Source organism: Arachis hypogaea, chromosome 1 (assembly GCF_003086295.3).
Source record: "Arachis hypogaea cultivar Tifrunner chromosome 1, arahy.Tifrunner.gnm2.J5K5, whole genome shotgun sequence".
In the NCBI taxonomy this organism is placed as follows: Eukaryota; Viridiplantae; Streptophyta; class Magnoliopsida; order Fabales; family Fabaceae; genus Arachis; species Arachis hypogaea.
In genome coordinates this window covers 54,338,164-54,410,252 of record NC_092036.1, presented here as the reverse complement: position 1 = coordinate 54,410,252, position 72,089 = coordinate 54,338,164, and the positions used below count along the sequence as shown (strand labels likewise).

The 72,089-nt window shown below is 37.9% G+C and overlaps 3 protein-coding genes across 4 annotated transcripts; all 3 read right to left on the bottom strand.

Moving 5' to 3' along the window:
• Window positions 1–21,164: 21,164 nt before the first annotated feature.
• LOC112804311 (MA3 DOMAIN-CONTAINING TRANSLATION REGULATORY FACTOR 1) lies at window positions 21,165–25,787 on the bottom strand. The gene is made up of 3 exons (XM_025847543.3): window positions 24,701–25,787; window positions 23,558–23,652; window positions 21,165–23,313 (listed from the first exon to the last, which is right to left on the bottom strand). The coding sequence occupies exons 1-3, from the start codon at window positions 24,927–24,929 to the stop codon at window positions 21,520–21,522; spliced, it is 2,118 nt and encodes a 705-aa protein (XP_025703328.1). The 5' UTR covers window positions 24,930–25,787; the 3' UTR covers window positions 21,165–21,519.
• Window positions 25,788–27,921: 2,134 nt separating this feature from the next.
• On the bottom strand, window positions 27,922–57,398 carry LOC112727198 (uncharacterized). The gene is made up of 6 exons (XM_025776901.1): window positions 57,198–57,398; window positions 28,953–29,111; window positions 28,560–28,628; window positions 28,370–28,468; window positions 28,101–28,244; window positions 27,922–28,053 (listed from the first exon to the last, which is right to left on the bottom strand). The coding sequence occupies exons 1-6, from the start codon at window positions 57,396–57,398 to the stop codon at window positions 27,922–27,924; spliced, it is 804 nt and encodes a 267-aa protein (XP_025632686.1).
• Window positions 57,399–61,449: 4,051 nt separating this feature from the next.
• Window positions 61,450–67,143, bottom strand: LOC112804284 (protein STICHEL-like 2). 2 transcript variants are annotated; one of them, XM_025847541.3, is made up of 8 exons: window positions 67,013–67,143; window positions 64,734–66,364; window positions 64,435–64,654; window positions 64,096–64,281; window positions 63,780–63,995; window positions 62,793–63,447; window positions 62,113–62,165; window positions 61,450–61,762 (listed from the first exon to the last, which is right to left on the bottom strand). In XM_025847541.3, exons 2-6 carry the CDS (start codon window positions 66,309–66,311, stop codon window positions 62,819–62,821), a joined length of 2,829 nt encoding a protein of 942 aa, XP_025703326.1. In that variant the 5' UTR covers window positions 66,312–66,364; window positions 67,013–67,143; the 3' UTR covers window positions 61,450–61,762; window positions 62,113–62,165; window positions 62,793–62,818. The 2 variants fall into 2 exon arrangements, with proteins under 2 accessions (XP_025703326.1, XP_025703327.1); XM_025847542.3 differs by lacking the exon at window positions 67,013–67,143 and adding an exon at window positions 66,753–66,935.
• Between the last annotated feature and the right edge of the window lie 4,946 nt (window positions 67,144–72,089).

Here is a 72,089-nt window from a genome sequence, read left to right as displayed (position 1 = left end):
ATCTGTGGACCCCATAAGATCCCCACCTACCTCAACTCACCTTCTCTCCTCTTCTTTGCATTCATCCTCTCTTCCCCATAAACACTCTTCCCCAAAAAAACCCTTCACCAATCACCTCAATCTCTCTTTCCAATTACCACCCTTCACCATTCACATCCATCCACTCTTTCCCATAAACCCCACATACCTTCAAAATTTAAAATTTCTTTTCCACCCAAACCCACCCTAAATAGCCGAACCTACCCCCTCTCCCCTCACTATATAAACCCCTCCATCCTTCTTCATTTTCACACAACACAACCCCCTCTTCTACACCTTGGCCGAATACACCTTCCCCCCTCCACCATATTTTCTCTTCCTCTTCTTCTTTTCTTTCTTCTTTTGCTCGAGGGTGAGCAATATTCTAAGTTTGGTGTGGTAAAAGCAGAGCTTTTTGTTTTTCCATAACCACCTATGGCACCTAAGACCGGAGAAACCTCTAGAAAAGGGAAAGGGAAGACAAAAGCTTCCACCTCCGAGTCATGGGAGATGGAGAGATTCATCTCCAAAGCCCATCAAGACCACTTCTATGATGTTGTGGCCAAGAAGAAGGTGATCCATGAGGTCCCTTTCAAGATCAAGAAAAATGAGTATCCGGAGATCTACATGAGATCCAAAGAAGAAGTTGGGAAGTTCTGACCAACCTAGTGCACGAAATTGCAATCACACTTTTGCAATTCCGCACAACTAACCAGCAAGTGCACTGGGTCGTCCAGGTAATACCTTATGTGAGTAAGGGTCGATCCCACGGAGATTGTTGGCTTGAAGCAAGCTATGGTTATCTTGTAATTCTTAGTTAGGATATCAATAATTCTTAGGTTTAATTGTGAAAAGTAAAAGAACATGAAATAAATACTTGTGTTTTGCAGTAGTGGGGAATAGGTTGAGGTTTTAGAGATGCTCTATCTTCTGAATATCTACTTTTCTACTGTCTTCTTCTTCATGCACGCAAGGCTCCTTCCATGGCAAGCTGTATGTAGGGTTTCACCGTTGTCAATAGCTACCTCCCATCCTCTCAGTGAAAATGTTCAACGCGCTCTGTCACAGCACGACTAATCATCTGTCGGTTCTCAATCAGGTTGGAATAGAATCCAGTGATTCTTTTGAGTCTGTCACAAACGCCCAGCCTTCAAGAGTTTGAAGCTCGTCACAGTCATTCAATCCTTGAATCCTACTCAGAATATCTGGTGCGCGAAATTGTGAACAATACTTTTCACAACTCAAATAATCCCCGGTAATGAATCCAAAAACTTGGTGTTCAATACCATGGCATAAACACAAATTCGCACAACTAACCAGCAAGTGTACTGGGTCGTCCAAGTAATAAACCTTACGCGAGTAAGGGTCGATCCCACAGAGATTGTTGGTATGAAGCAAGCTATGGTCACCTTGTAAATCTTAGTCAGGCAAACTCAAATGGATATGGGTGATATACGAATAAAACATAAAGATAAAGATAGAGATACTTATGTAATTCATTGGTGGGAATTTCAGATAAGCGTATGAAGATGCTTGGTCCCTTCCGTCTCTCTGCTTTCCTACTGTCTTCATCCAATCCTTCTTACTCCTTTCCATGGCAAGCTTATGAAAGGGTTTCACCGTTGTCAGTGGCTACCTCCCATCCTCTCAGTGGAAATGTTCAACGCACCCTGTCACGGCACGGCTATCCATCTGTCGGTTCTCAATCAGGCCGGAATAGAATCCAGTGATTCTTTTGCGTCTGTCACTAACGCCCCGCCCTCAGGAGTTTGAAGCTCGTCACAGTCATTCAATCAATGAATCCTACTCAGAATACCACAGACAAGGTTTAGACCTTCCGGATTCTCTTGAATGCCGCCATCAGTTCTAGCCTATACCACGAAGACTCTGATCTCACGGAATGGCTGGCTCGTTTGTCAGGCGAGCGCTCGGTTGTCAGGCGATCAACCATGCATCGTGTATCAGGAATCCAAGAGATATCCACCCAATCTAAGGTAGAACGGAGGTGGTTGTCAGGCACACGTTCATAGGTGAGAATGATGATGAGTGTCACGGATCATCACATTCATCAAGTTGAAGAACAAGTGGTATCTTAGAACAAGAACAAGTGGAATTGAATAGAAGAACAATAGTAATTGCATTAATACTCGAGGTACAGCAGAGCTCCACACCTTAATCTATGGTGTGTAGAAACTCCACCGTTGAAAATACATAAGAACAAGGTCTAGGCATGGCCGAATGGCCAGCCTCCCAAAGAGGGTTCAATCATAAAAACATGATCAAAAGCTCTAAAATGATCCAAAGATGAAAATACAATAGTAAAAGGTCCTACTTATAGAAAACTAGTAGCCTAGGGTTTACAGATATGAGTAAATGACATAAAAATCCACTTCCGGGCCCACTTGGTGTGTGCTTGGGCTGAGCATTGAAGCATTTTCGTGTAGAGACTCTTCTTGGAGTTAAACGCCAGCTTTTGTGCCAGTTTGGGCGTTTAACTCCCACTTTGGTGCCAGTTCCGGCGTTTAACGCTGGAAATCTTGAGGGTGACTTTGAACGCCGGTTTGGGCCATCAAATCTTGGGCAAAGTATGGACTATCATATATTGCTGGAAAGCCCAGGATGTCTACTTTCCAACGCCGTTGAGAGCGCGCCAATTGGGCTTCTGTAGCTCCAGAAAATCCACTTCGAGTGCAGGGAGGTCAGAATCCAACAGCATCTGCAGTCCTTTTTAGTCTCTGAATCAGATTTTTGCTCAGGTCCCTCAATTTCAGCCAGAAAATACCTGAAATCACAGAAAAACACACAAACTCATAGTAAAGTCCAGAAAAGTGAATTTTAACTAAAAAATAATAAAAATATACTAAAAACTAACAAGATCATACTAAAAACATACTAAAAACAATGCCAAAAAGCGTACAAATTATCCGCTCATCACAACACCAAACTTAAATTGTTGCTTGTCCTCAAGCAACTGAAAATCAAATAAGATAAAAAGAAGAGAATATGCAATGAATTCCAAAAACATCTATGAAGATCAGTATTAATTAGATGAGCGGGGCTTTTAGCTTTTTGCCTCTGAACAGTTTTGGCATCTCACTCTATCCTTTGAAATTCAGAATGATTGGCTTCTTTAGGAACTCAGAATCCAGATAGTGTTATTGATTCTCCTAGTTAAGTATGATGATTCTTGAACACAGCTACTTATTGAGTCTTGGCTGTGGCCCAAAGCACTCTGTCTTCCAGTATTACCACCGGATACATACATGCCACAGACACATAATTGGGTGAACCTTTTCAGATTGTGACTCAGCTTTGCTAGAGTCCCCAATTAGAGGTGTCCAGGGTTCTTAAGCACACTCTTTTTGCCTTGGATCACAATTTTATTTCTTTCTTTTTTTTCTCTTTTTTTTTCTTTTTCTTTTTTCGAAAATATATATATATTTTTTTTGTTATATTCACTGCTTTTTCTTGCTTCAAGAATCATTTTTATGATTTTTCAGATCCTCAGTAACATGTCTCCTATTTCATCATTCTTTCAAGAACCAACATTCATGAACCACAAATTCAAAAGACATATGCACTGTTTAAGCATACATTCAGAGAACAAAAATATTGCCACCACATCAACATAATTAAACTGTTATAAAATTCAAAATTCATGCAATTCTTTTCTTTTTCAATTAAGAACATTTTTTTTTATTTAAAAGAGGTGATGGATTCATAGGACATTCATAACTTTAAGGCATAGACACTAAGACACTAATGATCACAAGACACAAACATAGATAAATATAAGCACTAAAATTCGAAAAACAGAAAATAAAGAACAAGGAAATTAAAGAACGGGTCCACCTTAGTGATGGCGGCTTGTTCTTCCTCTTGAAGATCCTATGGAGTGTTTGAGCTCCTCAATGTCTCTTCCTTGTCTTTGTTGCTCCTCTCTCATGATTCTTTGATCTTCTCAAATTTCATGGAGGAGGACGGAGTGTTCTTGGTGCTCCACCCTTAGTTGTCCCATGTTGGAACTCAATTCTCCTAGGGAGGTGTTTAGTTGCTCCCAATAGTTTTGTGGAGGAAAGTGCATCCCTTGAGGAATCTCAGGGATCTCATGATGAGTGGGATCTCTTGTGTGCTCCATCCTTTTCTTAGTGATGGGCTTGTCCTCATCAATGGGGATGTCTCCCTCAATGTCAATTCCCACTGAATAACAGAGGTGACAAATGAGATGAGGAAAGGCTAACCTTGCCAAGGTAGAGGACTTGTCCGCCACCTTATAGAGTTCTTGAGCTATAACCTCATGAACTTCTATTTCTTCTCCAATCATGATGCTATGAATCATGATAGCCCGGTCTATGGTAACTTCGGACCGGTTGCTAGTGGGAATGATTGAGCGTTGGATAAACTCCAACCATCCTCTAGCCACGGGCTTGAGGTCATGCCTTCTCAATTGAACCGGCTTTCCTCTTGAATCTCTCTTCCATTGGGCGCCCTCTTCACATATGACTGTGAGGACTTGGTCCAACCTTTGATCAAAGTTGACCCTTCTAGTGTAAGGATGTTCATCTCCTTGCATCATGGGCAAGTTGAATGCCAACCTTACATTTTCCGGACTAAAATCCAAGTATTTCCCCCGAACCATAGTAAGCCAATTCTTTGGATCCGGGTTCACACTTTGATCATGGTTCTTGGTGATCCATGCATTGGCATAGAACTCTTGAACCATTAAGATTCCGACTTGTTGAATGGGGTTGGTAAGAACTTCCCAACCTCTTCTTCGGATCTCATGTCGGATCTCCGGATATTCACTCTTTTTGAGTTTGAAAGGGACCTCGGGGATCACCTTCTTCAAGGCCACAACTTCATAGAAGTCGTCTTGATGCACCCTTGAGATGAATCTCTCCATCTCCCATGACTCGGAGGTGGAAGCTTTTGCCTTCCCTTTCCTCTTTCTAGAGGTTTCTCCGGCCTTGGATGCCATAAATGGTTATGGAAAAACAAAAAGCAATGCTTTTACCACACCAAACTTAAAAGGTTTGCTCATCCTCGAGCAAAAGAAGAAAGAAGAGAGTAGAAGAAGAAGAAATGAGGGAGATGGAGATGGCTTTGTGTTCGGCCAAAAAGGGGGAGAAGTGGTGTTTAGGTTGTGTGAAAATGAAGGAGTGAAGATGGGTTTATATAGGAGTGGGGGGCTCATGGTTCGGTCATGTATGGGTGGGTTTGGGAGGGAAAGTGGTATGAATTTGAAGGGTGAGGTAGGTGGGGTTTTATGAAGGATAGATGTGAGTGGTGAAGAGAAAGATGGGATTTGATAGGTGAAGGGTTTTTGGGGAAGAGGTGTTGAGGTGATTGGTGAATGGGTGAAGAAGAGAGAGAGTGGTGGGGTAGGTGGGGATCCTGTGGGGTCCACAGATCCTGAGGTGTCAAGGAAAAGTCATCCCTGTACCAAATGGCATGCAAAAATGCGTTTTTAGCCAATTCTGGCGTTAAACGCCGGGCTGGTGCCCATTTCTGGCGTTTAACGCCAAGTGCTTGCCCTTTTCTGGCGTTTAACGCCAGTCTGGTGCCCCTTTCTGGCGTTAAACGCCCAGAATGGTGCCAGACTGGGCGTTAAACGCCCAACAGCTAGCCTTACTGGCGTTTAAGCGCCAGCACGCTCTCCTCCAGGGTGTGCTGTTTTTCTTCCTGTTTTTCTTTCTGTTTTTGCTTTTTTCATTGATTTTGTGACTTCTCATGATCATTAACCTACAAAAAAAACATAAAATAACAAAAGAGAATAGATAAAATAAAACATTGGGTTGCCTCCCAACAAGCGCTTCTTTAATGTCAATAGCTTGACAGTGGGCTCTCATGGAGCCTCACAGGTGCTCAGAGCAATGTTGGAACCACCCAACACCAAACTTAGAGTTTGAATGTGGGGGTTCAACACCAAACTTAGAAGTTGGTTGTGGCCTCCCAACACCAAACTTAGAGTTTGACTGTGGGGGCTCTGTTTGGCTCTGTTTTGAGAGAAGCTCTTCATGCTTCCTCTCCATGGTGACAGAGGGATATCCTTGAGCCTTAAACACAAAGGATTCTTCATTCACTTGAATGATCAATTCTCCTCTATCAACATCAATCACAGCCTTTGCTATGGCTAGGAAGGGTCTGCCAAGGATGATGGATTCATCCATGCACTTCCCAGTCTCTAGGACTATGAAATCAGCAGGGATGTAATGGTCTTCAATTTTTACCAGAACATCCTATACAAGTCCATAAGCTTGTTTTCTTGAGTTGTCTGCCATCTTTAGTGAGATTTTTGCAGCTTGCACCTCAAAGATCCCTATCTTTTCCATTACAGAGAGAGGCATGAGGTTTACACTTGACCCTAGGTCACACAAGGCCTTCTTGAAGGTCATGGTGCCAATGGTACAAGGTATTGAAAACTTCCCGGGATCCTGTCTCTTTTGAGGTAATTCCTGCCTAGACAAGTCATCCAGTTCTTTGGTGAGCAAAGGGGGTTCATCCTCCCAAGTCTCATTTCCAATTAACTTGTCATTTAGCTTCATGATTGCTCCAAGGTATTTAGCAACTTGCTCTTCAGTGACATACTCATCCTCTTCAGAGGAAGAATACTCATCAGAGCTCATGAATGGCAGAAGTAAATTCAATGGAATCTCTATGGTCTCATTTTGAGCCTCAGATTCCCATGGTTCCTCATTGGGGAACTCATTGGAGGTCAGTGGACGTCCATTGAGGTCTTCCTCAGTGGCGTTCACTGCCTCTTCCTCCTCTCCTAATTCGGCCATGTTGATAGCTTTGCACTCTCCTTTTGGATTTTCTTCTGTATTGCTTGGAAGAGTACTAGGAGGGAGTTCAGTAATTTTCTTACTCAGCTGACCCACTTGTGCCTCCAAATTTCTAATGGAGGACCTTGTTTCAGTCATGAAACTTTGAGTGGTTTTGATTAGATCAGAGACCATGGTTGCTAAGTCAGAGTTGTTCTGCTTAGAGTTCTCTGTCTGTTGCTGAGAAGATGATGGAAAAGGCTTGCTATTGCTAAACCTATTTCTTCCACCATTATTGTTGTTGAAACCTTGTTGAGGTCTCTGTTGATCCTTCCATGAAAAATTTGGATGATTTCTCCATGAAGGATTATAGGTGTTTCCATAGGGTTCTCCCATGTAATTTACCTCTTCCATTGAAGGGTTCTCAGGATCATAAGCTTCTTCTTCAGATGAAGCTTCCTTAGTACTACCTGGTGCATTTTGCATTCCAGAAAGACTTTGAGAAATCATATTGACCTGTTGAGTCAATATTTTGTTCTGAGCCAATATGGCATTCAGAGTGTCAATCTCAAGAACTCCTTTCTTCTGATTAGTCCCATTGTTTACAGGATTCCTTTCAGAAGTGTACATGAATTGGTTATTTGCAACCATTTCAATCAGCTCTTGAGCTTCTGTAGGCGTCTTCTTCAGATGAAGAGATCCTCCAACAGAGCTATCCAAAGACATCTTGGACAGTTCAGACAGACCATCATAGAAAATACCTATGATGCTCCATTCAGAAAGCATGTCAGAGGGACACTTTCTGATTAATTGTTTGTATCTTTCCCAAGCTTCATAGAGGGATTCTCCTTCCTTCTGTCTGAAGGTTTGGACTTCCACTCTAAGCTTACTCAATTTTTGAGGTGGAAAGAACTTTGCCAAGAAGGCATTGACTAGCTTTTCCCAAGAGTTCAGGCTTTCTTTAGGTTGTGAATCCAACCATGTCCTAGCTCTGTCTCTTACAGCAAAAGGGAATAGCATAAGTCTGTAGACCTCAGGGTTAACCCCATTAGTCTTGATAGTATCACAGATTTGCAAGAACTCAGCTAAGAACTGATGAGGATCTTCCAATGGAAGTCCATGGAACTTGCAATTCTGTTGCATTAGAGAAACTAATTGAGGCTTAAGCTCAAAGTTGTTTGCTCCAATGGCAGGGATAGAGATGCTTCTCCCATAGAAGTCGGGAGTAGGTGCAGTAAAGTCACCCAGCACCTTCCTTGCATTGTTGGCATTGTTGTTGTTTTCGGCTGCCATGGGTTCTTCTTCTTTGAAGATTTCTGTTAGGTCCTCTACAGAGAATTGTGCCTTAGCTTCTCTTAGCTTTCGCTTCAAGGTCCTTTCAGGTTCAGGATCAGCCTCAACAAGAATGCTTTTGTCTTTGCTTCTGCTCATATGAAAGAGAAGAAAACAAGAAAAATGTGGAATCCTCTATGTCACAGTATAGAGATTCCTTGAGGTGTCAGAGGAAAAGAAAATTAGAAGGTAGAAGTAGAAAATTCGAACTTATCAAAGAAGATGGAGTTCGAATTTTGCATTAAGGAATAGTGTTAGTCCATAAATAGAAGGATGTGAGAAGAGGGGAAGAAATTTTCGAAAATTAAGTAAAATATTTTAAAAACATTTTGAAAAACTTTAAGAATTTTCGAAAACCAAGATTGAGAAAGAGGTAAAGTGATTTTTGAAAAAGATTTTGAAATTAGAAATTAAAAAGATATAATTGAAAACAATTTTGAAAAAGATGTGGTTAAGAAGATATGATTGGTTTTAAAAAGATGTGATTGAGAAGGTATGATTTGAAAAACATTTTTTTAAAAAGATTTGATTTTGAAAATTAATAACTTGGCTAACAAGAAAAGATATGATTCAAACATTAAACCTTTCTCAACAGAAAAGGCAACATACTTGAAATGTTGAACCAAATCATTAATTGATAGCAAGTATCTTTGAAAATAGAAAGAAATCAATTTTGAAAACATATGATTGAAAAGATATGATTTGAAAAAGATTTGATTTTGAAAAACTTTGAAAACTTGAAAAAAAATTTGAATTGAAAACAGAATCTTCCCTCTTGTGCCATCCTGGCGTTAAACGCCCAGAATGGTGCACATTCTGGCGTTTAACGCCCAAAACTCTACCCTTTTGGGCGTTAAATGCCCAGCCAGATACCCTGGCTGGCGTTTAAACGCCAGTTTGCCCTTCTTCACTGGGCGTTTTGAACGCCCAGCTTTTTCTGTATAATTCCTCTGCACTATGTTCTGAATCTTCAATTCTCTGTATTATTGACTTGAAAAGACACAAATTAAAAATATTTTTGGATTTTTAATAGTGAGGAATAATCAAAATGCAACTAAAATCAAATAACAATGCATGCAAGACACCAAACTTAGCAGTTTGTATACTACTGACACTAATGAGAATGCATATGAGACACACAAAACACTCAAGTCAAGAGAATTTAAAGATCAGAGCGATGAAATCATCAAGAACATCTTGAAGATCACTTAAGACACATGAATGAATGCAAGAAGAACAGAAACATGCAATTGACACCAAGCTTAAAATGAGACTCTAGACTCAAACAATAAATTTTGGATTTTATGATTTTGTAATTTTTTTGTGCTTTTTTTCGAAAATTAAGTGGAAAAGAAAATAAAGGTATCAAAATTCTTAATGAGAATTCCAGGAATCATGCAATGTTAGTCTAAAGCTTCAGTCTAAAGGAATTAGACATGGCCAGCCAAGCTTCAGCAGAACATTGCATTCAAGAGCTAAATTGATGAAGATCAATCAGCTTTGGTGATGATAAGAACATCACTTTGAAACACTAGAATTCATTCTTAAGAACTCTGAAGAAAAAAAATACCTAATCTAAGCAACAAGATGAACCGTCAGTTGTCCAAACTCAACAACCCCGGCAACGGCGCCAAAAACTTGGTGCGCGAAATTGTGAACAATACTTTTCACAACTCAAATAATCCCCGGTAATGAATCCAAAAACTTGGTGTTCAATACCATGGCATAAACACAAATTCGCACAACTAACCAGCAAGTGTACTGGGTCGTCCAAGTAATAAACCTTACGCGAGTAAGGGTCGATCCCACAGAGATTGTTGGTATGAAGCAAGCTATGGTCACCTTGTAAATCTTAGTCAGGCAAACTCAAATGGATATGGGTGATATACGAATAAAACATAAAGATAAAGATAGAGATACTTATGTAATTCATTGGTGGGAATTTCAGATAAGCGTATGAAGATGCTTGGTCCCTTCCGTCTCTCTGCTTTCCTACTGTCTTCATCCAATCCTTCTTACTCCTTTCCATGGCAAGCTTATGCAAGGGTTTCACTGTTGTCAGTGGCTACCTCCCATCCTCTCAGTGGAAATGTTCAACGCACCCTGTCACGGCACGGCTATCCATCTGTCGGTTCTCAATCAGGCCGGAATAGAATCCAGTGATTCTTTTGCGTCTGTCACTAACGCCCCGCCCTCAGGAGTTTGAAGCTCGTCACAGTCATTCAATCATTGAATCCTACTCAGAATACCACAGACAAGGTTTAGACCTTCCGGATTCTCTTGAATGCCGCCATCAGTTCTAGCCTATACCACGAAGACTCTGATCTCACGGAATGGCTGGCTCGTTTGTCAGGCGAGCGCTCGGTTGTCAGGCGATCAACCATGCATCGTGTATCAGGAATCCAAGAGATATCCACCCAATCTAAGGTAGAACGGAGGTGGTTGTCAGGCACACGTTCATAGGTGAGAATGATGATGAGTGTCACGGATCATCACATTCATCAAGTTGAAGAACAAGTGGTATCTTAGAACAAGAACAAGCGGAATTGAATAGAAGAACAATAGTAATTGCATTAATACTCGAGGTACAGCAGAGCTCCACACCTTAATCTATGGTGTGTAGAAACTCCACCGTTGAAAATACATAAGAACAAGGTCTAGGCATGGCCGAATGGCCAGCCTCCCAAAGAGGATTCAATCATAAAAACATGATCAAAAGCTCTAAAATGATCCAAAGATGAAAATACAATAGTAAAAGGTCCTACTTATAGAAAACTAGTAGCCTAGGGTTTACAGATATGAGTAAATGACATAAAAATCCACTTCCGGGCCCACTTGGTGTGTGCTTGGGCTGAGCATTGAAGCATTTTCGTGTAGAGACTCTTCTTGGAGTTAAACGCCAGCATTTTCGTGTTTTTGGCGTTTTACTCCAGACAGCAACATTGAACTGGCGTTGAGCGCCAGTTTACATCGTCAATTCCCGAATAAAGTATGGACTATTATATATTGCTGGAAAGCTCTGGATGTCTACTTTCCAAAGCCGTTAAGAGCGCGCCATTTGGAGTTCCGTAGCTCTAGAAAATCCATTTTGAATGTAGGGAGGTCAGATTCCAACAGCATCAGCAGTCCTTTGTTAGCCTCCTATCAGAGTTTTGCTCAAGTCCCTCAATTTCTGCCAGAAATTATCTGAAATCACAGAAAAACACACAAACTCATAGTAAAGTCCAAAAATATGAATTTAACATAAAAATTAATGAAAACATCCCTAAAGGTAGCTTGAACTTACTAAAAACTACCTAAAAACAATGCCAAAAAGCGTATAAATTATCCGCTCATCAACCACCTCCTTCAAGGGATGAAGCTCTACGTACCTTCGTGCAAGAACAATAAAGGGATAATAGCTCTTATATCCAAAAGTAAAAAGAGTAGCAAAAAGAGCTAAAGAAGATAGAAATCATGGTGGCTACCATGACTGAAGCCGCTAACTGCATGGCCTCCCACCTAAGCTCATGTATTCAAGACACTCCCATTGATGAATGTGGTGGATTAACCAAGGAGAATGGTAAAGGAGTGAATTTGGAGCTTCAAGGTAAAGAAGAGGAGTTGAAGTAAGAATTGCAACAAGAGGAGGAAGTTGAAATAATTGAGCTGGAAAGAGGGATTGAAGAATTAAGAGAGGTTGATCAAGAATTGGATTCAATCATTGATGACTTCTTGTCTACACTAACGAATCACCTCGAATATCCTATTGAGCCTTCTTCCATTGAGCTTGAAAGCAATGTCAAGGAGGGTGCGCAACCTCCAAAGTACATGGGAAATGATGAAGAATTGGAAGAAGTTGAGCACGCAATAAATCTTTCTCTTGATGATGATTCCACACCAACACAAGATCCTTTGGTATTTGAGGAGTCTTCTTCCATTAAAATTGAGGTTGATGTTGAGATAAGTTTCACATTACCTCCAAGTTGTGACATGAATGATGGAGAAGAGCTAGAAGAGCTTCGTGAGGAAGTGATTAAATGTGAAGAACCTTGTCAAGAGGTGAACATGGAAGATGCTTGCCAAGAGGTGGAGGTAGCCAAAGAAGAGCACAAGAGAATGTACCTCACATTGTCAAAGTATGGGGAGGTCTCTCTTCCTAAGTCACCATCATTCTTTACACCATTTGAGTGGGTAGAATTCGTATCCCTTAGCTTTCTTATTCCACTTGAATATGGTTTGCTTGAAATGGATGGTCGACTTAGGAATATTTGTGGAATGAAAAGAAAGAAAGAGTTGGTTAGTGGTAAGCATCACAATTCAAGGTTCACTATGGTTGAGTTATCAAAGTCTAAGTGCAAGGGATAGTGTAATACTCAATTGAGAGGATCTAGGAAGGTGTTTGAATGCTCAATTGAGAATTCAAAAGTCTTGTCACCTGGATTTAACTATGGTAGTCAACAAGAACACGGGTGCAAAAACAAGGTTTGGGACCCTGGAATTCATTTCAACAATCAACACTCTTGGGGCCTTGTCACTTGTTTCAATTCGCTTGAAGGCTTTATGCGCCTAATTTGGGATCCCGGTGGACATTAGATATAAAAGCATTGGTGGGGATTCAAGGAAAAGTTCAAGCACAAGCCACCTTGACAAGCACCCTATCAATGGTCCAACTTAAGGACTTAAAATAAAAGTGCTAGGTGGGAGATACCCTACCATGGTAACATCTTTTCATTTTCTCTTTTGTATATATTGGTAAATAAGTTTAATTTTCATATTTAGTTTTGTTCATTTGGTTTATTTAGTAATCTAGTATGTTAAATAAGGTTTGATGGTGTTTTGGTAGCTGTTTGGATGTTTGGAATGCTTGGTTTGGTGCTAGAACTTGGAAAATTTTGAAAAACAGAGCACCAGCCACGCGTACGCATGACCTACGCGTACGCATGACCCCAAGATTCCAACCTTCCACAAATACGCCTCGCCCACGCATACGCGTGGCCTCCAAAATTTTGCAGGTGCAGTACAAAAGCCAGAGAGTTGTGCGACAAGCGTGCTGAAATTGTGCGTTTAGTACAATTTTACCCCACGCGTACGCGTGCTACACGCATACGTGTCATCCTCCTTTCTCTCCAATCACGCGTGCGCGTCGACAACGCGTATGCGTCATACCCTTTTTTCTCCTCTCACACTTACGCGTGACCCACGCGTAGGCGTCCGCATCCTATTTCTGCCATGGACGCGTACGCGTGACTTGACGCATACGCGTGATCCCCTGCCCTATTTCACCATTCTTCTTTTCTTCTCTTCTTCCCGTTTTTTTTCTTCTTCTCTCTTCTCTTCTTTTCTTTCCATCTTTCAACCATCATCCAGCACCACTATTCACCATCTACCATCATCTTCTTTAGTTTGTTTGTTAGTTAGTTAATTAGTTAGTTATTTAGCTAGTTTAATTTTTTGTTTAATTTTCTATTTGGATGGTAAGTGTTGGATTATTAATCTTGTTTGCTGTTTCTTGCTGCTGATTACTGATAAGATGCTACTATAGCATCATTGTTGCTATTATGCATTGTTAGTTTTCATTGTTGAGGTTATATTTTGTTATTTGGTTTTGAGTCTTCATGTTGAACATTTGTGAACACCATGTGCATAAGAATTGCCTTTAAAGCATTTTAAATCTTTGTTTGAACTGCATGATTTGGCCACCATGTGATTTGAATTCTCTACTTTGACTAGGCAAATTCTTGTTGGATGTCGTGTATTTACCTTAATGCATTGTATTGCTTGATCATATGCATCCATATGTTATGCTTATGCCTTAATAACATGTTGACCATCAATTGTTTATTTATGTGCTCTACACATATTTGAAACTATTCATTTTGGCATAATACTTCAATTGTGAAATTGGATTGTAAGCTCACCTAGGGACATCCTTTTGAAATTCCCTAGCTATACGGATCATGCTTGCTATGTGATTAATTCTCATCTCTAGTTCTCTTTTACCACATTGCATAGCAACCATGTTTCCCATTCTATGTCCACTATGTGATATGAGCCAAAATTTAAAGTGTGTCATTAATTGATGTGTGATTTTTACTGTTCCTTTGTTCATTAAGCTTTCTTGCACATCAATCAATGTCCATTCATCACCCATTTCACAATTGCTTAATTCTTGCTTGAATGCTTTCATGCTTCTTCACTACTTGTTTGGTTGTCTTAACCAACAAGTTTTCCTTAAAGCATTTCAAACACACTAGAATGAGTGAAGTGCTTCTTCTTTTGTATAATTGTGGCATAGCATTCAATGCTAGTATGTGTGTGTCCTAAACCGTGCACAATTTGAAATTCACACACTTATTTTTCTTAATGTCAACCTTATTCACTCACTTCATTCTAGTGATTCTTCCCTTATTCCAACAATCTATGCTTCCTTGCTTTTGCATTCACCTGTCTTGGTATATCCTGTCTCCTATTGCTTAGGATGATTTGTCATAAACAAAAATGAAAACGGAAGAAAGAACACGCAGCAGGCGGTTGATCCACGAGTTGAATGTGGCAATCCGTATAATAGCCGTACCCCCTTGCTCATCTCAGAATGCACCGAGGACGGTGCAAACTTTTAAATGTGGAGAGGTCATCCGACCGAATCAGCCGTTTTTGGGTGACAAATTTCTAATCCCAACACTTTCACATTTTATTTTATTACTAGGACTGTTAGAATTTTTAGTTTTATTTTCTTAGTTTGCATATATATATAAGCTTAGTCAAAGTAATGAAATTTTCCAAGAAAATTCCTTTTACATAGGGCATTAACAACCCAATTGATTTAAGTAAAAAAGAAAATTTTCATTGAAACTTGCTTGAATTATACATTGTGGAACATGTTTTTGAGCTAAGAACATACAACCTTGTGAGTTTTCAGACTAATTGTGTGGTTATATCATATTAACCACTATTTTCATTCTTGTGTGTATTATTCTCCTTCTATGATTGTAATCTTTTATTTGTTTTATTCTTTATGTCCATTTTTTGTGTATGAATACATTTATATGATTAAGGTCGTTTCATTTAACTCACTTACCCAAATAGCTTATCTTTTATCTACCATTCTAAGCCAATTTTGAGCCTATACTAAACCCTTTTGTTCTTAATTTTAGCACATTACTAGCCTTAAAGCGAAAAACAATAAATATCCCTTAATTTTACCTTTTGTTCTTTGATTAGCTTAGATTAGTGAGAGTGTTTATCATTCAATTGTGAGAAATTTAGGAACATTGGTTAGGATAAAAGTGTGTTTTCGTATTTTGTTGCAATCATGCAAATTGGGTACATACTCATGTATTAAATATTAAACCATATGCATTGATGTTCATGTATATACCTTAGTATGAAAAAGAAAAAAATGTGGAAAAAGATGAAAGAAAAAAATAATAATAAAAGAAAAGAAACAAAGAAAAAGAAAGCAATAAAAAGGGGACAAAATGCCCCAAGGTGAAACCAATAATAACCAATGCATATGAGTTGTGAATTGAAATAGAATGTATGAGTGTGTAAAAAAGTGAATTATGAGTAGTTAGGTGTTGTATTAGAATTGTATAGGTTGTTATATAGGTTAGGTGAGAAGCTTAAGTTAATCAAAGATTCAAATTTCAAGCTCACTTAGCCATATATATATATATATATATATATATATATATATATATATATATATATATATATATATATATATATATATATATCCTTACCTTGACCCTAACCCCATTACAACCTATGGATAAGTCCTCATGATATTTGTATGCATGCATTGAATAATTGTTGATTGTTAGATGAAAAACAAATCTTGGAAAGCGTGATTAGAAGATAATTGAGTGAATTAACCTTATACACTTGAGTGACTAGAGCGGATACACATCCGGTGAGGGTTTGATGGCTCAATTACATGTTTTCACCTGTGATCATCTCTTTTCTTGCAAGTTTGTAAATTCTTTTCAATAACTCAATTCAATTGTGGATTTGACTTTGTTGTTAATACCTTTAGCCCTCATGTTTATATATGCTTTCTTGGAAATTGATTTATTTTGACCAAGTAGTTGCATGAATTTAGGTAGATTGCATTTAGATAGAGTGCATCTAGATAGTTTGCAGTGAATAAATATTGATACCCTTTGTCTCTTTCTTGAGTTTAGCATGAGGACATACTTAGTTTATGTATGGGGAGGTTTGATAAACCCCAATTTTATGGTTTATCTTATGTTAAATTTAGGAGATTTTATCAACTTATCCCACATTTATTCAATGAAAAGCATGGTTTTGTAATTCTCTCTAAATTGTGCTTAAGAGTGTAAACATGCTTTTTAGGCCCTTAAATTAACAAATTTAATTCACTTTAATTCCATTTGATGCCTTGATATGTTTGTTGAGTGATTTTAGGCTTATAAGGCAAGGATTGGATGGAAGAAGGAAAGAGAAAAGCATGCAAAGTGGAGAATTCATGAAGAAATGAGCATTTGGAGGATTCAAGGCCACGCGCATGCGTCACCCACGCGTACGTGTGAGGAGGAAATTTGCCAGCCACACGCACGCGTGAAACTGGTCACGTGACCTCATTAAAGGCAACATGCTGGGGGCGATTTCTAAGCCATCAAGACCCAAATCCAACTCATTTCTAAATCTATTTGATGCAGAATTCAAGAGGGAACAAAGGAGGAGCAATTAGGTAGCGTAGGAAACACGCTTTAGGTTAGTTCTAGAGAGAGAAGCGCCCTATTTTCTCTAGAAATTAGGGTTCTTAGTTCAGCTTTCTCTTATATTTAGGTTTAATTACTTGTTTTGATTTAGTTTTCTTTACTTTTCCTTATTGATTTGCTTTAATTTTCTTAGTTCCTCTTATTAATTTCTCTTTTATGCCTCTTTTTAGTTTATGAACACTTTTGTTGATTTTAATCTCCTTCAATGCAATTTGAGGTTTTATGTTCTTTTCTTACTTGTTTGAGTTGTTATTGTTATTTTCTTGCATTGGGTAGTTGTAGAATTTACTATTTCTTGCAATTTAATATGCTTTTCTTTTATTGCACACCAATTGTTTGATAAAAAATTTGGCTTAGCTTTGGAGTATATTTTGAGCATTCTTGGCTTGGAAAGAGAAATTGGACAATCTTGAGTCATTAATACCCAACTTAGATTGGTGATCTAGAGTGATTAGTTAGTCTTGTATCCATTAACGTTACCTATAGATTGGGATTAACTAGTCCTATTTGACTTGCTCTCAATATGAAGATAGCATTGTACTTTTTTCTGATGTTGGAGATGACAAAATAGGATTAACTCTTGTTAACTATTGTATGATAATTAATTACTAGGATAGAAAATCTTGATTCTCAATCCTTGCCATGAGTGCCTCTTTTTAGTATTTTCTATCTTTAGTTGTTTGCTTTAAATTCTTGCCTTTTTAATTTCTTGTTTTATCAACCCAACCTCATGAAACTCATAACCGATAATTGAGCACTCGATTGTAATTTCTAGGGAGAACGACCCAGGACTAATACTCTCGGTTATTTTTATTGGGTTGAACTTGTGACAACCAAAATTAAACTTTGATGGAGGATTGTTTGTTGGTTGGGAACTATACTTCGACAAGATTATTTGTGTGAAATTCCTAACCGACGATAATCCCTAATATCATAGACATTCAGGACTTTCCAACGATCTATGCTACTTTATGGTGACATTCCGTTTGAGCTATGAACAATGAGTAACAAAGTGACGCCCATATCCAGAGACGCCACTACTCGGCGCCTCAAGCGCCAGCACTATGCCATGCCCAGGAACCTTAGCATTTGGCGCCTTAGGCATCCAAAAGTGGAGCCTCAAGCGTCTTTCATGATTTGTCACTAGGAGCATCAATCTCTGACACATTGATGGCGCCTTAAGGGCCCAAATTGGCGCCTCAAGCGCCAAGTTCAACCACTCTCCAGGGCCATCAAAGTTGTACTTTAACATAGGCGCCTTAGGCGCCCAAACTAGCGCCTCAAGCTCCCTCCTTCACCACCTCCAGGGCCATCAAAGTTGTCCTTCAACATTGGAGTCTTAGGCACCCAAACTAGCGCCTCAAGCTCCCTCCTTCACCACTTCCAAGGCCATCAAATTTGTGCTTCATACTTGGCGCCTCAAGCGCCCAAATTGGTGCCTCAAACGCCATTTCCATGCCACCTTCCAGGGAATAAGTTTATGCATCAATACTGGCACCTCAAGCGCCCAAAATAGAGCCTCAAGAGCCTCAATATCTAGAGGCAACAATTTTTATCAAACTTGGCACCTCAAGCGCCAACCAAAGAGGAAAAATGTGAAACGTTTGAAATTATAGGCGCCTTCGAAGACATGCCTCAAGCAAGCAACCAAAAGAGCCTCAAGGTGGAGCCTCAAGTGCCTAGTCTTCAAGATTCAAGCGCCAACCCTCTGAAGCATTCATTTGTGTCATGCAAAGTGTGCTATAAAGTGAGCCACACTTTTTCAAGAAGCACAGTTCTCTTGATTTTCATACATTCTTTACCTTGTAATTCTAATTAAATCCTGAGCCCCAAATCCCATAACAAGTCAAAAGGTCAAAGGTCCAATTGAAGGGAAAATGAGTATAGAATGCGAGATTGGGTAAATGGTAAATTGAAGTTAGTAAGGGGTGAGTGCTATAAAAAGGGAAGTCCGTAGCTAGTTAGGGGGGTTAGACACTTTACTTTTTCTTGCACTTTTCTTACATCTTATTTTGTAATTTCCAGAGCAATGAACTACTAATCCTCTCTCATTGAGAAGAAGAACTCTGTTAAGTTCCAATGGAATGAAATTCTTGATTCTCTAATTTCAATTCATGTTGTTATTGTTTCTAAGAGAGATTTTCGTTTTAAATTCCAAATGATTCAAATGCATTAAAAGATGGTTTGAATCTAGGTTGAATTTCATGATTCACTGAAAGGTTGATTCATGAGATTAAACTTGAAAATCCTCTCTCTCAATTCTTTTGATTCTCAATTCAACTTTGATATGTGACATTTAATCAACTAAATTCAGATCTCAAGAATTGTGTGGCTCTAAATCAGAGACCAATCTTCATCTCTTCTCATGAGCAATTAGATCAAGACATTAGCAATTGATCAAATTAAAAGAGATTGAATTAACAAGACATTAGAATTCACTCACTTATGATTTGCCTTAGAACAATAATTACAGGATTGAAATAGAGTTGAAAGCTAACATTCCAGAGGAGTTAACATCTCTAATCCTCAATGTTTTTCATCATATAATCTTCTTAATTTCTAATTTCTATTGCCAATTTACATCTCATCTTAATTCCATTACGTAGATTCAATTCTTGCTTATGTGCTTAGTTCAATTGTTACTTTTAGTCATTTATAATTCTATTCTAATTTTCGTTATTTAATTCTTTACTTTTTAATTTTCAGTCATTTACTTCATTTACTTTATAGTCAAGTTATTTAGTTTTTTTATTGGATCTCCTTGAATTTGATATGTTTAACTAAAATAGCCAATTGATTAAAGTTGCATGACTATCAATCTTCGTGGAACGATAACCCATTCACCGTGCTATTACTTGATGTGATCCAATGCACTTGTCGGTAGATTTACGCATTAAGTTTGTAAAATCTGTATCAATCACTCTGCTCTTAAGTTTCTTTTGACCAAGCAGAATGCTAAACCAAGGCTGATTAGGTGGGTGGATGACGTATCTGATATATAAAATAACACATAAATTTCTAAAGCGTAACACCAAAATGTCTTCATTCTAACGTCAAAACATCTTCACTCTAACATCAAAATTTTCAACTAAATGATATGACGAAACTAAGAATTTATGAGAGATTTGAATTGCAAATTTACAAATTTTGATAGGAAATAAAATAAGTGAAAAAATCTATAAATATCGTAGCAAAATTAACCGGTACAAAATTTCTAAAGAGAATGAACAATGTTATTTATGTATAAGACAATGATAACGATAATGATAACAACGATTATGATGATGATAGAGAAAGAAAAGAAAGGATGAGAAGAATTCGAATAGAAAAAGGAGGAGGAAAAAGAGATGAAGGTGATAATGGTGGTAAGAGCAACGATAACAAAAAGAACGTGCACATGATGTGAAAAACATTTATAACAACTTGATTGACTTAAGTATTTTACTTAGTTGTAGAACTTTATTCAAAACTAAAATTTTAAGTCAAATTAAATGTTAAATTACTCCATTTTATTTTATATTTTTGTATTGATGCAGATAAAAATAAGTCTTAGCATACGTATTTATAAGGGTGTATATAGATCGGGTGAAGCTAAGTTTATTTTGACTCAACTCTAAATAATGACCAAGTCTATTTTTTAGACCCTTACCCAACTCTAGACCCAATAATATCATACTACTTTCAAGTTATAGTAACACTTAGTCTAAACCAATGAAATCTGAATTTTAATAAACTTTATGTCAAAAAAAAGTATATATATATATATATATATATATATATATATATATATATATATATATATATATATATACTTGTTATCAAAAAGTTAATGTCCATATTTAAACTTGAATTTGTCCATAAATTCTAATTTCATGCTTCATCTATTTTTTAATTCAACAAGTGTAATTAAAAAACAAAAACAAAATAATAAACTTATAATTAATATAACATAATATTAAAATTAATTTAAAATATATATACTATTTTTTGTCCTTTAAGATGCTTACCGACCCTACCGGACCCTAGATTCGATCAAATCACACTAAAATAGCTTTCAAAGTGTGTAGACCCCTAATTCGTAGCTTCGAACAACAATAACATTTTTCTCGATACCAGAAGTATAAGCGATATAACTCCACGATGGAAGGAACTGCACTCTAGGAACAGATAGGAAAGGCGTCTGAATTTAGGCTTGGTAGCCACCTTTCGCCGTGTTATGCTACTCGGGCCAACAGACTCTTCTAAAATATAACGCCACGATTTTTCATGCTCTTTTGCTGCATAATCAATAACCAGTTAACCTCAGAACCGAGAACAAGATAAGTGACGATGGCATAAATTAATGATTCAACATAACGGGAAAAAGTGAATCGATGCTGAAAAATAGTACAATATATGCCCTGCCCTTCTAAAATACCTCATTGATGCAACATCGTCCTAAAAAGATGTCAATGTAATGGGAACAACTTTATACAACGCGACGGAGATAACAAGAATCTCTATCGGTGAGTTGATGCTTCAAAGAAAAGGGTAAGTTTAAAAAGAACAGAGAAAAAGGGACATTTTTAGAAGTAAAACGATCCCAAGATTTTATCCACACATTTCAGTCGGGAGCTAAAAGAACATCAACATGCATGAGACTGAAAGCCATCTCTTTAGACCTCTGTTGCACAGGCTCTCTAAACCTCTGTGGCACAGGAATCAAATGACGGTAGAAGCCAACCCTTGGTCTGGGCATGCTGCACATAGAACCCAAACTTCTCCTTTGCATTTGGAATGTCCAGAGCAAGATCATCAAGACTGTCCTTGATCCGGGTGAACCCTTTCGTCATCTGATTGATGGTGATCAAACCCTCACTGAATCCCTCCTGCAGCAGATCAAGCATCCTATCATTCTTCTTCTCCATGGCCATGACCAAAGCTTTCTTAACTACCTCATGGTTGAAGAAGGGCATTCCAAGGTCCCGGATACACTGGCAAGCTTCGCTCACAACCCCGCCGCTTTCATACTCCTCCAAGAGTTTCATGATCTTGTCCTTGGCATCCTCAACTGCCCATCCGGTCCCACCACCCCAACATCTCAACAGCCTCTCACCAGCATGACGAGCTGCTATGAGTGTGCGTGCCATTCGCACCGTCTCGGTCCCACTGCACTTTGGGGGTAACCTAATGGCGATTTCTTCCAAATTCAGAGGGGCCAATACATCATCTATCACAGCCCGAGCCAAGAACAGAGCAAGTTCATTTGAAGCATCCAATATATCTAGTGCCGTATCTTCTGCACTTTCAAGAAGCATGACAAAACCATTAACTATATCCTCTGTTGAGAAAATTTCTATATGTAGAGCAGATAGCAGTACAGATGCCATTTCCTTTTCTCTGTTCTTTCTATCCATGGCAAGAGTTATTAGCTTCTTCAAAAATATTGCGTTATACTCGGGTGCACCAAGATCTTCAAGACTCCGAATCAGTTCAGGAATATCATCAGACAGAAAATACTCGTGAATTATGGTTACAGCTTCCTTTTTGTACTTCCGCATCTTCTCATCTTCAACTTGAATTTCTCCATTGTCACCATTAGGATTCACAAATGATGCATCAAGCCACCCTTCAGATATTGCCTTGGGAACAAATGACAGAAACAAGGCTTTAGCTGATGGAATATCAAGAGCAAGATCATCTAGGCCTTCTGCCAATCGAGAAAATCCTTTGACCATTTGACTGGAACTAATGAGTCCTTCTTCTGCTGCTTCTTTTAGTAGTTTCAACATCAGTGGTTCTGCTGAACGGTTCTCCATGGCAAGTACTAGAGCCCTCTTCACAACCTCATGATGGAAGAATGAAACCCCTAACTCACGTATGCACCTACAGGCTTCAAATGTGTCACCACTCTCCACATATTCCCTTAACAAATCGGCAATCTTCTTCTTCACTTCTTCAACGGTGATGTGAGTGCTACCACCCCATCGCCTCTCCACAAGTTCCGCATGGTGGGGAGCAGAGAGATAACTCTTCTCAGCAGTCTGGACTACCAGAGCACCCTTGGAAGGCTCTGGAAGAGCCTTCCTTGCCCTAGCTAGGAAAGCTGGAGGAAGAATGTCATCAACAACAGCCCGTGCCAGGAATAAAGCAAGGATATCAACTGCATCCAGTATGTCCACAGCAAGATCATCGGCAGATTCAATAAGCATAAAAAATCCATCCCTGATCTGTGCAGGGCTGATGACATCAGCATACAATGCTGAGAGCAGAACAGACGCCATTTCTTTCTCCTTATCATGCCTGTCCATGGCCACCGACACAAGGCGCTTGATAAAATATGGATAATATTCACTAGATCCAAGTTCTTTGAGGTCAGACGCAGCCACATCCACATCCCCAGTACTGAAATATTCCTCTATGATAGATACCACGGCTTTCTTGAAATCATCCAAGGGGTCCATCACTGTAGATCCAACTAACTGATAGGGTTCCTAAAAATAGCAAGAGTATACAAAACCAGGTATATGTTATCATGTGCTTGTTGCCACAATCAAATATACAATGAAAAATAAACAGTCAACAGGTACAGTTTACAACTAATTAAATGAAAACACAAAGAAATCCCAACCTACTACCAGGGCTATAAGATCTCGTCAAAAAGTTTCTATGTTGATGATATTATCATACAATAAATTATATTAGGAACTACCAACAAAAACCAGAAAGGTAGTTTACCTCGCCACTGTCATAATTTGGATCATTACGATCTAGGTGAGCTTCACCTTCAGTATCAAGCAATTTCCCCCAAGTACCCTTACCACCAGCACCATCTGCATCAACAAGATGAAGAATATCAAATAACTAAACAAAGACAACAACAAATTACAATTAATTCTACTATTCATGTTGTTATACCGCAAGCAAGGGAAGCTCCACACCACTAATTAACATCGTCATGACTGTCAAGCCAACATATAAAACTAAGCTATCAGTCTGAAGCACTTGACAGTAAAGTCGATATATATATATATAAAATACATGGGGTGCAACCAAATCAGGTTTCTACAATCTATGAAGTAAAAAGATGATCAAATCAGGTAGTTACCAACTATGCTACGTGTACACTAAAATTCGCCACCAAAGTCAGCCAAGAGTATAAAATAAATGTTGGAATACAAATACACATTAAAAATAAATTAAATTACATATGTATTTATACTCAAATATATTGGTGGCTGATTTTAGTATAGGAATAGCATTTTTGCTTCCAGACAACATTGCATTAATAGTTAAAATTTATTATGCACCAGAATACTTTTCCACTATAGAAAGTAACATGACCGACACATCAATCCCAAAATACGTAAACCTCCAGTCACCATGTACGCATCAAAAGACTTAACTAGTCAGAATAACATCTTTGTCTATCAGATTCATACGGATTATGATTGCTAATACACAAGAACTGGATCATAATAACTAATAACCTTAAAGCAATACAAACATAAAGCCAAAAAAAATTCCACAAATTTTACAGCTAGAACTAGCCGACAAATTTTAAAAGTCACCACAGAACAAATCAAACAATAATCTGCTTTCAATAAGCAACAATTAAAAACTAATTTTCAGTTAATAACCCTAATCTGTTCACCAATAAGTTATGGTGTACCATATATACCCTCTCAGATATATTTCTTCCAACAGTTCTTCAAGATACTAATCAAACAGTCTAATAATAGAAAATTGTGTAGTTCGCTAATCACAAAATAGATGATAAACAAGGAAAAAAATGCACAGCCTGCAGTATATACGCATAGAGCATACAATTCTTAAATTAAAAATAATAATTACAAAATATCTGATGAACACGGTGCTCACCTTTCTTCACTCTCACTAACTTCCCGGAGTGAGACCGACGAACGTGTCTCACAGCAATCCCAGCGGTTTGAGCCTTTCCGCCGCCAGCAGGAGCCTTAACATGATGATGCTCAGATGAAAGCAGCGACGATGGCGATTTCGGCGACGACGACAGATTTTCTGCGTTCTGACTAGCGATCTTGAGAATCTCCCTCTGTCCATCCGTAAGAAACCCCTCGCCAGATGCCATTTCACTGATAAAACCCTCAAAATCTTAATAAAAACAAATCTCCCCGAAGAGGAAACTACTCACAGAAATGGCGAATCGAGAACCGGTACTCTTCTGTGCTTGGCCCGGATCTCGAGCCAACACAGGAAGAAAACCAACCGGATTCTCCAATCGGAAAACTCTGCGGCGGCGGTGATAGTAAAAGAGAAAAAACCGCGAAACGATAAGATCCAACGAAACGAGATTTTGAGTAGAAAGCCGAAGCGAATATGGAGTAAGAGCAGAGATAATCGGAGAGAGTAAGTGAGAGTGTGTGTGTGTCTGAAATCGGTGGAAAGTGGAGAGGAAATGGATGAGAACGAAAGAGAAGAAGGGGGTTTATATATGGAGGCTACGGTTACGTGTACACGTCACCAATTTGGGGGCAAGGTTTTTGGGTTGGGTTTGGGCCGATTCTGTTTTCGTTATCGTTTTATTTGTGTACACGTGGCGCTGCAGTTAAAGGAGGAGGGAGATGGCTGAAGAATAAAGACAGGGTTTTAAGTTTTTAGTCATGTGCGCACCCCTCTGCTTGCCGTGAGATTCCCGCATTAACCCTAATTCTCGCTCATAACTTTAGCGGTTTAGCCATTTAGGACCATCACCATTTGCCACCATTGCTGAAGATACAAGTGAAACTTTGTTTTCAACATTTCAAGTCTCTCTTCTTTTTAAAAAATAGATGACTGTATAGATAGATAGATAGATATAGAGGATTGGATAAGAAGGAGCTAGTCAGTCTCTCTATCAAGGAAAACTTGTTATTTCTAAGATGTTTTTTTTCTTTATTCCTTTTTTTTCCTCCTGTTGTAATGGCAACAGTTGTATTGTGATAAGGATGAACGCTTGTTTCCATAAAGAATAATATGTATGATCAGATGCTTAACTATTTTTATTAATTGTTTTTTAAGGGAAAAAAATAAAGAAATGCATATGATATGAAAGTAATTTTCTTGATTTAATGAAAAAGAAAATTTAAGTATCTCGAAAATAAAATGTTGCTAAGAAGGAAAAAGGGGTTTAAAAGATGTATAAAAACATTTTTTTATATAATAATAATAATAATAATAATAATAATAATAATAATAATAATAATAATAAAAAATTAAGATTAATCAAAAAAGTAAATATATTCCTTTTCTTTTGTTTGCACTCTCCTATATAAAATATAATGTAGTAACGATATTATTATTTTTATTTTTGATAATATCTGATTTATTAGTTATAGCACGGCCTAATTATATCTATAAATTCGAATCCAACTGAAATAATAAAGGTGACTTATCTTTAATTAGAGAGAATCTTCAACAACTCACTCACAAACAGATTAAGGTTGGTTACTGAAAGATGGGAAAAATATCTCAACCACTTTGAAGAGTAACACTCTATAAATACAAAACTCTAACTATGTAAAAGGTATGCTATTCACTTTAAATAACATTATATTCATGTTCTCCTCTTACTAATTTGAGCGTCGAAGTGCCTTTGCAGGTGTCCGCAGCCGCCGTTTCCCTTGAAACCGACGTATACCTCTTTCACTTCAAGCGAAGGAGAGCCCAATCCCTAAAAAGGACAAGTTATACACCATCCGAGGCTTACCACGTAAAAACATTTAGCGCCTATTGTGGGGTCGAGTTTACTTAACCCCACCATTATCTCTTATGCTTGTTTTTTACCATCTTTTGCAGGTTATAATCAATGGTAGAAAAACAAAACAATCCACCTCCCCCACTTTCTATTAAGGCCGAACTACTGGTTATCAATGAGTCATTGCGAGCAGAAGTTCAGCAGATGGCCAAACTATTAAACTAGAAATGGAATGACCGAAGCAATGAAGATGAACAAAAGAATCCAAACAATAGCAACGATGATGACAATCACACCTCAAAAACCAAGAACGTGGTGGTAGTCACTCTGAAGTAGCTAGCTTTGTCTCGACTTTTAGAAACTGGCCGACCTCTTCATCAACAATCTTGCAGCATCCAAAATCTATGTCGACTATAAGAAATTATCAGAATAGCAATTAATTTAGTGACCAATTTGGGTGTTCGCTAAAACCATGGTCACTAATCAGAAAATAGCGACCAACTTCAGTCCCTAAACTTTAGCGATCGATTTTTTAGTAAGGCCACCAAACCTTCACCAAAGAGTATCGGTCGCTAACAAAATCAGTTGCTAAATTATGACCAAATCTTCCGTCGCTAAATCGGTTTCTGACTAAATCAGTCGCTAAATGGTGACCAACTTTTCGGTCGCTAATTTGCGACTAGTTTTTCGGTCTCTAATTCAGTTACTAAGTATGGACTAATATTTTAGCAACCAACATTTCAGTCGGTAAATCGGTCGCTAATTAACAACCAAGTATTTTAGTGACGAAATTTCCATGGCTGGTCCTAATTTTTTAATTATCAATTCTTTTACTAAATTTTTACATCTCTAGGCCATTAAATATTAAAAACCCATCAACATAAAACCTGCACTTTAACATATAAAAGTAAACAACACTTAAACAATACTTCTTTATTATTATTATTATTGTTGTTGTTATAAGAAAAAAGTGAATTAGTAAGCAATGCCTATTAATATAGTAGTTCTTATAAAGAACAAAACAATTAGCTATAATTAGAGATAAAATTCCTCAATCATATTCATAACAATAACAATTATGGTGACGCCAGCACGCAACAATTTTATAATGTTTGCAGCATGCTGCAAATATATGGTTACAAATGAAGGTTGAAAAAAAGAAAAGGTGCTCTTAATATTCACATTTGAGACTAAATATTCTTCTGCAACACTCTCTATAGCTTCATTAGCTCTCCAAAGCTGTCAAAGTTAGTCTTACTTTTATGTTTTATCCATTATTTCACCACAAGCTATGAGCATTATAACTGCATTGGGGAGAGGAACTTTCTTCCATATTATAAAGTTTATCTGCTCATTTCTTTCTTTAGCTTATAAGGAGGAATAAAAGTCAATTCCTCAAATTTGATATAATTATTTTGCTCTTCTCAGCCAATGAAATGAAAGCCATAACAAGCTCCTCCTTAATCATGAATAGAACAAAAGCTGCAAAAACACTCTGTACTATCATGAATAGAACAGACTTGCATAGTTGTCCAACATGCAAGAGTCAAAGGTATGAAACTCTACTTCCTTGAATGAATGCAAAACAACATCCATACTCATGATCGCTTCATATATATATATATATATATATGGTTTTACCTTGACAACCAGTAAGAGACATGTTGAAATGGTTGATGCAAGTTTTGCTAATGCTCCCAGGAGAAAGACCTTGAGAGATGATTGTATGTGTTTAGAAATTAGGAAGAGTTAAATTGAATTTCAACAAATATGACACAAATCAATGTAATTTTCCATCAAACAAATTAAAAGGGGCATCTAACTGTGCTCTATACCTCCAATGCAGTTACACCACCCTGCTTCTTAGCCGATCGCGCCTTTAGACGCTTTAATGAGCTCTCATAAATCATAAACTGTATTGATGGATTGCAGACCTGTAATTCAGATTCCCACTCTTAAAAAGATTATGTATCTAAATCTTCTTCATGAACTTAACATATCAATGTAACAGATGATAAGGCTTACCATAATAAGTGCAGGAATGACACCCTTCCAAAATCCAACAATACCAGCTTCACTATACACTTCATTAGCCTTTCATCCAAAACAAAATCAGCATTATCAAAAGAGAAAACATCTCATGTGACCAGAAATATGACAACTCTAAAATAGCATACACTTTTCTTTCAATACGACAAATCTAAAATTAAGTATTAAAGATCATGATTGTAGGTGCAGGTGGTATAAAGTCAGTTTCTTAATAAAAAAGGACAATAGGGCCTGAATCATTTAAATAATAAACCCATCCAACTGACACAGATGGTTCTAATTCATCAGAAATAGTTATGATTTAACTTTGATGTTTCAAGCAAACAAGTAATCGAAAGAAGAATGTACAAGAAGAATCCAGAGACTAACTGCATGTATAGTTTCATATGGCCGAAGTTTTTTAGAATCAAGTTTAGCCAATTTCTCTCTTAATATTGAGCCTGCTAAGCTGCTTTCAGAAGCTGCCCTCTTCAAGGCCTCTTTCTTTTCCTCCATGATTTTTCTTTCAGCTTGAGAATCAACCTCTTTCTTTCAGAAGCAACCTCGCAACCTCGCCGCCTCTGCCTCGTCGCCTCCGCCTCGTCGCCTCTGCCTCGCCGCCTCTGCCTTGCCGTCTCCACCTTGCCGTTCTGCTTTCGTGCTTTCTGTTTTCTATTTTTACTTCTTGGTTTGGTGTTGTTTGGTGTGTTGCTGTTGTTTGGTGTTCTTGGTGGTGGTGGTGGTGGTGATGGTGTTGGTGTTGGTGGTGGTCTTGCTTTCTTTTTCTGCTTCTTGGTTTGGTGTGGTTTGGTGTTGTTTGGTGTTGTTGCTGTTGTTTGTGTGTTCTTGGTGGTGGTGGTGGTGTTGCTGGTTGTGGTGGTGCTGCTGGTTGTGGTGGTGGTGTTGGTGTTGGTGGTGGTGGTGGTGGTGGTGGAGGAGGTAATTGTGCTGGTAGTTGTGAGGGTAGTTTTGCCAAAAAAAAATTAAAATGACGATTTTAATACGAAAAAACGTTAAGTATGATTCTAAATCGGAAATTACGTTGGGGACGGTTTCGATTCCGACCCTCAGCATGAGGGACCAAAACAATACCTATCCCCCTTGTAAACAAATTGAAAAAATCAACTAGTAAAGAAATTGATGAAGACGACGACGATGGCACCGAGATCTCCGGAAACGACGGCGACGGTGCTGCAAACTCAGAAGCCGACTATGACGGTTCTGCGAGTTTAGAAGCCGATGATGACGGCTGCGAGTTCAGAAGACGACGGCGGCGCTGCGAGCTCAGACGACGACGCCGACGCTCCGAACTCAGAAGACGACAATGGTGCTAACTAAGAAGACGACAATGCAAATGGAGCTGCGAACTTAGAAGATAACGACGTCGTGAATGGAGAGGGTGTTGTGTTGTGCGGTGCTTCCGGCTGTGGTCACATCCGTGAGAAGGTGAGATTGGTGATTAGTAAGGATGAGTTAGGGTTACTGAGGGGTAGAGTAATTCAGTAAGTATTTTAAATTGGCAACCGATTTAGCAATCGATTAGTGATAACGTTATTATAAAGTCGTTGCTAAGTTAAAAAATAGCAACCAATTTAGTGGCCAATCATTTTAAACAAGTATTTATAGTTGGTTGCTAAATCGGTCGCTATCTTAACTATTAGCAACCAATTTAGCGACCACCAGCTTAGCGACCGAGTTAGCGACCAACTTTTTTTAGCTTATTTCTTTATTGGTTGCAAAATTAGTCGCTAAGTTAAAAAATAGCGACCGATTTTGTGACAACAATTCCAAGCATTACTTCCTCATTTCGGTTGCTAATTTGGTCACTAAGTTAAAAAATAATGACTGATTTTAGCAACTATGTTTATGCTGCTCGTATAAAAATCTTATCGGTCGCTAAATCAGTCGCTATTAGTGACCAATTTCTTCTGTCCCTAAAATCGGTCGCTGATTGTAATTTAGTGACCAAAACTTTTTTGGTCCTTGAAATGCCATATCATTCGCTAAATTAGTGGCTATTAGCAACCAATTTTTTCGGTCACTAAAATCGGTCGCTATTCTGAAACTTTCTTCTAGTGGTCCATGATTCCGAATTTAATGTTACCCCATACTTTCTTTTTCTGCTTATTATTCCTCTTTTGTAAAATCTTGATCATAGTTGGTGAGTAAACTTCACCTCCTCCTCCTCTAAAACTCAGGCCGAGTTATTAGCTATGAACATTGCGCTACAAGTCGAGATCCAAAGGATGGCCAACATATTAGCTCAGAATGGTGATATATAAATTATTTTTGTAATCTACGTATTCTGAAAACACTTGCTACTCAACCTTATTTCATTCATGCTATCCTGTTTGTGCTTTTTCTTCATTTTCTCTTGGAATAAGAGGGTTTAGCTTTTAGTCTAACTGATGAATTCAAAATACATGTTTAGAATGCTTAATGCAAAAAGGAAAATTCAAATCAACTTTGAAGAAAAATGAAAGGCGAATAGCCTCAACATTTCACATTAATACGTTATTTTTACCACAGTAAAATAATGTGTATGCATAATCTAGCTTGCTCCTGTCAATCTTTTATTTCAAATTTCAATAAATCATATCTTCTTGTAAGGTAGACATTCTTTAAATGTGTCTGGTGTATTGCTTCTACTATACACTTCTGTGTCAAGTCTTCTATCCAGGATAATATCACAGTTATAACAGTACATGCTGACAAGAGGATAGCTACACAGTGCTATAGCGCGCACCTTAAGACAAATCCACCTCAATAATAATACTGCCATGCAGACTATAGCTCGAAAAGTTTGAACCTCTTAGCAGAGCTCAACTTCAAATTAGATACATAAGACTGACCTATACAGTGGATGAGAACATACGAGATACATCACATGAACTAAGACAATAGCTATAGCATGGAACTACAATACAACATTCAAAGATCATTAGATGAGAGGTATACATTTTGCGATAGTATCCTAACGAGTAAATGGAATATCATTTCTTTAAGGGTATATCTCAACTAAATTCACAAATCGAGACACAGTGATGTGCACTTTTTCATTAATAAAATATCTTTATTCTTTTACATTCAATTTTTTTCTATTAAGTTTCATTTATCACTCTCCAATTGATTTATAAATATCCAATACATGATCAAATCGAATAAGTCGTTTTGTAACAACTATTCAAACCACACATTCATCAAAAATCAAAACCGAACTATACTTTGGTTTTCAAACGCACAAGATGCTAAGCTATCTATCATGTTCCATTATCACTAATAGCTGAACCCTATAAGTCAGAATCATTTCAAACAAACCGAAAGCTATAAGTTGGAATCATTTTAATAAATCGACAATTATAAGTCGAAATCACCCCTAACAGATTAGCATTTATAAGTCGGAATCACTTCCAACAAACCGAAAACTATACGTCGTAGTCACTTCTAACAAACCGGCAACTATAAGTTGGAATCAATCCAAACAAGCCGATACCTGTAAGTTAGAATCACTCCATACAAATCGGCATTTATAAGTCAGAATCACTTCCAACAAACCGGTAACTATAAGTCGAAATCAATCCAAACAAGTCGACACCTATAAGTCAGAATCACTCCATACAAATTTGTATTCATAAGTTGTAATCAATCCAAACAGGTCGATACCTATAAGTCAAAATCACTCCAAATAAATCGGCATTTATAATTCGGAATTAGTCAAAGAAAGCCGACACATATAAGTCGGAGTCAATCTAACAAATAATCAACTATGAGCTCGTCCAAAAATATACTGGCAACACCTTTCCTAATGACAAGCTTGACCAACTTTATTTTTAAGAGCATCAAATTGATCTTTGGGACTAATCCTCATATCTCCGAATTATAACATAAGCCGCAACGATTGAAAGGAAAAGACATTTATTACATATCCAATATTTACTATTTTACTTTATCATTCCTATTTTATTTTTATTCTAACAATTACTCTATAACGTTTTATTTTTAAACAGTATTTTTCTGAATCTTACACCTTCAGATTGGGGGCTCATTCTCACATCCCTATTATATGATAATTTTCAATTTTCTTTTACTTTATTTACCCCGAGCCTTTTTTCTATAACACGGTTATCATTTTTCAATTACAACAAATTGAGTTTGGGGGCTACTACTATTGCCACGATTCTGATTTATAGCTCGGAAGTTCAACCTATCTTATTGAAAAATATCACAGGTCAACTTTGGGGGCTATGATCTGTTAGCTATAGCCCGAACCAATTACACTTATAAATAAGAATCTAAGTGAAATAATAAACGTGACTTATCTTCAGTTAGAAAAAATCTTGACATCAACAACCACTCAGAAATAGACTAAGGTTGGCTACCGAAAGATTTGAAAATATCTCAACCACTCTGAAGAGTAACACTCTACAAATACAAAATCCTAACTATATAAAAGGTACGCTATTCACTTTGAATAACATTATATTTATTTTTTAATCTTACTAATTTGAGCGTCGAAGTGCCTTTGCAGGTGTCTACCGCTGTTTCTCTTGAAGCCGACGTATACCTCTTCTACTTCAGGCAAAGAAGAGCCCAATCCTTGAACAGGACGAGTTATATACCATCCGAGACTTACCACGCAGGAACAATATCATTTTACAAAGGAGTTTTAAAAATTGTATATTTGCATGAATCTATAAATGAAATAATGACATTATCAAAATAAAAGTTGCAATATTGATTCTCAAAATCTACTTCTTATCAACTTATTCCATCTAATTAGTCCTTATCTATTTACTTAATAAACACTAGATCAAACCTTTTTAATAGTAGTAAAAGAATTATTTGATTATTTTCAAAATCTTTTTTATCTATTTAAATTAGACATATTTAAAAGTTTTCTAACCTAAGTAAAAAATTAATAACCCAAGGTAGCACAATTCATCATTTGATGCCTACATTTCCCTTTCAAGAGATCATGGTTGGAGAAAAGGCCCGTATCAACACTTTATCCGACTAGGACCCAAAAATTAGGCAGCACGACCCAAATTAGTTCTTATCTCGAATTTTTCGACCCACCATCTGACCCAATGTGGAGAACACGTTAAGAGTTTCTGACTCATGAGAGGATCTTGCATGACAAACAGAGCTTTACCTCTCATTACATAATTTGCTAATAGAAACCCTGCATGAGGGTTAACAATATCTAGTTTTCTTTTAAACACCTACCTTAGGTAACTTTTCAATCCAAGTTACGCATACTCTATATATCGATAGACTTTGATAATAGAGTTCCTTGCAAGTACCGTTGAGCTTTGGATGACTTTAGACGCATTTACCCTTATCCACCCAAGGTAACACCTCATAATAAGAAGTATTTAAGCCAATCAACCTTAGTTTAGTTGAATTAGCTATATATTTCTTAAAGCTTCTATGGGAAGTTCACTTGTTAAGTTGGAATCATTAGTTTGTGGTTTCTTATCAATCGATTTAGGTGAACTGATTAACTTTACTGAAATACATGCATTGATTTATTTATACGCATACCTTTTGTTCCAAGGATTACCTGAAATGTTGATTTGGGTCTGAACGTGAGGTCCAGATCCCTTTGTAGGGCACGTCTGACAGTTGATGACGAGGAGCCGCCTGTCCGAGTTCCTCATGAGGAGGTGGGAGGTAGTACCTGCAAGAGACTCCGATGCTTAAGTTAGCAAGGGCTTTAGACAGGTTTTTAGTAGATTAGAACGTGAGTTATACATGGGGGTTGCCAGTGTATTTATAGTAGAGTTTGATGACCTCCTTGGTGGCGGTAGTTCCTTCTTATCTTATCTTGGGAGTTTGTTGGAGTCTATCTTTTGGAGGAGATAGAGATTTAGTCACAGCTTCTAGAAGTAGTGACTTGCCACGTTGGATAAGTGGAGCTGGGCTCTTGGGTCGGTGTCCAACCTCTTCAAAGAGGTCGGGTAGGGGATGAGAGGCCACCTTCTATGGTTAGTCCTTTCATCCTTATTGGGCCTGACTTTATGTTTCGGCTAGGGTATAAACAGTGCTCCTGCTTGAGTCATGAGCTTTTTAAAGGTCGGGCTCAAGCATCTCGAGGCTCCTGCTTGGAAGTCGGGTGCCCCGCCTTTCCGAAAGTCGAGTACTCGACGTGTTTCAAAATTTTGAATGTTACCCTGATGTAGGGGAATCGTCGGTTTGGAATTTTCACAAAATAATTCTGTCGAAATATAGTTCCAAACTAACAATTTATCCACCAATCAAAATTTAAAAAGGTTGTCACAATACAAATCAAAATAACCGGAAGTATTAATCCCGGGTCGTTCTCCCTAGGAATTGTAATGTAGTGCTCTATTATTGCTATGAAGGGAAATTTAGGGTTGAGGTAGTGATTGACAAGAATTATAAATAACAAGAAACTAAATGACAATTAACAAACAAAGGGAAAGAAAACTCAAATGGTAAAAGGTCTTGGAAAGGGTTGATGCTTAAGGATCACCATCCTTGTTATTAACCATAATATGATAATTGCAAGGATCAATCCCATTTAGTCATCCTCTAACAATTGGAGGAAAGCCAAATGAGGTTCATCAATCCCAATCCATAAGTCCTAGCCACTCACTAATTGAATTAGTGAAGACTAGTGTCAATGGACACCAATTATCAATCACTTGGACATTGGTAACTCAAGGTCACCCAAGTTACCACCCCAAGTCAAGAACAGGAAAAATCTACACTAAGGCTAAAAGAAACATTTCATCAAACACCTAGAATGCAATAAAACTAACATCATAAAATGTAAGAATTAATGAAAGCCATAACTAACATTAGCAAGAAATTAATAATAACAACTAAAGTAAACATCAAAAGACATGAAAACAAAAAATTGCATTGAAAGGAAATTGAATTTGATAAGAGGGTTCATAAACTAAATTGGCAAAATAAAGAAATTAATAAGAGAAGTAGATAAACTAAAGTGATAGAACAAATAAAAGTAAAGGAAAGCTAAAATGAAGTAAGATTAAAATCTATATCTAAGAAGAAATTGAAATAAGAACCCTAAAACCTAGAGAGAGGAGAGAGCCTCTCTCTCTCTAGAATTCTACATCTATCTAAAACTAAAACTCATCTAATGTGTGTTGTGTGTCCCATCCTCCTTCACTCCCAGCCTCTAATCTGCAGATTGAACTCAAAACTGGGCCAGAAATGAGCTCTAAAATTGCCCTCAGCATTTTTCCTTTAGTGAGGCACGTGACGCTTGTCACGCGTACGCGTCATCTAACTTTGCACAAGGTCATGCATACGCATCGGTAGACGATGCTCCTGGTCATGCGCACGCGTCATCCACGCGTACGCGTCGGAACTAGCTTCTCAAATCTTTAGTTGTTTGCGTTCCTTCCACTTTTGCATGCTTTCTTTCTATCCTCTAAGTCATTTTTGCCCTATAACCCTAAAAAACACTTAACAAACATATCACAACATCGAATGGTAATAAGAGAGGATTAAAAATTAGCAATTTTAAGGCCTATGAAGCATGTTTTCATTCTTAAGAACAAATTAGGAAGGATTCACAAAACCATGCAATTTATATGAATAAGTGTGAAAATAGTTGACAAAATTCACTCAATTCAATCAAAAATAAACCATAAAATAGTGGTTTATCATACCCCCCTTTTTAATGAGGGGTTACGTCAGCGCATTTGTTTCCTTGCTTTGTGCGCATGTTTTAATAGAGGAGTTATTAGGCCCGGTACCCTTTGTTTATTATAAAAGTACTGTGGCCTTTCTTTTTTTTTTTGAAATTTGGTAGTTCTTTGAACACTTTTACATTTTGTTTTAGTTGTTTTCACAACGTTTAACAGTAGTGTTCAAAGTTATTCTCTTTATTTTCTAGAGAACTTTTCTGCCTTTGAATTGAAGCTAGGTCTTTCGTAGTCAACTTTTTTATTTGTCGGTTTTGTGACTTTAGGACGTTGAGTTTCCTTTATAGGTCGGACTTAAAGTAATCGGCCTTTATCAAGTTATTTTTACTACCCGCTTTTTAACCGATCTCATTAAGATCGCTTTATATGAGCTATTTATGTAACCTCTTACATTAACTTCGACCTCGTCGCTTCATCTTGCCAACCTTGTTTAGGTCAGAAAATGATTTTTTGCGGTTTGTCGGGCTTAAATTAATGCGTGCTCAAATAGGAAAGTTCTTAGGTTACATGCGTGTCAAGACCTCAAGAGCTCCCGCCCTTAGAGGTCGGACACTTTGTAGTAGCCTTTGCCTAGGACATCTACTATCTTTGTAAGATCCTTTCTAGTTTGTGGCAAGCTTCCCTTCTCCTGACCTTTGTACCCCGATGTCATTCCGGATCAGAATAAGGTCGTTGGTGCTAAAGCTCCTTTTGACCACCTTATGGTTATATCTTAGAGCCATCCTCTACTTTAGAGCTCCCCCCTAATTCGAGCTCTTTCTCAGACTTCTGGGAGGAGATCGAGCTCTTCTTTTTATGCTTGGGTGTTGGCTCTTTCATTGTAGAATACTACTCTATGTGATTCTTTGATAACTTCTATTGGAATCATGGCCTCCATTCCGTAAGCAAGTTAGAAGGGTGATTTCCCTATTGTGGAGTGTGAGGTAGTCCGATATGCCCACTAGACTTGTGGGAGCTCGTCAGCCCAAGCTCTCTTCGCGTTTTGTAGTCGGCTCTTTAACCCGGCTAGTATGACTTTGTTGGCTACTTCAACCTATCCATTGGCCTGGGGGTGTTCTACTGAAGTAAACTGGTGTTTGATCTTTAAGTCGGCCACCAAATTTCGGAAGGTGGAGTGAGTGAATTGGGTCCCGTTATCCATAGTGATGGAGTGGGAAACTCCGAACCTTGTGACAATATTCTTGTATAGGAATTTTCAACTTCTTTGGCCAGTGATGGTTGCTAAGAGTTCTGCCTCGATCCACTTAGTGAAGTAGTCAATCCCTACTATGAGGTATTTGATTTGCCGTAGAGCTTGTTGTAATGGCTCGAGTAAATCGAAACCCCATTTTGCAAATGGTTATGGTGAGGTTACGCTGATTAGCTCCTCGGGTAGAGCGACATGAAAGTTGGCATGTTTCTGACACGATGGGCACCTTTTGACAAACTCAGCTGCTTCTATCTGTAAGTTCGGGCAAAAAAAATTGGCCCGAATCACCTTTTTGGCTAGTGACCGAGCTCCTAGGTGGTTACCGCAGATGCCACTATGTACTTCCTCCAGAACTTCTTTTGTGTTAGAAGTCAGTACACACTTCAAAAGGGGTGTTAAGATCCCTCTTTTGTATAAAACACTGTTGACTAGTGTGTAGTTTTACGTCTCTTTGATAAGCCTTCTAGCTTCCTTTTCGTTCTCGGAAAGTATTTTAAATTTGAGGTAGTTGACTATGGGAGTCATCAATCCGAAGTTCTGGTTCGATATGGCTAACTCTTCTAGTTTCAAATTGTCCTCCTCTTTTGATATTGATGGTGTTTGTAAGGTCTCTTGGATAATACTCCTATTGTTTGCCCCTAGTTTGGTGCTGGTTAACTTTGAGAGAGTGTCAGCTCGGGCATTGAATTCTGGGTTATATGTCGGATGTCACTTTTTACAAAGTGTGCCAGTTGTTCTCGGGCTTCCTCTAAGTATTTCTTCATAGTGGGGTGATGAGCGGATAATTTGTACGCTTTTTGGCATTGTTTTTAGTATGTTTTTAGTATGATCTAGTTAGTTTTTAGTATATTTTTATTAGTTTTTAGTTAAAATTCACTTTTCTGGACTTTACTATGAGTTTGTGTGTTTTTCTGTGATTTCAGGTATTTTCTGGCTGAAATTGAGGGACCTGAGCAAAAATCTGATTCAGAGACTAAAAAGGACTGCAGATGCTGTTGGATTCTGACCTCTCTGCACTCGAAGCGGATTTTCTGGAGTTATAGAAGCCCAATTGGCGCGCTCTCAATGGCGTTGGAAAGTAGACATCCTGGGCTTTCCAGCAATATATGATAGTCCATACTTTGCCCAAGATTTGATGGCCCAAACCGGCGTTCAAAGTCACCCTCAGAATTTCCAGCGTTAAACGCCGGAACTGGCACAAGAATGGGAGTTAAACGCCCAAACTGGCACCAAAGCTGGCGTTTAACTCCAAGAAGAGTCTCTACACGAAAATGCTTCATTGCTCAGCCCAAGCACACACCAAGTGGGCCCGGAAGTGGATTTTTATGTCATTTACTCATCTCTGTAAACCTTAGGCTACTTGTATTTTCATCTTTGGACGTCTAATTCTTAGATCATATCTGGGTAGTTATATTTGTTCCGATGCTATCTTAGATCACTAGGAGGCTGGCCATTCGGCCATGCCTAGACCTTGTTCTTATGTATTTTCAACGGTGGAGTTTCTACACACCATAGATTAAGGTGTGGAGCTCTGCTGTACCTCGAGTATTAATGCAATTACTATTGTTCTTCTATTCAATTCCGCTTGTTCTTGTTCTAAGATATCACTTGTTCTTCAACTTGATGAATGTGATGATCCGTGACACTCATCATCATTCTCACCTATGAACGTGTGACTGACAACCACCTCCGTTCTACCTTCGATTGGGTGAATATCTCTTGGATTCCTGATACACGATGCATGGTTGATCGCCTGACAACCGAGTGCTCGCCTGACAACCGAGCCAGCCATTCCGTGAGATCAGAGTCTTCGTGGTATAGGCTAGAACTGATGACGGCATTCAAGAGAATCCGGAAGGTCTAACCTTGTCTGTGGTATTCTGAGTAGGATTCAATGACTGAATGACTGTGACGTGCTTCAAACTCCTGAGGGCGGGGCGTTAGTGACAGACGCAAAAGAATCACTGGATTCTATTCCGGCCTGATCGAGAACCGACAGATGGATAGCCGTGCCGTGACAGGGTGCGTTGAACATTTCCACTGAGAGGATGGGAGGTAGCCACTGACAACGGTGAAACCCTTGCTTAAGCTTGCCATGGAAAGGAGTAGGAAGGATTGGATGAAGACAGTAGGAAAGCAGAGAGACGGAAGGGACAAGCATCTTCATACTCTTATTTGAAATTCCTACCAATGAATTACATAAGTATCTCTATCTTTATCTTTATGTTTTATGCGTTTATCACCATACCCATTTGAGTTTGCCTGACTAAGATTTACAAGGTGACCATAGCTTGCTTCATACCAACAATCTCTGTGGGATCGACCCTTACTCGCGTAAGGTTTATTACTTGGACGACCCAGTACACTTGCTAGTTAGTTGTGCGAAGTTGTGTGATCACAATTTCGTCCACCAAGTTTTTGGCGCCGTTGCCGGGGATTGTTCGAGTATGGACAACTGACGGTTCATCTTGTTGCTTAGATTAGGTATTTTTTTCTTCAGAGTTCTTAAGAATGAATTCTAGAGTTTCATGATGATCTGTTGAAATCTGGCTGGCTGTGAAGCCATGTCTAATTTCATTGGACCGAGGTTTCAACTTATCATCACAAGAGCTTGTTGATTTCTATCAATCTTGCTATTGGAGCAGTGATCTGCTAAGGCTTGGCTGGCCTTTGGCCATGTCTAGTGTTTTGGACCGAAGCTTTCTTTGAAAGCTTGGCTGGCTGTGAAGCCATGTCTAATTCCTGGACCGGAGTCTTAGACTAAACATTGCATGATTCCTGAAATTCTCATTAAGAATTTTGATACCTTCATTTTCTTTTTCCACTTAATTTTCGAAAAAAAAAATTTAGAAAATCATAAAATCCAAAAATTTCTTGTTTGAGTCTAGAGTCTCATTTTAAGTTTGGTGTCAATTGCATGTTTCTGTTTTTCTTGCATTCATTCAGGTGTCTTAGTGATCTTCAAGATGTTCTTGATGATTTCATTACTCTGATCTTTAATTCCTCTTGACTTGAGTGTTTATGTGTCTCATATGCATTCTCATTAGTGTCAGTAGTATACAAACTGCTAAGTTTGGTGTCTTGCATGCATTATTATTTGATTTTAGTTGCATTTTGATTATTCCTCACTATTAAAAATCCAAAAATATTTTTAATTTGTGTCTTTTCAAGTCAATAATACAGAGAATTGAAGATTCAGAACATACAGCAGAGGAATTATACAGAAAGAGCTGGGCGTTCAAAACGCCCAGTGAAGAAGGACAGACTGGCGTTTAAACACCAGCCAGGGTGCCTGGTTGGGCGTTTAACGCCCAAAAGGGTAGAGTTTTGGGCGTTAAACGCCAAAATGTGCACCATTCTAGGCGTTTAACGCCAGGATGGCACAAGAGGGAAGATTTGTTTTCAATGCAAATTTTTTCAAGTTTTCAAAATCTTTTCAAAATCAAATCTTTTTCAAATCATATCTTTTCAATCAAATCTTTTTCAAATTCAATTTCTTTCTATTTTCAAAGATACTTGCTATCAATTAATGATTTGATTCAACATTTCAAGTATGTTGCCTTTTCTGTTGAGAAAGGTTTAATGTTTGAATCATATCTTTTCTTGATAGCCAAGTCATTAATTTTCAAAATCAAATTTTTTTTAAAATGTTTTTCAAATCATATCTTCTCAATCACATCTTTTTAAAACCAATCATATCTTCTTAACCACATCTTTTTCAAAATAACTTTCAATCAAATCTTTTTTATTTCTAATTTCAAATTCTTTTTCAAAAATCACTTGATTTCTTTCCCACTTTTATTTTCGAAAATCAATTAGTGTTTTTCAAAATGTTTTCAAAATCTTTTACTTGATTTTCGAAAATTACTTCCCCTCTTCTCACATCCTTCTATTTATGGACTAACACTATTCCTTAATGCACAATTCGAACTCCATCTTCTTTGATAAGTTCGAATTTTCTACTTCTGCCTTCTATTTTTCTTTTCCTCTGACACCTCAAAGAATCTCTATACTGTGACATAGAGGATTCCACATTTTCTTGTTCTCTTCTCTTTCTTATGAGCAGGAGCAAGGACAAAAGCATTCTTGTTGAGGCTGATCCTGAACCTGAAAGGACCTTGAAGCGAAAGCTAAGAGAAGCCAAGGCACAACTCTCTGTAGAGGACCTAACAGAAATCTTCAAAGAAGAAGAACCCATGGCAGCCGAAAACAACAACAATGCCAACAATGCAAGGAAGGTGCTGGGTGACTTTACTGCACCTACTCCCGACTTCTATGGGAGAAGCATCTCTATCCCTGCCATTGGAGCAAACAACTTTGAGCTTAAGCCTCAATTAGTTTCTCTAATGCAACAGAATTGCAAGTTCCATGGACTTCCATTGGAAGATCCTCATCAGTTTTTAGCTGAGTTCTTGCAAATCTGTGACACTGTCAAGACTAATGGGGTTGACCCTGAGGTCTACAGACTTATGCTATTCCCTTTTGCTGTAAGAGACAGAGCTAGAATATGGTTGGACTCACAACCTAAAGAAAGCCTGAACTCTTGGGAAAAGCTAGTCAATGCCTTCTTGGCAAAGTTCTTTCCACCTCAAAAATTGCGTAAGCTTAGAGTGAAAGTCCAAACCTTCAGACAGAAGGAAGGAGAATCCCTCTATGAAGCTTGGGAAAGATACAAACAATTAATCAGAAAGTGTCCCACTGATATGCTTTCTGAATGGAGCATCATTGGAATTTTCTATGATGGTCTCTCTAAACTATCCAAGATGTCTTTGGATAGCTCTTCTGGAGGATCTCTTCATCTGAAGAAGACGCCTACAGAAGCTCAAGAGCTGATTGAAATGGTTGCAAATAACCAATTCATGTACACTTCTGAAAGGAATTCTGTGAACAATGGGACCAATCAGAAGAAAGGAATTCTTGAGATTGACACTCTGAATGCCATACTGGCTCAAAATAAAATATTGACTCAACAAGTCAATATGATTTCTCAAAGTCTGTCTGGAATGCAAAATGCACCAAGCAGTACTAAGGAAGCTTCATCTGAAGAAGAAGCTTATGATCCTGAGAACCCTTCAATAGAAGAGGTGAATTACATGGGAGAACCCTATGGAAACACCTATAATCCTTCATGGAGAAATCATCCAAATCTCTCATGGAAGGATCAACAGAGACCTCAACAAGGTTTCAACAACAATAATGGTGGAAGAAACAGGTTTAGCAATAGCAAGCCTTTTCCATCATCTTCTCAGCAACAGACAGGGAGTTCTAAGCAGAATACCCCTGACTTAGCAACCATGGTCTCTGATCTAATCAAAACCACTCAAAGTTTCATGACTGAAACAAGGTCCTCCATTAGAAATTTGGAGGCACAAGTGGGTCAGCTGAGCAAGAAAATTACTGAACTCCCTCCTAGTACTCTTCCAAGCAATACAGAAAAAAATCCAAAAGGAGAGTGCAAAGCCATCAACATGGCCGAATTTGGAGAGGAGGAAGAGGCAGTGAAAGCCACTGAGGAAGACCTCAATGGACATCCACTGGCCTCCAATGAGTTCCCCAATGAGGAACCATGGGAATCTGAGGCTCAAAATGAGACCATAGAGGTTCCATTGGACTTACTTCTGCCATTCATGAGCTCTGATGAGTATTCTTCCTTTGAAGAGGATGAGTATGTCACTGAAGAGCAAGTTGCTAAATACCTTGGAGCAATCATGAAGCTAAATGACAAGTTATTTGGGAATGAGACTTGGGAAGATGAACCCCCTTTTCTCACCAAGGAACTGGATGACTTGTCTAGGCAGAAATTGCCTCAAAAGAGACAGGATCCTGGGAAGTTTTCAATACCTTGTACCATAGGCACCATGACCTTCAAGAAGGCCTTGTGTGACTTAGGGTCAAGTGTAAACCTCATGCCTCTCTCTGTAATGGAGAAGTTAGGGATCTTTGAGGTGCAAGCTGCAAAAATCTCACTAGAGATGGCAGACAATTCAAGAAAATAAGCCTATGGACTTGTAGAGGATGTTCTGGTAAAAGTTGAAGACCATTACATCCCTGCTGATTTCATAGTCCTAGGGACTGGGAAGTGCATGGATGAATCCATCATCCTTGGCAGACCCTTCCTAGCCACAGCAAGGGCTGTGATTGATGTTGATAGAGGAGAATTGATCATTCAAGTGAATGAAGAATCCTTTGTGTTTAAGGCTCAAGGATATCCCTCTGTCATCATGGAGAGGAAGCATGAAGAGCTTCTCTCAAAACAGAGCCACACAGAGCCCCCACAGTCAAACTCTAAGTTTGGTGTTGGGAGGTTCCAACATTGCTCTGAGTATTTCTGAGGCTCCATGAGAGCCCTCTGTCAAGCTACTGACATTAAAGAAGCACTTGTTGGGAGGCAACCCAATGTTATATTTTATCTATTTTCCTTTGTTATTTTATGTTCTTTTGTAGGTTGATGATCATGAGAAGTCACAAAATCAATTGAAAAAGCAAAAACAGAATAAAAAACAGAAAGAAAAACAGCACACTCTGGAGGAGAGCGTGCTGGCGTTTAAACGCCAGTAAGGCTAGCTGTTGGGCGTTTAACGCCCAGTCTGGCACCATTCTGGGCGTTTAACGCCAGAAAGGGGCACCAGACTGGCGTTAAACGCCAGAAAAGGGCAAGCATTCGGCGTTAAACGCCAGAAATGGGCACCAGCCCGGCGTTTAACGCCAGAATTGGCTCAAAACGCATTTTTGCTTGCCACTTGGTGCAGGGATGACTTTTCCTTGACACCTCAGGATTTGTGGACCCCACAGGATCCCCACCTATCCCACCACTCTCTCTCTTCTTCACCCATTCACCAATCACCTCAACACCTCTTCCCCAAAAACCCTTCACCTATCAAATCCCATCTTTCTCTTCACCACTCACATCCATCCTTCATAAAACCCCACCTACCTCACCCTTCAAATTCAAACCACTTTCCCTCCCAAACCCACCCATACATGACCGAACCATGAGCCCCCCCCCCACTCCTATATAAACCCATCTTCACTCCTTCATTTTCACACAACCAAACCACCACTTCTCCCCCTTTTTGGCCGAACCAAAAGCCATTCCCTTCTTCCTCATTTCTTCTTCTTCTACTCTTTTCTTTCTTCTTTTGCTCGAGGACGAGCAAACCTTTTAAGTTTGGTGAGGTAAAAGCATTGCTTTTTGTTTTTCCATAACCATTTATGGCATCCAAGGCCGGAGAAACCTCTAGAAAGAGGAAAGAGAAGGCAAAAGCTTCCACCTCCGACTCATGGGAGATGGAAAGATTCATCTCAAGGGTGCATCAAGACCACTTCTATGAAGTTGTGGCCTTGAAGAAGGAGATCCCCGAGATCCCTTTCAAACTCAAAAAGGGTCAACTTTGATCAAAGGTTGGACCAAGTCCTCATAAACATTTGTGAAGAGGGCGCTCAATGGAAGAGAAACTCAAGAGGGAAGCCGGTTCAACTGAGAAGGCATGACCTCAAGCCCATCACTAAGAAAAGGATGGAGCAAGCATGAGGAAATTCCTCCTCATAAAATTCCTGAGATGCCTCAAGGGATGCACTTTCCTCCACAAAACTATTGGGAGCAAATCAACACCTCCCTAGGAGAATTGAGTCCAACATGGGACAACTAAGGGTGGAGCACCAAGAACATTCCATCCTCCTCCATGAGATAAGAGAAGATCAAAGAACCATGAGAGAGGAACAACAAAGACAAGGAAGAGACATTGAGGAGCTCAAGCACTCCATAAGACCTTCAAGAGGAAGAACAAGCCGCCATCACTAAGGTGGACCCGTTCTTTAATTTCCTTGTTCTTTATTTTTCTGTTTTTCGAAAATTATGCTTATGTTTATCTATATTTGTGTCTTGTGATCATTAGTGTCTTAGTGTCTATGCCTTAAAGTTATGAATGTCCTATGAATCCATCATCTTTCTTAAATGAAAAATGTTCTTAATTGAAAAAGAAAAGAATTGCATGAATTTTGAATTTTATAACAGTTTAATTATTTTGATGTGGTGGCAATACTTTTGTTCTCTGAATGTATGCCTAAACAGTGCATATGTCTTTTGAATTTGTGGTTCATGAATGTTGGCTCTTGAAAGAATGATGAAAAAGGAGACATGTTACTGAGGATCTGAAAAATCATAAAAATGATTCTTGAAGCAAGAAAAAAGCAGTGAATACAAAAAAAAAATTTCGAAAAAAAAAGAGAAAAAGAAAAAGAAAGAAAAAGAAAGAAATAAAGTTGTGATCCAAGGCAAAAAGAGTGTGCTTAAGAACCCTGGACACCTCTAATTGGGGACTCTAGCAAAGCTGAGTCACAATCTGAAAGGGTTCACCCAATTATGTGTCTGTGGCATGTATGTATCCGATGGTAATACTGGAAGACAGAGTGCTTTGGGCCACGGCCAAGACTCAATAAGTAGCTGTGTTCAAGAATCATCATACTTAACTAGGAGAATCAATGACACTATCTGGATTCTAAGTTCCTAAAGAAGCCAATCATTCTGAATTTCAAAGGATAGAGTGAGATGCCAAAACTGTTCAGAGGCAAAAAGCTAAAAGCCCCGCTCATCTAATTAATACTGATCTTCATAGATGTTTTTGGAATTCATTGCATATTCTCTTCTTTTTATCTTGTTTGATTTTCAGTTGCTTGAGGACAAGCAACAATTTAAGTTTGGTGTTGTGATGAGCGGATAATTTGTACGCTTTTTGGCATTGTTTTTAGTATGTTTTTAGTATGATCTAGTTAGTTTTTAGTATATTTTTATTAGTTTTTAGTTAAAATTCACTTTTCTGGACTTTACTATGAGTTTGTGTGATTTCTGTGATTTCAGGTATTTTCTGACTGAAATTGAGGGACCTGAGCAAAAATCTGATTCAGAGACTAAAAAGGACTGCAGATGCTGTTGGATTCTGACCTCCCTGCACTCGAAGCGGATTTTCTGGAGCTACAGAAGCCCAATTGGCGCGCTCTCAACGGCGTTGGAAAGTAGACATCCTGGGCTTTCCAGCAATATATGATAGTCCATACTTTGCCCAAGATTTGATGGCCCAAACCGGCGTTCAAAGTCACCCTCAGAATTTCCAGCGTTAAACGCCGGAACTGGCACAAGAATAGGAGTTAAACGCCCAAACTGGCACCAAAGCTGGCGTTTAACTCCAAGAAGAGTCTCTACACGAAAATGCTTCATTGCTCAGCCCAAGCACACACCAAGTGGGCCCGGAAGTGGATTTTTATGTCATTTACTCATCTCTGTAAACCTTAGGCTACTAGTTTTCTATAAGTAGGACCTTTTACTATTGTATTTTCATCTTTGGACGTCTAGTTCTTAGATCATATCTGGGTAGTTATATTTGTTCTGATGCTATCTTAGATCACTGGAAGGCTGGCCATTCGGCCATGCCTAGACCTTGTTCTTATGTATTTTCAATGGTGGAGTTTCTACACACCATAGATTAAGGTGTGGAGCTCTGCTGTACCTCGAGTATTAATGCAATTACTATTGTTCTTCTATTCAATTCCGCTTGTTCTTGTTCTAAGATATCACTTGTTCTTCAACTTGATGAATGTGATGATCCGTGACACTCATCATCATTCTCACCTATGAACGTGTGACTGACAACCACCTCCGTTCTACCTTCGATTGGGTGAATATCTCTTGGATTCCTGATACACGATGCATGGTTGATCGCCTGACAACCGAGTGCTCGCCTGACAACCGAGCCAGCCATTCCGTGAGATCAGAGTCTTCGTGGTATAGGCTAGAACTGATGGCGGCATTCAAGAGAATCCGGAAGGTCTAACCTTGTCTGTGGTATTCTGAGTAGGATTCAATGACTGAATGACTGTGACGTGCTTCAAACTCCTGAGGGCGGGGCGTTAGTGACAGACGCAAAAGAATCACTGGATTCTATTCCGGCCTGATCGAGAACCGACAGATGGATAGCCGTGCCGTGACAGGGTGCGTTGAACATTTCCACTGAGAGGATGGGAGGTAGCCACTGACAACGGTGAAACCCTTGCTTAAGCTTGCCATGGAAAGGAGTAGGAAGGATTGGATGAAGACAGTAGGAAAGCAGAGAGACGGAAGGGACAAGCATCTTCATACTCTTATCTGAAATTCCTACCAATGAATTACATAAGTATCTCTATCTTTATCTTTATGTTTTATGCGTTTATCACCATACCCATTTGAGTTTGCCTGACTAAGATTTACAAGGTGACCATAGCTTGCTTCATACCAACAATCTCTGTGGGATCGACCCTTACTCGCGTAAGGTTTATTACTTGGACGACCCAGTACACTTGCTGGTTAGTTGTGCGAAGTTGTGTGATCACAATTTTGTCCACCATGGGGTCTTTACCTCTATACATTCTGTTAATTTCAGAAGTCATTACTTGTGAATCACTGAACACTACCAGCTTTTCAACCCCCACTTCTTAAGCCGGCTTCAGGCCAGCGAGTAAGGCTTCGTATTATGCTTGGTTGTTAGAGGCAGAAAATTCAAATCTCAAGGACAGCTCTATATGAGTTTCTTGGCCACTTTCTAGAATGATTCTGGCCCCACTTCCATTTTTATTTGATGACCCATCTACGAATAGGCTCCATGTAGTCGGATCTCCTGGCTTTCGGTGTATTTAACGACAAAGTCGGCAAGGTATTGCGACTTGATTGTTGTCCGAGCTTCGTACTTTAGATCGAACTCGGACAGTTCTACTGCCCATTGTAGCATCTAGCCTGCCAAAGTCTGTCTTTTGCAGGATATGTTTCATTGGCTGGTTAGTGCGGACTCTGATGGTGTGAGCTTGAAATTAGGGTTAGAGTCGTCGAGACGTAAGAATAAGGGCATAGTTAAACTTCTCTATCTTTTGATAGTTCAGATATGCCCCTTGCAAGGCTTTGTTGATGAAATAGATAGATTGTTGTCCCTTTTCTTCTTTCCGTACCAGGGCGGATGCTATGGCATGACTTGCCACTATTAGGTATAGGATGAATTCTTCTCCTTTTATAGGTCCGGCGAGTATGGGTGGCTGCCCCAAGAAGGCTTTGAAATCTTAAAAAGCTTGTTTGCATTCTTGGGTCCACTCGAATTGTTTGTCCTTCCTTAGGATTGAGTATAGGGGGAGTGATTTCAAGGTTAATCCTACTAGGAACCTGGATAGAGCTGCTAACCACACATTTAGTTGTTGGACCTCTTTAACACATGTTGGACTCTTCATATTGAGTATTGCTTGGCACTTGTTTGGATTTACTTCTATGCCCCTTTGGGTGAGCATAAAGCCTAAGAACTTCCCTACTTCTACCGCAAAGGTGCATTTCGAAGGGTTTAACCTCATTCCATGCTTTTTTATGGTGGCGAATACCTCAGAGAGGTCGGACAACAGTGTCGTGCTCTCTATGGTTTTGACGAGCATGTCGTCTACGTACACCTCTATGAGTTTTTCTATGTACACTGACGAACGGATTCTTGCGTGGTCTAGAATTTTACAAATAAGCTCTCGTTGAAAGTATAGCTTCTAAACCAACAAAAATTCTTTCGTACAAAAAACTTGTTTGTCACTAAAGCAAACCCAGTAAAATTTATAACCGAAGTATTTAAACCTCGGGTCGTCTCTCAAGAAATTGCAGGGAGGTATGATATATTATTGGTTATGGAAAAGTATCTTTTGGGTTTTTGAAAGGTTTGAACAAGGATTTAGATGGCAAGAAAATAAACTAATAACTAGAAAAACTCTTGGCAAGGTATAAGAACTGGAAATCCCATCCTAGTTATCCTTATCAGTTGTGATGAGAATTGTTTATTGCTCCCACTTAGTTAACCTTTAATAAATAAAGGAAAGTCAAGTGGACTAATCAGTTTGATTCCTCAAATCCTAGTTAACTCATATGGAAAGACTAGCGTTAGAGGAATCCAAATCAATCAGCAAATTCCAATTTTCAATCAGCACCGAGTTTGATAACTCAAGTGTCACCAATTACTCAACCAAAGCCAAAGAGGGAAAAATCCAAATTATTTATATCATAAATAAAAGAAAGCAATCATAAATCTGAAATACCTCAAATTATATTAAATATAAAATCAAATCTAACATGAGAATTCATAAATCAAAGTAATAGAATAAATAAAAATAGAAGAGAAACCAAAGTAAAGGAACATTGAACCTGCAATGAAGAAGGAGTAAACCTAACCTAAGAGAAATCCTAAAGCTTAAAAACTAAGAGAGAGGAGAGAGCCTCTCTCTCTAAAAAACTACATCTAAAACTAAAAATTATGAATAATGACTGTTGTCTCCATAAATGGATGCATTTTCCCACTTTATAGCCTTTAGTATGTGTTTTCTGGGCCAAAAACTGGGTCAAAAATAGCCCAGAAACCGCTCCCACCGATTTATGATACGTTCAGCACGCGGCAAAGTCATGTGTACGTGTCGCCCACGCGTACGCGTGGATTGAGTTTTCTCCAGGTCACGCGTGCGCGTTGCCTATCTTCAAGGCGTTATGGTAAATTACTTATCATTGCAAAGCCCCGAATGTTAGCTTTCCAGCGCAACTGGAACCGCATCATTTGGACCTCTGTAGTTAAAGTTATGGTCGATTTAGTAACAAGAGGTCAGGCTGGACAATTTTAGCAGTTTCTTCAGGTTCTTGTATTCCTTCCAATTTTGCATGCTTCTTTTCCATTCTCTAAGCCATTCCTACCTGTAATCTCTGAAAACACTTAACACACATATCACGGCATCGAATGGTAATAAGAGGAGATTTAAATATAGAAAATTTAAGGCCAAAGAAGCATGTTCTCAATGATAGCATAAAGTTAGGAAGGGAAAATGTAAACCCATGCAAATAGTATGAATAAGTGTACAAAGGCTTGATAAAAAAACCACTCAAATTAGCACAAGATAAACCATAAAATAATGGTTTATCAATCTCCCCACACTTAAACATTAGCATGTCCTCATGCTAAGCTCAAGAGAACTAAAAGAGTGAAGATGAATGGTAGGATGTATGAAATGCAACCTATTTATATGAATGCAACTACATGAAAAATGTTTTTACCTACTTGGTTAAAAGTAAACAAATCCTTCAAGAAGAAATATGAATTGGATCTCACTAATTCAAATCATAAAATAAGGTACAAGTATTGCAAAAGAAAATAGCCCATGAAAGTCGGGAACAAGGAATCGAGCATCGAACCCTCACTGGAACTGTATACACTCTAATCACTCAGTGTTTGAGATTCGATCTCTTGGTTCTCTACTAATCTTTTTTCTAAGACTTGCTCTTCTTCTACCAATCAACATAAATTTAATGCACAAATACACATATCAAGAGGTCTTTTGAGGGTTGTAATGGGGTTAGGGTCAAGGTAGGATTGTATTTGGTCAAGTGGAATAAAATTCAAATCCTTGATTAACCTAAACTTACCACTTAGCCTAAGACATTCCATGTAATTACAATGCAAAATCTAACTGCCCATTAACTGTGTTTACCACATATTCATGCATCCTAAATTCAAGTACAACTCATGTGCATTGATATTATTACTTAACTTGGGGCATTTTGTCCCCATTTTATTATTTGCTCTTTTTTCTTTTCTTTTTCTCATCAGTTTTTTTCTTTTTTTTATTTTGTTTTTCTTAATGCATATGGTTAAGATATTGCATGCATGAACATGTTCTCAATATTTTTTCACATTTTCAGAAAATTCTAACATACTCAATTCTCAAACCAAATGTTTCCAAACCCAATTTCCCCACACTTAAATCATAAGCACTCTCACTAGTCTAAGCTAACCAAGGATTCAAATTAAGGATATTATTGTTTTCCGCTTAGAGTTAATGATGTGCTAAAATAAAGAACAAATGGGGTAAAATAGGCTCAACTTTGGTTTGCAAAGGATAATGAAAGGGTAAGGCCATATAGGTATGTAAGCTCAGTGAAACAAAGGCCTCAATCATATAAGTGCATGCATACATTAAACAATGGAAATATAGAATCAAGCAAGACAAAGATCATAATTTTAGAGAGAATAACACACATCAAAAATAAAATATTGGTTGATAAAATACAACCAATCAAATAGGCTCAAAATCTCACCGATTTTGTGTGTTCGAGCTCTAAACCATGTTCCAAAATAAAATTCTTCAAACAAGTTTAACAAAAATTTAATTCAAATTAGTGAAATGCTATAAAATATTTTTTTGAAAAAGAAAATTATTACTTCAACCAAGCAGTGGTAGAATATGCACAAAGTCTAATTATAATGCAATCAAACATGCAAATGCAACAATGAACTAACAAATTAAACATTGGTGTTGAGAAAGGAAATAACTAACCCACGGATGTCGGTATCGACCTCCCCACACTTAAAGATTGCACCGTTCTCGGTGCATGCAGAGATGTGTAAGTGAAAGGGTTGCTCCAACTGATGCTTTTTCTCCAAAGATGGTGCGGCAGACTTGTTTATTGCTCCAGTTAGAAACTTTTTCTTTTCCCTTTTGGTGGCCATCCTGAAAGAAGAGAAAAAAGAAAGGGAAGGAACCCACAAGCAAAGATATGAAAAGAAATAAAACATATGTGGGATAGTGTCAGATAATAAGGTTCTCAACTATATGGTAGCTGCAACATGTAAGTGAGAAAATAATAGAAGCACAGGGCATGTCAACTAACTAGCAAACAAGTCAAGGAGCACCCAAAATAATGCAAGAAATATGCAATAGTTGAGCAAGAAAAGTGAACACCAAAGAAAAGGATAAAGAATAAGAAAAGAAAGGGAGAAGAAAAGGAAGAAGAAAGGAAGGAGGAAAGAATAATAAAGGAGAGAAGAAAGGAATAAGATGGAAAACGGGACGCGACGCGTACACGTCGCTCACGCGTACGCGTGGGTGAGCAAAATCACAAATGACGCGTAAGCATCGGTCACGCGTACGCATGACCACTCGTCGTGCTAGACGCGCGAGGCCAGCCCCGCGCACGCACAACTCCATGTTTGCTTCGCGCTGTGGCCAAAATTGCATGCGACGCGTGCTCGTCAGGCATGCGCACGCATGGATGACCATAAAGTGAAAGTGACGCGTACGCGTCCCTTGGGTGAATTTGTGTTTCCAGCACGATGCCAACGCCAGGCCATCACAACTTTCGGCCAAACACCTTTTTACGTCGATTTTCAGGGCCACGCGTGCGCATCAGTGATGCGTACGCGTGGTTTGCCAAAAACTGCAATTGACGCACACGCGTGGAGTACACGTGCACGTGGTGTTGTTTGTGCATAAAGCACACTTCCTGCACAGCTCCCCCGTAACTTTCTGTCCAATTTTTCAAATTTTTTTTCTTTTTTTATGCAATATTCAAATGAAGATGCAAACTATATGTACTAATAATGAGAAGAGTCACTTAAAAAGAAAACTAAGAAGAGAGAAAAGAACGATCATACCATGGTGGATTGTCTCCCACCTAGCACTTTTGGTTATTGTCCTTAAGTTGGACATTTGGTGAGCTCCTTGTCATGGTGGCTTGTGCTTGTACTGATCCAGGAATCCCCACCAATGTTTGTACTTCCAATAGCCTCCGGGATCCCAAATTAGGCGTAAAGAGCCTTCAAGCAAGTTGAAGCAAGTGACAAGGCCCCAAGAGTGTTGATTTCTAGACTGAATTCTGGGGTCCCAAACTTTGCTTTTGCACCCGTCTTTGTGTTGATCATTATTGCTCCAACCGAGTGGCAAGCAACTAGAATTCTCACTGAAGCGTCCAAACAACTTCCTAGACCCATTCAATTGAGTTCTACACCAAAACTTACACTTCAATTTGGATCATGCAACCATACTGAACCTTGCTTGACAACTCTTCCCACTAAACATCTCCCTCTTACTCTTAAAGCCACAAAGAGCTCTAAGTTGACCATCCGTCTCTAGTAGCCCATATTCAAGTGGGAAAGTAAAGGTCAAGGATAAGAATTTTACCCACTTGAACGTTGTGTTGAACGGTAATGGCCTTAGAAGAGGTGTTTCTAATGATCTTGCAAGATCCACTCCCGTGTGCTCTTCCATTTTAACCTCTTCCTCTTGGTAGCTTTCTTCCAATTCAATCTCCTTTTCATTGCCTACCAAGGGCATGGGAGGTTGTGCTTCTTCTTTTTTAATCTCCATGTCAAGTCCAATAGGAGAGGATTCAATTGTAAATAAGGATTCATCAATGATTGAGTCAATCTCTTGATCAACCTCTTCAAAGCCTTCAACCAGGCTATGCCTTGGAGGTTGTACACCCTCCTCAACATCAATTTCAGACGTCTTTGAAGGAGGCTCTATAACTTGATGTTACCATAGAGGTTCAGCATCTCCTAAGTCTTCAACCACATCTTCCTCTTCAATAATTACGGCTTCCTCCAGTTGTTTTAGCATAAAATCGTACTCCTCCTTGATGATTTCCTTTCTATGAAAACTCCCTTCAACTACTCCTTCATCATCAAGGATCTCTCCTACCTCCACATCTTGGGCCTCCTCTTGCTCTTCTATAAATAAGGCTGCGTGTAATCGATCTATCGCGATTGCATCCCTAAGACGATCCCTTCTCTATTGTTCCATGTCCATAGTATAACTAGGATCATCTTGCCTTTGGATTGATGGATGTGGGTGCTCTTCCATGGAGGGTGGTGATGGGATGGAGAGATCATCATGTGGTTAAAAAGGAAGTGCACTAGAGCTTGAGAGTTGAGTATTCGAGGTAGAGGATTGGTCCATGCAGGATGTAAGAGCTTGAAGAGTAGAGGTGAGAGTAGTGATAGAGGCAAGTGTGGTATGAAGCTCTGTTTGACCTTGGTGAATAGCACCAAGGGTGTTGTCATCCAGTGGAGGTTGGGGTGGATAGGAGGGTTCATTATTTTGGAGAAATAGTGCATGGTAGGAAGGTGGTTCTTCTTGGTAAGGGCATGTAGATGGTAAATATTGAGGTGGCGGCTCATGAGAGTAATTGTGCTGGAATGGGGGTGGTTCTAAGTATGGTTTATAAGGTGGATAAGGGTTAGGGTCATATGAGGGTGTTTGGTAGTAGGGGGCTTGTGAGTTTGGTGGTTCAAACCTATGTTGAGGAGGGGGGTCATAGGCATATGGTGGGGCTTGTTGGTAACTACAAGGAGGTCCACCATATCTATCATCTTGGTACGCACCTCGGAATGGCTCTTGACTATAATGATTTGGTGGAGGTTGGTTGTCACGAAGAGGTTTACCATAACTATTGTCTTGGTATACATCATAGAGTGGTTGTTGGTTATAGCGCATTGGAGGGGGTTGTTGCCAAGAGGGTTGATCAAATCCTTGTGGCTCCTCCCATCTTTGATTCTTCCAACCTTGATGCTTGTTCTCATTATAGCTTCCATTCCTTACAACAACATTGGAACCAAACTTGAAACCAGAGAGGTGAGAATTCATAGTAGCTATAGAAAATAAAAACTAATAAAAATTAATGAAAATAAACTCCTAAAACTAGAAACACTAACAAAGAAACGAAAAAGCAAATATTTACAATAACCAATAATAAGGCACACGTTTGTAATTCCCCCTCAACGGCGTCATTTTTGACGAACAGATTCTTGCATGGTCTAGAATTTTACAAATAAGCTCTCGTTGAAAGTATAGCTTCAAAACTAACAAAAATCCTTTCGTACAAAAAACTTGTTTGTCACTAAAGCAAACCTAGTAAAATTTATAACTGAAGTATTTAAACCTCGGGTCGTCTCTCAAGGAATTGTAAGGAGGTATGATTTATTATTGGTTATGGAAAAGTATCTTTTGGATTTTTTAAAAGGTTTGAACAAGGAATTTAGATGGCAAGAAAATAAATTAATAACTAGGAAAACTCTTAGCAAGGTATGAGAACTGGAAATCCCATCCTAGTTATCCTTATCAATTGTGATGAGAATTGTTTATTGCTCCCACTTAGTTAACCCTTACTAAATAAAGGAAAGTCAAGTGGACTAATCAGTTTGATTCCTCAAATCCTAGTCAACTCCTATGGAAAGACTAGCGTTAGAGGAATCCAAATCAATCAGCAAATTCCAATTTTCAATCAGCACCGAGTTTGATAACTCAAGTGTCACCAATTACTCAACCAAAGCCAAAGGGGAAAAAATCCAAATTATTTATATCATAAATAAAAGAAAGCAATCATAAATATGAAATACCTCAAATTATATTAAATATAAAATCAAATCTAACATGAGAATTCATAAATCAAAGTAATAGAATAAATAAAAATAGAAGAGAAACAAAAGTAAAGAAACATTGAACCTGCAATGAAAAAGAAGTAAACCTAACCTAAGGAAAATCCTAAATCCTAAAAACTAAGAAAGAGGAGAGAGTCTGTCTCTCTAAAAAACTACATCTAAAACTAAAAATTATGAATAATAAATGTTGTCTCTATGAATGGATGCATTCCCCCACTTTATAGCCTCTAATCTGTGTTTTCTGGGCCAAAAACTGGGTCAAAAACAGCCAGAAATTGCTCAATTTCTGATATGTCCAGCACGCGGCAAAGTCACGCGTATGCGTCGTCCACGCGTACGCGTGGATTGAGTTTTCTCCAAGTCACGCGTGCGCGTCGCCTATCTTCACGGCAGCTATAGCAAATTATACATCGTTGCGAAGCCATGGATGTTAGCTTTCCAACGCAACTGAAACCGCGTCATTTGGACCTCTGTAGCTCAAGTTATGGTCGATTTAGTACCAAGAGTTCAGGCTGGACAGCTTTAGCAATTCCTTCAGTTTCTTGTATTCCTTCCACTTTTGCATGCTTCCTTTCTATTCTCTAATCCAATCCTGCCCTGTAATCTCTGAAAACACTCAACACACATCACGGTATCGAATAGTAATAAGAGGGGATTTAAACATAGCAAATTTAAGGCCAAAAAAGTATGTTCTCAATCATAGCACAAAGTTAGGAAGGGAAAATGTAAAACCATGCAAATAGTATGAATAAGTGTGTAAAGGCTTGATAAAAACCACTTAAATTAGCACAAGCTAAATCATAAAATAGTGGTTTATCATACACCTCCATGAATTCTCCTCCATATTGATGTGCTTCTCCGCCCTATCTTAAATTTCATCTAGAGAACCTCGAATGTCACTTGGTAATTGACTGGGATAATGGCTCTTCTTTGAGATCGTTGAATAGTCCCATGATTACAGCTTCAGTGGGTAGGCTCGAGATTTTCAAACACGCTTTGTTGAACCTTTCCATGTAGTCGCATAGGGTTTTCTCGATCTCTTGTTTGATTCCTAACAAGCTCGGTGCATGTTTTGGTTTATCCTTCTGGATGAAAAACTTGGTCAGGAACTTTCGGTTACCGATCTGGGAGGTAAGGTGTCGAACCACATCATGGCCACCTTAGTTAGGGTGGTCAAGAATGCTTTGCAGCGGGTAGCATCCGAGGCACCTACCGGGTACATTCTGCTCTTGAAGTTGCTGAGGTGGTGCCTGGGATCAGTCGCCTCGGGGGTTTTAAAGTTTCTTGGTACTTTGGCTCGCAAGATCTCTTCAGAGAATGGGTCTTTTTGCCCGAGAGGGTTGTTTTTCGATCTATCCGGCTAGTTCGGCTTCGGAGATCGGTCTCTAGCTTTTGGAGCTTTTCCTCTGGCTTCTTTCGTCGTCCTACCTCTCTCGTAGCTCTCGTTCGTCCTCCCGCTGTCTTTCTGCCTAATATTCGAGTTATTCTACCCGATCTCGCTGACTTTGGACAAGCCCCAGTATTTCAGCTGTTTGAGCGAATTCTTCTTCCTTGAGATGACGAACTTCCAAACGGATCCGCCTTGGTCAAGGGTTAGCTGTTGGTCTTTCTTATTGCGGACCTTGTGGTTGGGGTGGTGGTGGTAGTATAATGGCGTTGCCCTCAGGTTGGGGCTCACATTCAGATTCGGATGCCGTATGGCCATCTTCATGCTGGTTGTCTGCCATTGTTGTGGGATAAATTCCAAGTTCCCGACAACGGTGCCAATGTTCCAAGGGTTACCTGAAACGTTGATTTGGGCCTGAATGTGAGGTCCAGATCCCTTTGTAGGGCAGCGTCTAACTTGTTGATGCCGAGGTGCCGCCTGTCCGAGTTTCTCGTGAGGAGGTGGGAGGTGGTACTTACAAGAGACTCCAATGCTTAAGTTAGCAAGGGCTTTAGGTAGGTTTTTAGTATATTAGAACGTGAGTTATATCTAGGGGGTGCCAGTGTATTTATAGTAGAGTTTGATGACCTCCTTGGTGACAGTAATTCCATCTTATCTTATCTTATCTTATATCTTGGGAGTTTGTTAGAGTCTATCTTTTAGAGGAGATAGAGATTTAGTCACGGCTTCTAGAAGCAGTGACCTGCCATGTTGGATAAAAGGAGCTGGGCTCCTGGGTCGGTGTCCGACCTCTTCAAATAGGTCGGGTAACACCTCCTCAAAGAGGTCGGGTAGGGGATGAGAGACCACCTTCCATGGTTGGTCCTTTCATCCTTATTGGGCCTGACTTTATGTTTGGGACAGAGTATGAACACCTTTTATCTATTTAAATGTCCTATTTTAAATTTTGCATATATATTCACACTGAATTAAACTTTTAAAATGCCAATCTAAGACACTTAAAAAAGATAAAAATAAATAAAAAATAAAAATGATGGAAAAATGATGGTAGCTAGGAGGAGGATCAGGAAAGGTTACAATAGATGGCTATGCGTTATTTCAGAGACCTGTTTTACGAAGAAATAAGTAATAGAGAGTCCATCAATTGTGTGAATTCCTTTCCGTTAGTCACGGAAGAAATAGTTGGGGAGTCCCTAAAAAGTCCAAGCGCAGAGGATATCAAAAGAGCATTTTTCAGTATAGGAGTCTACAAAGCACCATAGGAAAATGGAATACCAATCATTTTTTATCATCAAAATTGGAATCAAATCCATAGGGAGGTAGAGGACGTCATCTACAACCTTTGTAGAAACCCGGAAGCTATTAAGCGGTCAATGGAACCATGATTGTCCTAATTCCAAAAGTGGAAAAGCCGAAATTCCTCAACCAATTCCGGCCAATCTCCTTGTGCAATGTTCTTTAGGGCTCTCCAAGATTCTAGTCACGAAGATGAAACCTTTCCTTCAGGATCAGATATCTCTGTTCCAATCCAGCTTTGTGCCGCAAAGAAGCATACATGATAATATGGTGATCGTTCAAGAGATGGTCCACTCCATGAGAAGAATGAGAGGTGAAAGAGGCTATATGTCAATTAAAATTGATCTCATGAAGGCGTACGACAAGTTGAGTTAGATTTTTATTGAGGGATCGCTGAAAGAGTTTGGTATCTCCCAGAACTTGAGTGACATAATTATGTAGTGCATCAAGTCTACTCAACTCTCCATTCTATGGAATGGGCAGAAAACAGAGTGTTTTAACCCCTCCAAGGGAATCAGACAAGGCGACCCAATTTTCCCGTACATTTTTGTTATTTGCATGGATAGACTATCGCATATGATTTTAGAAGCCGTGGAGGAGGGGAGCTGGAAACTGATGCGAGTAGGCAGAAATGGGCCACAAATCCCGCACCTAATGTTTGCTGAGGATATAATCTTTTTCACAGAAGCAACCACAACCCAAATAACCAAGGTCCTCAAAGTCCTTCATGATTTGTGTGGAGCGTCAGGACACCAAGTGAATAGTGCCAAGACAAGGATCTACTTCTCCAAAAATGTGATTGTTTAGACTCGACAAAACATAACAAGTATTAGTGGCTTCTCTGAAGTCAAGGAGAAGAGCTAATTTCAATTATATAATTGATAAGGTGAAGTCTAAGCTACAAGGGTAGAAATCTAGTTGTTTATCCATGGCTGGAAGAGTGACTCTGGCACAATCTGTTCTAGGTTCGATGACTCTTTACCCATGCAACACCAACAAATTCCTAGGAGCACCTGCCGTGATATTGAGAGGGCTCATGACACGACTACCAGAGGAGTGCATATGGTTAGCTGGAACAAGATTCGCTCCCCCAAAGGCAGGGTGGATTGGGATTCAGAGACTTAAATGTTGTTAATGAGGCCTTCACAATCAAGAGAGGTTGGTCCTTATTGCGAAATTCCAACTCTTTATGGGCCAGGGTGCTAGTTGGAAAGTATGGGAAAGGGGCTAATCTGCTAAGGGAAATCATCGTAAAAAATTCTGATTCTCAGCTCTGGAGAAACTTTATCAAAGTTTAGCCATCTAGTAGGAGATGGGGAAAGAATTATTTTTTGGAAGGACGAGTGGATTGACAAAGGTGTAAAGCTTCAGAATTGAGCATCGCCAATGATTACTCAAGAGGAGGATTAGAGTGTTAGTAAGTATGTGGACAGAGGAGGAAACTGGGATATTAGCAGACTCGACAGTCGACACTCTCCTCCCTAATTACCATGTAGAGAAGACGGGGAAGATAGAATTATTTGGAGACCTAGTCCGAGAGGAGAATTCTCAAATCAAAGCACACATACAAAGCTCTTATTAATAAACAGACTGACAATGATCAAATATGGGATTAGAGAGGAATGTAGCGAGACAAGATTTTCATATGGCAAGGTGCGCACAATAGCCTCCTAACCCAAGGAAGAACAGCTGTGTGGACAACAGGGAATAATCCCCTCTGTATGTGGTACAATGCAGATGCAGAGGTGGAAACTCTTATTCATGCTATAAGGGACTGTCCCAAAGCTTCTGTCATCTGGGCTTCATATGTAAACCAATTCTTCAGCCTGAGCATTAATGACTGGATTCATTTAAACCTAGCAAGAGACGTTGGAGATGGAAAAGCTTCTTCATGATAACTGCTTGGATGATGTGGAAATTTCGAAATGAATATACTCACTTGGGAGGAATGATCCGGAGAGAATCATGAAGATGAGAATTAGAATGATGGTGGATGAGTGTTACGGGGTCACTCAGGAAGAAAAGAAGGATAACTCCCCCTCTGTTAGGCTTATAAAGTAGAAGGCCCTGCCGAAAAACTAGTTGAAGTTAAATATTGATGGAGCGGCAAAGAGGCAATCCTGGGCCAGCCAGCAGTGAAGGTGTGCTCAGAAATGATATTGGAGATTGGATCTAGGGGTTCACAAAAAAGATGGGAATGCAAAAGCCATTGAAGTTTAAATTAATGCTATCAATATGGGGCTTGAGATAGCATGGGAAAGAGGAATCGGACAGATCATAGTGGAGACAGATTCTAAGAGCAGTGTGGAATTGATCCAAAACCCACCGGAGACCCACCTTGAGTTGACCCGACCCATTCGCTGAATTAGAAGGATGATGGGGAGGAACTGGGATGTGAAGGTGATCCATGTGGTGCGTGAAGCTAACAAAGTGGCTGATGGTCTAGCAAATTTTATTCTGGATAGTGAGGAAGAAAAAGAGTTCTTTGAACACGCTCCTGGAGTTGAGTTTAATAGTTTATCACTTTTGCTGATAGTTCAGTGGTTCTTCAACCCCGAAGAGTGTAGCTGTGTTTTCCTTTTCTCAATGGCCTTAGGGCCTCTTGTTTAAACGTATGCCAAATAATGAACCCAGACTCGAATGGGTCAAATCTATTTAACTGGAAGCCTAAAAAGAACTAACCCATTTCCACCCTTAAGTCAAAATAAAAGTAACATCAGTCAATCACCAAAAAAAAGTAACATCAGTAACCAACCGAAAAAGAAAAACTACTATTCTATCGACAAAGTTAGAAAATTGAATATTGGATGACCGATAATTTTGTTTTCCTATCTAAGGCCCAACCGCCCAAGGAATCAATCTGTCTAATTCTTTTGTATGGACTTGGGGTTAATTTTATTTAATGGAGTTGACAAAATACGTCATCATAGCATGGACTATAAAGTTTAAACTTTAATCCAATGTGATGGCTCAGGCATTATGCGAATTTGCAAAGATCCCCAATGTACATAGAAGTCTCCAACAAATTTTTCACTTTCCTATTTCTCCAGACTATGAAAGCATAGCAACAATAGATAAAGAAATTAAGTTGTTATTACTTATTAGTGATACGTGTATGCCAACCTTATATAGGTTTTTAAATTGAAGCAAATAGATCAGATAGAAAATAGATGAGGAGATATGTAACAATCCTAATGAATAGGAAACTTAGCTATCTATCTACTTGTGTTGCGTTAACTTCACCCTATGCTCTTTGCAATGTGTATCGCTACTCACAAAATTTTCCAAGATATGTAACGCATGGAAGCTCTTGCTGCAAGGTGATAAACTCGTCAGTTACTCGGTCGCGGTGTCCGAGTTTTGTTGCTTGAGTACCATATCCGTGCCTGACAAAAAGAACACTTAACCGTGAGAATATAGGGGGAAATGGGAAAAAGAATGCACCACATTTATGATAAGATGCACTCGCATTGTTTGATTCATGAAATTGTGTATGGAGTTTGTAGTGTGGATGCATAATTGAATCATTGTGATGAGTTTCTATGCAAGTATGATGCATGGAATGAGGTGCTAGCTATATGCGAAAGCTATCAAAATCATAGCTACGATAACTAACTGGTTTGTTTCTTAACTACCATAGCTAGCATAGATCATGAACTCAAACCATAACCTTAACAACAGAAGAATGAATATTTTATGTCATGTAATGGTTTCTAAAAAACCCTGAAATCCATACCTTCCTTGAGTGTTGCAGGGTCCTCCAGAGTAAATTTGAATGAATAGTGTTGGCTGAAAAAGAGAGCAGATTTTTTATAAGTGTTTCAGAAAAAGCGCAGCCAAAAATTTACCCAACATCCTTACAAAAATTTCAGGATTTAAGCAATAATAGTTTTCGTTAGAGAACATAGTTAAGAAGGAAAATAACTCTCTTCTCTTTCTAAGATTTCCTTCATCACTTTCCGATCAAAAAGAATCTTCTAGTTTATGTAATACCTTGTATGGAAGAATGATAGTTGTTTACACATTAAGTAACTGGACTATAGTACAGTACAACTATCATGTCACTAAAGAAAATATACAAGGAAACAAAAATAAAAGAATATTATTTTCCACAGGGAAGTTACAATGATCTACAGCCCAAATGACATTCTTACTTTATGCAGAACACTGATGAATAAGATGAACATATTATATCAACATTTAAAATCAGCTCCATCTTAAATGTAACTTTTAGCTGATTCTATCGAACTACCACAGATAAAACTAGATAAATATTCAGTGTCAGAAAGTTTAGCAAAGTAAACAGCAGCCCTGGCAGTCTAGCACTATATAATTCATGCAGTTTTGCAGTCCGTTACTAAGATCCAAAATGATGATTTAAGGAATATATGATGATTAAGATGCGAAACAACGTACTTTTCCTTGGTGGCTTGACACAGTTGTTAGAGTTGTGGGGGATAAACATAGTGGCTTGAGAAAACAAAATCCTTCTGTTCCGATGCATGCGATGAATAGAATTTCTTATGAAGCCAGAAGGTTCGAGGAAAACACTTAGATTGATAGTCTAAATCGATGTTTGACGAAGGTAAATGGGCCTGATTGAATTCCTCTTCCTTAAGAGAATCAGCTCTAGAACATGAATTCCTTGGAGTCTCTTGAGTAGACATATTCAAGAATGTCTTCCCCGAGCTTAGCAGATTACCTTCGCAACTTCTCAAAGCTGCTACAACATCAGGTAGTGGCACCCGAGAACCAAAGTCAGAGGAACAAGTTAGAGTCTGATCTTTCATCATAGGCTTCTCAGAAGTTTGATCAGCATAGTCTGATTCGCTTCCTTGGTCGTCAGAAGGCATCGATTTCCGTAGAATTCTTCGGGAACAATTAAAGAAATTGAAAGATGACCTCTTTAGTCTGGCATACCTAGAAGCTGTGGCACAAGGTACGTAATTGATCCTGAGCTCAATGTTGCAACCCAATATGATCTGAAGGTAACTTGCGATCAGTTTCCACGACTTCTCGGCTCTAGCTACACTGTCACGACGGTGGAATTCCAACTCAGCAGCTGCAAGGCCTGAAAATTGGAACATTCTCCATTCATTAATTAGTATGCAATTTACTATGGAATTTACATCTCATAGTAGACAAGAATAATTCTCTTTTCTTTAAACATTAAAGCAGAATAAATAATGACAGTACTGGGAAATATGTAATCCACATAACATAGTATGTTCAAGCATTATAGAAGCATATTATCAAGATATGGTAAAGAGAAAAAACTTAAACTTTCTACATAAACAAACATAAAAGAAACTAACCACATGGTAGGAAGAGATTACAATATGATGCCATAAATTTTGAAGATGGTTGGAAAAAGAAATCGTAGCTACATGAGTGCAAATGTACCTTGATTGACACAAAGCGAAGATAACTTTCCCTGCTTCCTGAGAAAAGCCTTGAGCCGGCTCGATTGGCATATCTCTGTAGCTTTATACCATATGGAATCCAATGTTCTTTTCTGATCCTCTTGCAATCCTAATCTATATGACTTTTCATCACATTGACCTGTAGCAATATTCTTCAAGCTCTCCCCTGTTGATGAAGTACTACAGAAATCACCATCTGTATCCATTTGAAGACAAGCTTAGAGAAGAAAGTTCAACAATATGAAACCACTCCAATTTTGCCAACACCATATAAGGAAGGGAAAAGTCAAGCTCACCTCTATTGGTAGCACCTTTCAAATACAACTTGTCATCAGTTGCATCAGCAGGTGGATATTCTTCGGCACTTAATTGTAGAAGCGCTGCTGTGAACCATGTTCTTTGATTCTTTGAAATTCTCAATTGCTTCTCTGTTTCTGAAAGTACTTTTAACGCATGACTCAATTTCTGCATGTCTGCTTCAGCTAAAACGAAGAAAACACCCCGTCAGAGACCCTAGAAATAAGATAATGAGCAGCATAGAGTGCTCAATGGGAAGCGCAGGCATTAATGGCATTAGAAGTTAAACAGCCAATATATACACTCAAAGCTAATAATTATACTCTTAAAGCACTAACAGGTTTGTCTAATCAAGAATCTTCTTCTGATTTCGGAATCACCGACTTCAGACTTCCCTGCAAGAATATCCATAATAAGATTTGCAAGCTGTGATACAAGTTGTAATGGATCTATCCGCGATCTCATCAGCTCCCGGGCTCTTATAACTGTATTTGAAGTGTCAGATGACAAAGCCAGGTCCAACAAGTCAAGCAATTCATCATCTGAAACGACACCAGTCTGCAGAACAACAAAGGTCTCAGGAAAAATGAAGAAAGTTTGAAAAACATACATGTATGGAACAAAGCATGATACTTACGAGCTCATGGGCTAAGGTAAGTGTGATTTTTTTACCAAGCAAACTCAGCTGATCAAGCATCATTTCTGCATCTCTAAGAGAACCACAAGATTTAGCAGCAATAAAATCCAAAGCAACTTGTTCAAAATCAAGACCTTCTTCAACACAGATTTTTTTTAATCTGCTCGCGATATCAACATCTTTAATCTTCGGAAAGTGATACCTCTGAGCCCGGGAAACCACACTTCGAGGAAGGTTATCCAAATCAGGGGTGATCATCACAAAAACCACATATTGAGAAACATTATCTAGGCTATTCAAAAGAGTAGCCCATGTTTCCCCGTTCAAGAACTGGCACTCATCGATAATGAACACCTTAAAGCGTGACGAAACCGGAGGAATACAAGCACTCTTAATTAGGGACTTAACCTTGTCTACATGGTTAATTCTCAAAGAATCCACTTCCTTAACATCTTTACTTCTTCCAGAAAAGAGCGAAATACACTCTTTACACATACCACATGGCCTTTGCACCTCAAGGGATAGGCAATTCAATGCCGCAGAAAATATCCTAGACGCAGATGTCTTTCCAGTACCACGGGGACCATGGAAAAGGTAAAATGATGTTATCCTTCCACTGGAAATGGCCCCCATAAGTGACCTTCCAACCACATTTTGCCCCACCAAATCACCAAAAGATTTTGGCCTAAATTTCATTGATAAACTTCTTGGAGTTTCCAAATTTGGACTACCTCTGCCACCTACGTTTCTTGTGCTTCTGCATCCATAAAGATCAGTCTCATTAGCTTGCTGCAATAACAAAGGAAGATCTTCTACTTCAGAATGATGATTTGATTCTCTAAATCTTGGTGATTTTGACCAACAACAGCTTATTCCACATCCATGTAGATTATCCAAAGCATCTTGAGTTATTCGTACTGAAGCACTATGAGCTGAGAGAGCATCACCAAAAGAAAGGTGTGGACTACCTACATGGCTCACAGTATCACCTGTTACTTCAGATGGTTTAACTTTTGTAGTCCTGCGCTGCGACTTTCGGGTTTGCTTCAAGTTATCTACCCTCCCTAACTGCGAAGATAAATAGCACAATTCCCCGTCCCTCAAATGATTAACAGATGGCACCTTGCCAGCCAGATCCAACCCTCTACCTCCATAGTTGCTACTACAGCTTTCACTCGGTGATTTATTCCCAACAATGCCTTGCTGATAAGCATTAGAATAAACTAGCTCGTCGTCTCGCTTTGTTTCATGGCAGGATATCCCATGATAGTTCCTCTTAGAGTTCAAAAGGCCACAATTCAGCTCAAGATCAGCAGTATCCTGCTCTCTATGTCCCTTGAATTCTAAAGTCTTTGATCTAAAACCATCATTGTTATCACTAGAACCGCATGCATGAGAAGCTTCGAGGAAGTGCAGCGAAATGCCATTGTTGGAACCGTTTTCCCATTGAACATTGTCAATCAAAGGAGAGAGCTTGTTAATGCAGTTAGTTGATGGATCCCTCAGTGACCTCACCCTCCTCAGTGCCACAAGAGTTTTGGAAATTGGAATATCAACTGAATGCCTTCTACCATCCATCACTCTATTACTCTTACACAATCAAAACCCTCCAAAAATAATGCAAACTCAACCTACAAGCCAGAGAATAGCATCAAAAACATAAAAGAAAAGGGATAAAAAGGAGTACTTGATTTTAACCAGACAATAGTACTTAAAAATAAACAATAAAACACAACAGAATGAGGAGGTTTTGGGGTTAAAAATAATTTTTTTGCATTGTTGCTGATTTTTAATTAATGTACTTCATCTTCAAATCTGAGTCACTATCAAACCAAAGAAATGAGAGTAACGGTTAGTTTCTGAATGTGCGCTTTGCAAGACAACTCTCCAGGGGAACACATTATCACACGCAAATTAAACAAACAGAAGAATATAAAAACCAAAGAAGTACCTTCGATCAAAAGAAAAAATATTAGAACGCCACTACAGCATTATAAGTCTGGTTTTCTAAATTCTAACCTGTATAGCGCAATGTACTGGTTTCAATCCCCGTAGGAACAAAGGACAACTGGGAACGAAGTCTTAAGAGAAGCTTGAGTGTTCAAATTTTGACACACATGAAGAATAAAAATAAAAATAAAAATTGTTGGAGATGGAAAGTGGAAACAGACAATGCCAAACGGACAAAGGTTGTGAAAAAAAATATAATAAATAAATAAATAAAAATAGATTATATAAACATATAAAATTATAGTAGAGTATAGAGCATTAGAGCGAACCTTAGGAAATGGAAAGAAACATGTTGTTGGAAAATGAGAAAGAAAAATTAAACCCGTTGGATGGAGTAACGTAGAAAACGGGGTGTTGAAAAACACGAGTCTTTGAAAGAAAGAGTGGGGTTGGAGCCTGGTGTGTAGTTACTTACTTACCAGTACTTACTACTAGTTAGTAGCAGCTCAGGGTGAGTGGTGGTGAGTAGTAATAATAATAAATAGTAAACGATAGAAGATGGATAGAAGGTGGATGGAGATTAGAGAGGATAAAAGTGGAAAGAAAAGAATGGGATGGTCAATGGTGGTAAAATGTAATAAATGGCAGCGGTTGTTAAGCATGACATGGGGGTAAGTGTTGCTGTGTCACGGACATCTAAGCGCTCAACATGTGTCCATTTCTGTCTACAAACATAGCCCCGACTTGTTTTCTTCGTGGGAAAAGTATTGTTTTCTCTCTCATTTTATACCAAGCTTCTTTAGCCATTCTTAAGTTGAGCTAATTACTAATTCAGTTTCTCAAAAAATTCTCCAAAAAATGTTAATAATAAAATAATTTTTAAATAATTTAAAAATATAATAAAAATAATAATTAAATATTATATTTTATAAGTAATTAAAAAAATTGTATTTAATAAATAATTTATCTATCTTATCTAAATTTTTGTAATAACAATTGAGTAAATATTTAAAATATGTAAAAGAAATCCAGAAAAAAATTTGATTTCTCATGTTATATTTAGAAAAGAGATTAAGAATGAGAGACAGATTGTGAGATAAAATTGAGAAATAGAGACTTAAATTTAGTCTCTGTAATGTGTTTAGTATAAAATATAAAATATTGAGTTATGTCTCAGTATTATGTTTAGTTTAAAATAAGTATAAAGACTAAGAGATAAATATAAAATTTAAAAAATTAATTAAAAATATTTTTGAAAAGAAATGTTAAAAAATTTTAGTCTCCATTTTTTGAAATTTTAGTCCCTATTTTTTTAAAATATTGAAAATACTGATGGAACTAAAATTTTAGTTCTAATTGCTAACCACTATACACAATATTCAATATCAGTCTCTCCAATCTTAATCCTAATTCAAGAAAACAAACATAGCCTATTTTTTTTTTAAATTTTGGTCATTCGTAATAAAAAATTAAAAAAATTAATTATTAAATTTTGAGAATAAAATGCTCACAAAAAATTGCATCAAAATATAATTTTTAAAATTTTTGTTAGCATATATATTTAATATTTAGTTCTTTTGTCGTATTTTTTAATTTTTTAAGGACTTAGTTGTCTCTAACATTTTTTGAATTATTTTTAGTCATGATGAAAATTTTCAGGTACCATTTTGATAATTTAATCTATTCAATTTTTATATATATGTACTATTAAGTTGTTAAAAAATTAGTAAAAAATATATTTTTATTTTTAAACATATTTCATAAATTTTTAATAATAAAAATAAAAATATTGAAAAAATAATAATACAATAATATGATAATACTCTAGTAATCCAAATAATAATACAATAATAATATTATATTATTTTTTTCTCTTGCGATTCGAGTTCGACTCGTCAAAATGAGACTAACCACGGAAATCAGAATCTGAAATTAAGGTTCATAGAGAGTATCAAGACTTTTGAGATGAGATGGGAGTGTGGTGAATAATTCAAACTCTTTTTAGATGTATTTTTGTAAATTATTTGAAATTTAAAGGTATAAAATCAAAGTTAGTAGTTTTAAAATTTAATTAATTTAAAAGGATAATTTTGTCTAATATAAAAAAATATTTAAATTTTTTTGTAAAATTAAATAATAAAATATTTTTATTTTTATTATAATATAAGAATATTTTAATAAAAATAATAATATGATATATATTTAAAATAAAAAAATTAAATACTGGCTTAAAAAATATAATTTACGTGTTATGTTTTAATTTATTCACATTTTTTAATACATGTACGTATGAATTTATCGTCGTACCAAAACAAACACTTTTTATTTTATCGCGTATTTTTTTTTTTCTTGATTTCCCTTAAAATTTATACGGTTAAACCAAATTTATATTTAATTTTGCCAACTAGAAAATAAGATCAAAAGATTCAATTCTTGTAAGGATTGTGGAATATATAATTGGGATCGATCAAAAAATATAATTCACTAATAATTAGGAGTACAATTCTTCATTTTAATAATAGATTTGTTTTTCACTTAAATAATTTGCTTCTTGTTAACCCCTTGTAAAGTTGCCAGATGAAAAATAAATATATTTTCAATAATATTGATAATCACTTACTCTATATCCGCTAGTATTTAAACTTTTATACATTAAAAAGAGAGAAACCAAAAAAACAAGACCGAAAAGTGTGGTGATTAATTGGATTGTATAGTATTTTTCAAAAAAAAATTATAAAATTAAAAGTACACGATAGATATGTGCTGTAATAATAACAGTATAGCACCTTAATGTTTACCGTGTCAAAAGGGTTTCAGATATCAGAACTTAGAAGCCTTTGCTTTTGCTATGTTTTGTTTTGTTCTGTCAGCATCTGTGGCCTTTTGTGGCAGAGACAGAAATGGATGCAGTGTGGCGAGACTGAGAGGGTGGAGACCTTTTGGTAATTTCAGGTCATGAAAACTTCAGTTAATTTAGTTAAAGAAGGAAAGCTGAAATTGTGGTCGGCTAACGTAGCGTTTTGGTTCCAACAGTGCCACACCACTTTTTATTTTCTCCTCGTTCTGATCCTTTTTTCTTGGTACAAAGCGTTGTTGGCAACTTCTTGTGCTTAATACATGGAAGAAATTTTGATGTCTATAAGTGAAAAACAAGCAAGCTTCGTAAACTATGATAACATGGACACTCACTGATGCGAATATGAGATGTGATATGATACCTAACACAATAATATACGAATTTTAAAATTTTATAAGTATAAAATATAACATATTTTTTGATTTAATCGTAATTATATTTTAATATGTTATTGATATTAAAATATAAATTAATTTTTTAAATTATTTTTAATATTTTATTTTAATTATATCATATTTTTTGTTTTAATAAATAATAATATATATTATATATAAATTTATTTTAAAAATATATGTTAAGAATAAGATTGTATATACTGATACTTGATAGTATTTAAAGTGTATCTAAGTGTATTTAAAAAAAATTATTTTTTTATTAAAATACGATTAATTACAATAAATATACATGTAAGACGAATGTCAATAAATATCGTGTTTAAAATATGTTTGATATGCAAATCCAACAATTCAGCAAAATATGCTTGTTTCATAATTTCGAGAAGAAAAAAAATTATAATAATTTTGGACTAAGTTGCTTTATTGACTGTCGCAAAATGTCTTCACATATTTACGTCTATTATTTTAAGATTAACTTCCCATTTTTATTTTCAATATTCGAGTGCATTTTTTTCATGTATGATTAATTAAAGAAATTAGGCTAGCTAGGTTAAGAAATCAAGAAAGACTTGGGAAGATAAAACTAATAATTTTTTAGGGCTTAGCTAACTTTAACTTTTTTGTTTGATATTAGATAAGAAATTTTAGGGATATTTTGATTATACTAATTGTTTTTAATTATTCATATACTTGATATCAGGCCTAAACAATTACATAAGATAAGAGAAAATAATTTCTCGTTAGTGGTCTAATCAAAATAATCATCTTTCCTATTAGATCTCTAATGTTAAAACATATTTATCCTAGTAACAAGTTATGTATTCACTGAATTTTAATTTTAAAATTTTTATGTTTAAATGTTGAATTTGCGATATATCAAGTGAGCCTAAATAAATTGGATAGTAAAAATTTGAGTTCACTCAACATACTATATGTACAAAAAATAATAAGCAATAATAAAAAGGGTAACCACATTGAATAATAAAATTGTTAATAATGATAATGATTAAGATTTAATTTGGTGTTACGTTGTTCATAAAGGGCACATTGTTGCTACTCTTCATCAAGATTTTGTTATGGCAGTAAAACATATGGGGGATTGGGAAGAATGCAAGGATATGGATCCCAATTTCACGCTCTCAGACAAGTCGTAATCAAGGCCAGAGGCTGCAAGCGCAGTCCTATAACAAAATAAGTATTATATGCTACTAATATGTGTCTTTTAATTTAATATAGTAGGCCTTGTTAATTTAATTATTATTGTACTATTAACAATATGAAAGATTTTTTTTATATATTTAGATCAGTCAGTTAGTTTTTATTTTTAAAGATTGAAACTGAAAAATTGAGATTCTGCATTGTATTTAATAATTAAAAATTAGAACTAAAATTTTAGATGTAATAGTAGTAAAATTTTAACTTTTTTGCATCACGTTGTTATGGTGGGAAGAAATTGGTGGAAGAGGTAATTATTCTGTGTTGAGCGACTTAAAAAGCAAGGAACTTGACGATATTTGAAGGGAAACACTAACTGTCAGAAGACACCATTATTATAAGAAAAATGCTGTTGAACACTATCGAATTTATTAGTAGAAAAACGAAATTAATTCGATAATAATAAATTTATTGTAAGATTTTTTTGTCGGTTTTAATTTGACAGTATAAACTTTGTCGGTAAATATTTATCGTCAAATTTTATTGTTTGCCGATAATTTGTGTGGATTTTGTGGCGGAATTTGTAAGACCCGGTTAATTAACGGCTAATTAACCCATAAATGACAATTTATTCTAGAAAGCCAAAAATGTGATTTTTATGGCTTAATATGATAGAGGAGGTTGAGACAAGAATTTCGGTACCAATTTTATAGAATTCGGACAAAGATTGGACCGAACGTGCCAAACCGGACCAACCGAACCCAAAGTGGGCCCTTGGCCCAACATAACTAAACCCTAAAACCATAGTTTTCAGCATTCTCTCTCCTCACTTATCACTCAAACACGCTGAAATTAGAAGAGATGGGGGAAGAACACTCTCTCAAGTTCTATCTCTCCCTTGATCTTCAAACCACCATAACTTTTGATCTAGAACTCCGATTGCCGCATCGTTTGCGGCCATGCGTTCACCGCGGAGAGCTCTACAAAACCCATACAATT

Excerpts from the sequence above, each read along its gene's own strand:
- LOC112804311 (XM_025847543.3), bottom strand. The coding sequence starts at position 24,929 with ATGGCATCTGGCGAGGGGTTTCTTACGGATGGACAGAGGGAGATTCTC. Across the intron at positions 23,653-24,700 it reads GTTAGTGAGAGTGAAGAAAG|ATGGTGCTGGTGGTAAGGGT; the intron begins GTGAGCACCGTG and ends TTGTTGATGCAG. Across the intron at positions 23,314-23,557 it reads CAAATTATGACAGTGGCGAG|GAACCCTATCAGTTAGTTGG; the intron begins GTAAACTACCTT and ends TGCTATTTTTAG.
- LOC112804284 (XM_025847541.3), bottom strand. The coding sequence starts at position 66,311 with ATGGATGGTAGAAGGCATTCAGTTGATATTCCAATTTCCAAAACTCTT. Across the intron at positions 64,655-64,733 it reads TTACCTTAGCCCATGAGCTC|ACTGGTGTCGTTTCAGATGA; the intron begins GTAAGTATCATG and ends GTTGTTCTGCAG. Across the intron at positions 64,282-64,434 it reads ATTCTTGATTAGACAAACCT|CTGAAGCAGACATGCAGAAA; the intron begins GTTAGTGCTTTA and ends TCTTCGTTTTAG.
- LOC112727198 (XM_025776901.1), bottom strand. The coding sequence starts at position 57,398 with ATGGCCATACGGCATCCGAATCTGAATGTGAGCCCCAACCTGAGGGCA. Across the intron at positions 28,629-28,952 it reads CATATGAAACTATACATGCA|GCTAATGAAGTGTATAGTGA; the intron begins GTTAGTCTCTGG and ends TTTGGATGAAAG. Across the intron at positions 28,245-28,369 it reads GTGGTGTAACTGCATTGGAG|GTCTTTCTCCTGGGAGCATT; the intron begins GTATAGAGCACA and ends TCATCTCTCAAG.